The following is a 51,962-nucleotide window of genomic DNA, read 5'->3' as shown; positions in this document are numbered from 1 at the left end:
ATGAACTATGATATGCAAGGGATAACGGAAACGATTCCCAAGCTCTTCGTAATGCTGAAATCGACGAAGGTAGAAATCAAGAAAAATATCAAGTGTTGATGGTAGACAAGGCCACTAGTTTCAAGAAAAGGGCAAAGGGAAGAAGGGGAACTTCAAGAAGAACGGCAAGCAAGTTGCTGCTCAAGTGAAGAAGCCCAAGTCTGATCCTAAGCCTGAGACTAAGTGCTTCTACTGCAAAGGGACTGGTCACTGGAAGCAGAACTGCCCCAAGTATTTGGCGAATAAGAAGGATGGCAAAGTGAACAAAGGTATATTTGATATACAGATTATTGATGTGTATTTTACTAGTGTTCGTAGCAACCCCTCGGTATTTGATACTGGTTCAGTTGCTAAGAGTAGTAACTCGAAACGGGAGTTGCAGAATGAACAGAGACTAGTTAAGGGTGAAGTGACGATGTGTGTTGGAAGTGGTTCCAAGATTGATATGATCATCATCGCACACTCCATATACTTTCGAGATTAGTGTTAAACCTAAATAAGTGTTATTTGGTGTTTGCATTGAGCATGAATATGATTTGATCATGTTTATTGCAATACGGTTATTCATTTAAGTAAGAGAATAAATTGTTATTTTGTTTACATATATGGTTACACACCCAATGAAAATGGTTCGTTGGATCTCGATCGTAGTGATACACATATTCATAATATTGAAACCAAAAGATGCAAAGTTAATAATGATAGTGAAACTTATTTGTGGCACTGCCGTTTAGGTCATATTGGTGTAAAGCGCATGAACAAACTCCATGCTGATGGACTTTTGGAATCACTTGATTATGAATCAGTTGATGATTGCGAACCATGCCTCATGGGCAAGATGACTAAGACTCCGTTCTCCGGAACAATGCAGCAAGCAACAGATTTGTTGGAAATCATGCATACTGATGTATGTGGTCCGATGAATATTGAAGCTCGCGGCAGGTATCATTATTTTCTGATCTTCACAGATGATTTGAGCAGATATGAGTATATCTACTTGATGAAACACAAGTTTGAAACATTTGAAAAGTCAAAGAATTTCAGAGTGAAGTGGAGAATCAACGTAACAAAATAAAAGTTTCTACGATATGATCGCAGAAGTAAAATATTTGAGTTACGAGTTTGGCCTTCAGTTAAAACAATGTGAAATAGTTTGACTACTCACGCCACCTGGAACACCACAGTGTAATGGTGTGTCCGAACGTCGTAACCATGCTTTATTAGATATGGTGCGATCTATGATGTCTCTTACCGATTTACCACTATCGTTTTGGGGTTATGCATTAGAGACAGCTGCATTCACGTTAAATAGGGCACCATCTAAATCCGTTGAGACGACACCGTATGAACTATGGTTTGGCAAGAAACCTAGGCTATCGCTTCTTAAAGTTTGGGACTGCGATGCTTATGTGAAAAAGTTTCAACATGGTAAGCTCGAACCCAAATTGGAGAAGTAAATCTTCATAGGATACCCAAAAGAAACTGTTGGGTACACCTTCTATCACAGATCCGAAGGAAAGACATTCGTTGCTGAGAATGGATCCTTTTTAGAGAAGGAGTTTCTCTCGAAAGAAGTGAGTGGGAGGAAAATGGAACTTGATAAGGTAACTGTACCTTCTCCCGAATTGGAAAATAATTCATCACAGAAATCAGTTCCAGTGATGTCTACACCAACAAGAGAGGAAGTTAATGATGATGATCGTGAAACTTCAGATCAAGTTACTACAGAACTTCGTAGATCAACTAGAGTGAGATACGCACCAGAGTGGTACGGTAATCCTGTTCTGGAGGTCATGTTACTTGACCATGACGAACCTATGAACTATGAGGAAGCGATGATGAGCCCAGATTCCGCAAAATGGTTTAAGGCCATGAAATCTGAGATGGGATCCATATATATAAGAACAAAGTATGGACTTTGATTGACTTGCCCATTGATCGGCGAGCCATTGAGATTAAATGGATCTTCAAGAGGAAGATGGACATTGATAGTAGTGTTACTATCTAGAAAGCTAGAATTTTCGCAAAAAGGTTTTCGACAAGTTCAAGGTGTTGACTACGATGAGAGTTTCTCACTCGTATCTATGCTTAAGTCTGTCCGAATCACGTTAGAAATTGCCGCATTTTATGAAATCTGGCAAATAGATAAACAAAAATGCATTCCTTAGTGGATTTATTAAAGAAGAGTTGTATATGATGCAACCAGAAGGTTTTGTCAATCCTAAAGGTACTAACAAAATATGCAAGCTCCAGCGATCCATCTATGGACTGGTGCAAGCATCTCAGAGTTGGAATATACGCTTTGATAAGTTGATCAAAGCATATAGTTTTATACAGACTTGTGGTGAAGCATGTATTTATAAGAAAGTGAGTGGGAGCACTACAGCATTTCTGATAAGTATATGTGAATGACATATTGTTGATCAGAGATAATGTAGAATTATTCTGCAAAGCATAAAGGAATGTTTGAAAGGGGTTTTTCAAAGAAAGACCACGGTGAAGCTGCTTACATATTGAGCATCAAGATCTATAGAGATAGATCAAGACGCTTGATAAGTTTTTCAATGAGTACATACCTTGACAAGATTTTGAAGTAGTTCAAAATGGAACAGTCAAAAAGGAGTTCTTGCCTGTGTTACAAGGTATGAAGTTGAGTAAGACTCAAAACCCGACCACGGCAGAAGATAGAGAGAGAATGCAAGTAATTCCCTATGCCTCAGCCATAGGTTCTATAAAGTATGACATGCTATGTACCAGACCTATTGTATACCCTGCCCTGAGTTTGGCAAGGGAATACAATAGTGATCTAGGAGTAGATCACTGGACATTGGTCAAAATTATCCTTAGTGGAATAAGGATATGTTTCTCGATTATGGAGGTGACAAAAGGTTCGTCATAAAGGGTTACGTCGATGCAAGTTTTGACACTGATCCAGATGACTCTAAGTCTCAATCTGGATACATATTGAAAGTGGGAGCAATTAGCTAGAGTAGCTCCGTGCAAAGCATTGTTGACATAGAAATTTGCAAAATACGTACGGATCTGAATGTGGCAGACCCGCTAACTAAATTTCTCCCACAAGCAACACATGATCACACCTTAGTACTCTTTGGGTGTTAATCACATAGCAATGTGAACTAGACTATTGACTCTAGTAAACCCTTTGGGTGTTGGTCACATGTCCATGTGAACTATGGGTGTTAATCACATGGTGATGTGAACTATTGGTATTAAATCACATGGCGATGTGAACTAGATTATTGACTCTAGTGCAAGTGGGAGACTGAAGGAAATATGCCCTAGAGGCAATAATAAAGTTATTATTTATTTCCTTATATCATGATAAATGTTTATTATTCATGCTAGAATTGTATTAACCGGAAACATAATACATGTGTGAATACATAGACAAACAGAGTGTCACTAGTATGCCTCTACTTGACTAGCTCGTTGATCAAAGATGGTTATGTTTCCTAACCATAGACATGAGTTGTCATTTGATTAACGGGATCACATCATTAGGAGAATGATGTGATAGACTTGACCCATTTCGTTAGCTTAGCACTTGATCATTTAGTTTGTTGCTATTGCTTTCTTCATGACTTATACATGTTCCTGTGACTATGAGATTATGCAACTCCCGTTTGCCGGAGGAACACTTTGTGTGCTACCAAATGTCACAACGCAACTGGGTGATTATAAAGGTGCTCTACAGGTGTCTCCAAAGGTACATGTTGGGTTGGCGTATTTCGAGATTAGGATTTGTCACTCCGATTGTCGGAGAGGTATCTCTGGGCCCTCTCGGTAATGCACATCACTTAAGCCTTGCAAGCAATGCAACTAATGAGTTAGTTGCGAGATGATGTATTACGGAACGAGTAAAGAGACTTGCCGATAACGAGATTGAACTAGGTATTGAGATACCGACGATCGAATCTCGGGCAAGTAACATACCAATGACAAAGGGAACAACGTATGTTGTTATGCGGTCTGACCGATAAAGATCTTCGTAGAATATGTAGGAGCCAATATGAGCATCCAGGTTCCTCTATTGGTTATTGATCGGAGGCGTGTCTCGGTCATGTCTACATTGTTCTCGAACCCGTAGGGTCCACACGCTTAACGTTACGATGACAGTTTCATTATGAGTTTATATATTTTGATGTACCGAAGGTTGTTCGGAGTCCCAGATATGATCACGGACATGACGATGAGTCTCGAAATGGTCGAGACATAAAGATCGATATATTGGACGGCTATATTCGGACACCGGAAGTGTTTCGGGTGATTTCGGAGAAAACCGGAGTGCCGGAAGGGTTACCGGAACCCCCCGGGGAAGTATTGGGCCTTAGTGGGCCTGAGGGGAGAGAGAGGGCAGCAGCCCAAGAGGTGGTGCCCCCTCCCATGGGGAGTCCGAATTGGACTAGGGGAGGGGGGCGCGGCCCCTCTTTCCCTCTCCCTCTCCCTCTCTTTCCTTCCCCCTTCTCTCTTCCTAGTTGGACTAGGAAAGGGGAGTCCTACTCCTACTAGGAGGAGGACTCCCCCCTCCTTGGCGTGCCCCAAGGGCCGGCCGGCCTCTCCCCCTTGCTCCTTTATATACGGGGGTAGGGGGCATCCCAAAGACATAACAAGTTGATCTTCGTGATCGTTCTCTTAGCCGTGTGCGGTGCCCCCTCCACCATAATCCTCGATAATATTGTAGCGGTGCTTAGGCGAAGCCCTGCGACGGTAGAACATCAAGATCGTCACCACGCCGTCGTGCTGACAGAACTCTTCCCTGACACTTTGCTGGATCGGAGTCCGGGGATCGTCATCGAGCTGAACGTGTGCTAGAACTCGGAGGTGCGGTAGTTTCGGTGCTTGATCGGTCGGGCCGTGAACACGTACGACTACATCAACCGTGTTGTTATAACGCTTCCGCTTCCGGTCTACGAGGGTACATAGACAACACTCTCCCCTCTTGTTGTTGTACATCACCATGATCTTGCGTGTGCGTAGGAAATTTTTTGAAATTACTACGTTCTCCAACAGTGGCATCCGAGCCTAGGTTTTATGTGTTGATGTTATATGCACGAGTAGAACACAAGTGAGTTGTGGGCGATATAAGTCATACTACTTACCAGCATGTCATACTTTGGTTCGGCGGTATTGTTGGATGAAGCGGCCCGGACCGACATTACGCGTACGCTTACGCGAGACTGGTTCTACCGACGTGCTTTGCACACAGGTGGCTGGCGGGTGTCAGTTTCTCCAACTTTAGTTGAACTGAGTGTGGCTACGCCCGGTCCTTGTGAAGGTTAAAACAGCACCAACTTGACAAACTATCGTTGTGGTTTTGATGCGTAGGTAAGATTGGTTCTTGCTTAAGCCCGTAGCAGCCACGTAAAACTTGCAACAAACAAAGTAGAGGACGTCTAACTTGTTTTTGCAGGGCATGTTGTGATGTGATATGGTCAAGACATGATGCTAAATTTTATTGCATGAGATGATCATGTTTTGTAACCAAGTTATCAGCAACTGGCAGGAGCCATATGGTTGTCGCTTTATTGTATGCAATGCAATCGCCCTGTAATGCTTTCCTTTATCACTAAGCGGTAGCGATAGTCGTAGAAGCATAAGATTGGCGAGACGACAACGATGCTACGATGGAGATCAAGGTGTCGCGCCGGTGACGATGGTGCTTCGGAGATGGAGATCACTAGCACAAGATGATGATGGCCATATCATATCACTTATATTGATTGCATGTGATGTTTATCTTTTATGCATCTTATCTTGCTTTGATTAACGGTAGCATTATAAGATGATCTCTCACTAAATTTCAAGATAAAAGTGTTCTCCCTGAGTATGCATCGTTGCCAAAGTTCGTCGTGCCCAGACACCACGTGATGATCGGGTGTGATAAGCTCTACGTCCATCTACAACGGGTGCAAGCCAGTTTTGCACACGCGGAATACTCAGATTAAACTTGATTAGCCTAGCATATGCAGATATGGCCTCGGAACACTGAGACCGAAAGGTCGAGCGTGAATCATATAGTAGATATCATCAACATAGCGATGTTCACCATTGAAAACTACTCCATTTCACGTGATGATCGGTTATGGTTTAGTTGATTTGGATCACGTGATCACTTAGATGATTAGAGGGATGTCAATCTAAGTGGGAGTTCTTAAGTAATATGATTAATTGAACTTTAATTTATCATAAACTTAGTCCTGGTAGTATTAGCATATCTATGTTGTAGATCAATAGCTCGCGTTTAGCTCCCCTGTTTTATTTTGATATGTTCCTAGAGAAAACTAAGTTGAAAGATGTTAGTAGCAATGATGCAGATTGGATCCGTGATCTGAGGTTTATCCTCATTGCTGCACAGAAGAATTATGTCTTTGATGCACCGCTAGGTGACAAACCTATTGCAGGAGCAGATGCAGATGTTATGAACATTTGGCTAGCTCAATATGATGACTACTTGATAGTTTAGTGCACCATGCTTAAACGGCTTAGAATCGGGACTTCAAAAACGTTTTGAACATCATGGACCATATGAGATGTTCCAGGAGTTGAAGTTAATATTTCAAGCAAATACCCGAGTTGAGAGATATGAAGTCTCCAACAAGTTCTATAGCTAAAAGATGGAGGAGAATAGCTCAAGGAGTGAGCATGTGCTCAGATTGTCTGGGTACTACAATCGCTTGAATCAAGTGGGAGTTAATCTTCCAGATAAAATAGTGATTGACAGAATTCTCTAGTCACCACCACCAAGTTAGTAGAACTTCGTGATGAACTGTGATATGCAAGGGATAACGGAAACGATTCCCAAGCTCTTCGTAATGCTGAAATCGACGAAGGTAGAAATCAAGAAAAATATCAAGTGTTGATGGTAGACAAGGCCACTAGTTTCAAGAAAAGGGCAAAGGGAAGAAGGGGAACTTCAAGAAGAACGGCAAGCAAGTTGCTGCTCAAGTGAAGAAGCCCAAGTCTGATCCTAAGCCTGAGACTAAGTGCTTCTACTGCAAAGGGACCTGGTCACTGAAGCGGAACTGCCCCAAGTATTTGGCGGATAAGAAGGATGGCAAAGTGAACAAAGGTATATTTGATATACAGATTATTGATGTGTATTTTACTAGTGTTGCAACCCCTCGGTATTTGATACTGGTTCAGTTGCTAAGAGTAGTAACTCGAAACGGGAGTTGCAGAATGAACAGAGACTAGTTAAGGGTGAAGTGACGATGTGTGTTGGAAGTGGTTCCAAGATTGATATGATCATCATCGCACACTCCCTATACTTTCGGGATTAGTGTTGAACCTAAATAAGTGTTATTTGGTGTTGATTGAGCATGAATATGATTTGATCATGTTTATTGCAATACGGTTATTCATTTAAGTAAGAGAATAAATTGTTATTCTGTTTACATATATGGTTACACACCATGAAAATGGTTCGTTGGATCTCTCGATCGTAGTGATACACATATCATAATATTGAAACCAAAAGATGCAAAGTAATAATGATAGTTGAAACTTATTTGTGGCACTGCCGTTTAGGTCATATTGGTGTAAAGCGCATGAAGCAAACTCCATGCTGATGGACCTTTTGAATCACTTGATTATGAATCAGTTTGATGATTGCGAACCATGCTCATGGGCAAGATGACTAAGACTCCGTTCTCCGGAACAATGCAGCAAGCAACAGATTTGTTGGAAATCATGCATACTGATGTATGTGGTCCGATGAATATTGAAGCTCGCGGCAGGTATAATTATTTTCTGATCTTCACAGATGATTTGAGCAGATATGAGTATATCTACTTGATGAAACACAAGTCTGAAACATTTGAAAAGTTCAAAGAATTTCAGAGTGAAGTGGAGAATCATCGTAACAAAATAAAGGTTTCTACGATATGATCGCAGAAGTAAAATATTTGAGTTACGAGTTTGGCCTTCAGTTAACAATGTGAAATAGTTTGACATACTCACGCCACCTGGAACACCCACACACGTGATAATGGTGTGTTCGAAACGTCGTCATGTATTAGATATGGTGCGATCTAGGATGTCTCTTACCGATTACCACTATGGTTTGGGTTATGCATTAGAAGACAGCTTGCATTCACGTTAAATAGGGCACCTAAATCGTTGAGCCGACACCGTATGAACTATGGTTTGGCAAGAAACCTGGCATCGTCTTCTTAAAGTGGGACTGGCGATGCTTATGGTGAAAAAGTTTCAACATGGTAAGCTTCGAACCCAAATTGGAGAAGTAAATCTTCATAAGGATACCTAAAAAAATGTTGGGTACAACTTTATAACAGATCCGAAGGAAAGACATTCGTGCGTGAGAATGGATCCTTTTTTAGAGAGGAGTTTCTCTCGAAAGAAGTGAGTGGGAGGAATGGAACTTGGATAAGGTAACTGTACTTCTTCGAATTGGAAAATAATTCATCACAGAATCAGTTTCCAGTGAGTTACAACCAACAAGAGAGGAAGTTAATGATGATGATGTGTAAACTTCAGATCAAGTTACTACCGAACTTCGTAGCTACTAGAGTGAGATACGCACCAGAGTGGTACGATAATCCTGTTCTGGAGTCATGTTACTTGACCATGACGAACCTTGAAACTATGAGGAAGCGATGAATGAGCCCATTCCGCAAATGGTTTAAGGCAATGAAATCGAGATGGATCCATATATAGTAGAACAAAGTATGGACTTTGATTTGACTTGCCATTGATCGGCGAGCCATTGAGATAAATGGATCTTCAAGAGAGATGGACATTGATTAGTAGTGTTACTATCTAGAAAAGCTAGAATTTTCGCAAAAAGGTTTCCGACAAGTTCAAGGTGTTGACTAGATGAGAGTTCTCACTCGTATCTATGCTTAAGTCTGTCGAATCATTTAGAAATTGCGCATTTTATGAAATCTGGGCAAATAGATAAACAAAACTGCATTCCTTAGTGGATTTATTAAAGAGAGTTGTATATGATGCAACAAGAAGGTTTGTCAATCTAAAGGTACTACAAATATGCAAGCTCCAGCGCCCATCTATGGACTGGTGCAAAGCATCTCAGAGTTGGAATATACGCTTTGATAAGTTGATCAAAGCATATAGTTTAATACAGACTTGTGGTTGAATGTATTTAAGAAGTGAGTGGAGCACTACAGCATTTGGATAAGTATATGGTGAATGACATATTGTTGATCGGAGATAATGTAGAATTATTCTGCAAAGCATAAAATGTTTGAAAGGAGTTTTTCAAAAAGAAAGACACGGTGAAGCTGCTACATATGAGCATCAAGATCTATAGAGATAGATCAAGACGCTTGATAAGTTTTTCAATGAGTACTACCTTTGACAAGATTTTGAAGTAGTTCAAAATGGAACAGTCAAAAAGGAGTTCTTGGCCTTGTGTTACAAGTGTGAAGTTTGAGTAGACTCAAACCCGACAGCAGAGATAGAGAGAGAATGAAAGTCATTCCCTAGCCTCAGCCATAGGTTCTAAAGTATGACATGCTATGGTCAGGCCAATTGTATACCCTGCCCTAGTTTGGCAAGGAATACAATAGTGATCCTAGGAGTAGATCACTGGACATTGGTCAAAATTATCCCTTAGTTGGAATAAGGATATGTTCTCGATTATGGAGGTGACAAAGTTTCGTCGTAAAGGGTTGTCGATGCAAAGTTTTGACACTGATCCAGATGACTCTAGTCTCAATCTGGATACATATTGAAAGTGGGAGCAATTAGCTAGAGTAGCTCCGTGCAAGCATGTGAGACATAGAAATTTGCAAAATACTTATAGGATCTGAATGTGGCAGACCCGCTAACTAAATTTCTCTCACAAGCAAACATGATCACAACCTTAGTAACTCTTTGGGTGTTAATCACATAGCAATGTGGAACTAGATCTATTGACTCTAGTAAACCCTTTGGGTGTTGGTCACATGTCCATGTGAACTATGGGTGTTAATCACATGGTGATGTGAACTAGTGGTATAAATCTATGGCGATTGGACTAGAATTCCTAGTGCAAGTGGGAAGACTGAAGGAAATATGCCTAGAGGCAATAATAAAAGTTATATTTATTTCTTATATCATGATAAATTGTTTATTATTCATGCTAGAATTGTATTTAACCAGAAACATACATGTGTGAATACATAGACAAACAGAGTGTTCACTAGTATGCTCTACTTAACTAGCTCGTTGATCAAAGATGGGTTATGTTCTTACATAGACATGAGTTGTCATTGATTAACGGGATCACATCATTAGGAGAATGATGTGATAGACTTGACCATTTCGTTAGCTTAGCACTTGATCGTTTAGTTTGTTGCTATTGCTTTCCTTCATGACTTATACATGTTTCCTGTGACTATGAAGATTATGCAACCCGTTTGCCGAGGAACACTTTGTGTGCTACCAAACTGTCACAACGCAACTTGGGTGATTATAAGGTGCTCTACAGGTGTCTCCAAGGTACATGTTTGGGTTGGCGTATTTCGAGATTAGGATTTGTCACTCGATTGTCGAGAGGTACTCTGGGCCTTCTCGGTAATGCACATCACTTAGCCTTGCAGCAATGCAACTAATGAGTTGTTGCGAGATGATGTATTACGGAACGAGTAAAGAGACTTGCCGATAACGAGATTGAACTAGGTATTGAGATACCGACGATCGAAGTCCCGGATATGATCACGGACATGACGAGGAGTCTCGAAATGGTCGAGACATAAAGATCGATATATTGGACGGCTATATTCGGACACTGGAAGTGTTTCGGGTGATTTCGGAGAAAACCGGAGTGCCGGAAGGGTTACCGGAACCCCCCGGGGAAGTATTGGGCCTTAGTGGGCCTGAGGGGAGAGAGAGGGCAGCAGCCCAGGAGGTGGCGCGCCCCCTCCCATGAGGAGTCCGAATTGGACTAGGGGAGGGGGGCGCGGCCCCTCTTTCCCTCTCCCTCTCCCTCTCTTTCCTTCCCCCTTCTCTCTTCCTAAGTTGGACTAGGAAAGGGGAGTACTACTCCTACTAGGAGGAGGACTCCCCCCTGCTTGGCGCGCCCCAAGGGCCGGCCGGCCTCTCCCCCTTGCTCCTTTATATACGGGGGCAGAGGGCACCCCAAAGACATAACAAGTTGATCTTCGTGATCGTTCTCTTAGCCATGTGTGGTGCCCCCCTCCACCATAATCCTCGATAATATTGTAGCGGTGCTTAGGCGAAGCCCTGCGACGGTAGAACATCAAGATCGTCACCACGCCGTCGTGCTGACGGAACTCTTCCCCGACACTTTGCTGGATCGGAGTCCGGGGATCGTCATCGAGCTGAACGTGTGCTAGAACTCGGAGGTGCCGTAGTTTCGGTGCTTGATCGGTCAGGCCATGAAGACGTACGACTACATCAACCGCGTTGTTATAACGCTTCCGCTTCCGGTCTACGAGGGTACGTAGACAACACTCTCCCCTCTCGTTGCTGTACATCACCATGATCTTGCGTGTGCATAGGAAATTTTTTGAAATTACTACGTTCTCCAATATTGGCTGCCGTGTTGGTCCATCACCACCTCAACAACTAGCAGTCGTTGTTCCGTGGCTCCATTCCGGGCCACTTTCTGGCGTTGAATTGTAACCGGGGAGAGCAGGCATTTCCTTCTCTGGAAGGACTACTTTGATACAACAAACCCGTTGTTCAAACATCACAAATTCCGCCGCTGGTTCCGTATGAGTAGGCATGTTTTCAACCGTATTAGAGAGGGAGTGGTCGGCTATGATGACTACTTCGAGTGCAAAGAGGATGCCGTCGGCAAGATTGGTTTCTCCTCTTATCAGAAATGCACTGCCGTCATCCGAATGCTTGCATACGGAGTGCCCGGTGATCTCATTGACAAGTACGTCCGTATGAGCGAGTATACATGCCTAGAGTCCATGTAAAAGTTCTGCAAGGCTGTGATCGCTGTGTTTGGCCCTGAGTACTTGAGAGAGCCGATAGCTAAAGATACAGCCCGTTTGTTGGCGATGAATGCTAGCAAGGGCTTCCCAGGGATGCTTGGCAGCATAGACTGCATGCACTGGGAGTGGAAGAACTGCCCTTCTGCTTGGCAAGGGCAGTATAAGGGACATGTCAGGGCTTACACTGTCATACTAGAGGCCGTGGCATCTCAAGATCTCTAGATCTAGCACTCTTTCTTTGGCATGGCTAGATCACACAATGATATCAACGTGCTTCAGTGCTCACCGGTGTTTGCTAGGCTTGTCGAAGGCAACAGCCCACCGGTGAACTTTACTGTCAACGGCCACAACTACGACAAAGGGTATTATTTGGGTGACGGTATCTATCCTTAGAGGACCACTATTGTAAAGACAATACCCAACCCCGTCGGAGAGAAAAGGAAAAGATTTGCCCAAGAGCAAGAGAGTGCTAGAAAGGATGTCGAGCATGCCTTTGGTGTTTTGCAATCTCGATGGGGCATCGTCCGGTATCCTGCTAATACTTGGAGCGCGCAGAAACTATGGGAGGTGATGACTGCTTGTGTGATCATGCACAATATGATCGTAGAAGACGAGCGTCCGGAACGTCTGTACGATCAAGGCTTTCACTTCCAGGGTGAGAATGTTGTGCCTGAGCATGAAGTAGCGGCAAAATTTGAGCAGTTCACTCAGTTTCATGAAGACATGCGTGATTGGGAAACTCACGTGCAACTGCAAAATGATTTGGTTGAGCATATGTAAACTCATCTTGGCAACCAATAGATGTATCTACTTTTATTCGTTTGCAAAACTATGTGAAACATTTTTATTTTTATTTGGCCTGTAAAACTATACTATTCATTTGGGCGGCTAAACTATTTTGCTTGTTAAATTTTCATTTCACAATATGTTGAATGCAATGTAAAATTGGGTGGCCAGCCGGCCACGTCTGCAGATATGGGTCGGCATGTTGGGCGCGCTACCGACCCATATAAAAAACAGGACGGACGCCGGGCGGGTGGCCGACCCAAACGGACAAAATGCGGACGAAATCGTCATCCGTTTGGGTCGGCCTGTTGGAGTTGCTCTTATCTTCTCGTTCCCATCCCCTTGCATCTTTTCCACCGCTCAACTCTCCCTGCCTTCTCTCTTTGTGTTTCTTTTCTCCATCACCACTTCCAGGAAGTGCGGAGCCGCGGTGATGCGCTGGAGCTGCAACCAACGACGTGCTCGGGCAGCAATCGGTGGCGCACTGGAGCTGCGCGGTGCTTAGCTGCGGCAATGCGCTGGTGTTGCGGCCGGCGGCATGCTCAGGTCCCCTACATCCAGCGTGCTAGGAACCCACCCCCACCCCTGGTTTCACTTCGGCTAGCCGGCGCTACCCTCGTACCAGTTGCTACAACCGGCGTTTTGGTTTGCTGGAAGCAGCTCCATTTCTTGCTACAACCACTGTCTTTTGCTTTTGCTGGAAGAACACCCAATTTTGCATTTTTGCTACCAATGGCATTTTGCTTTGCTGGAAGCGGCTTCATTTTTTGCTACAACCACTATTTTTTGCTTTGCTGGAAGAACACCCAATTTTGCATTTTTGCTACCAATGGTGTTTTGGTTTGCTGGAAGCAGCTCTAATTTTTGCTACAACCACCATTTTCTGCTTTGTTTGAAGAACTCTCAATTTTGCATTTTTGCTACCAATGGATTTTTGGTTTGCTGGAACCTGTTTCGATTTTTTCTACCACCGTTGTTTTGGTTTTTGATAGAATATCACCCTATTTTTGTTGGAAGATTTTTTGCTACAACCACTCACCCGAATGCTACAACCGGCAGCTTTTTTGCTACTATCGGCAAACGGCTGAGTTGTGACGGCAAAGGCAGGGGCCTGTTTATTTGCATCAATAAATGAGAACCACATATACTTTCGGCGGCGGCGTGGGCTTTTTTTGCAGCAACCGGCACGACAACGAGCAGCGTGGACGTTTTTGCATACGGTAACGAGGAGGACGGTACCAGTGGCGGCGCGAGTCGGCAGCGACAGCGAGGGCGGCGACCGACGGCGAAGGCGGCGACCGGCAGTGAGGGAAGATGAGGAGGCGAGGCGGTCGGCGTGTGCGGGGGCGGTGCTCTTTTTCCTCTCCTTTTTCCTTGTGCAGGAGGTTGAAGATGAGGGAAGGACGGGAACAGTTCTAGATCTGACGGTTGTGCTTGTGCTAATCAAATGGCCAAGGGCTGACCGGCCGAAAAGTTAGGCCGGTGCGCCGGCGCCTAGCATTACCCCTTTTTTTCAGGAAACTATGACTATTTTCCACCGTGTTGCAGACGAACTACTAGACCACGACTGATTATTCTGACGGACGAGTGATGACACAAGTCTAACGCCACCACCTTTCCTCTTCCCAAACCCTCGCTCCACCAGCCAGCTGACCTGCGATGCCCCCAGGAGGAGGAGGAGGCGAGCAAGGATCCATGGAGCAGGGCCACCCACCGGCGCTGGCCTCGAGGAGGCCCCATCCCGTTCGCCGCTGATGCCTGACCTCGCCGTCAGCCCCGTCGCCTCTAAGGTGCATTCCTCACCACTTGTACTCCATGAAATGTGAGTGATAACCACAGAAATATCTCTACCATATGTCTAGAACAAGGAGATGAATAGGGAGGATGGGCAGCAGGAGGAGGAGGAGGAGCCCCCGGCGATCTTCCCGGAGGACGTTCTCACCGAGATCCTGTCGCGGGTGCTCTACATCTCGCGGTGCCGCTTCAAGTGCGTGTCGACAGAGTGGCTTGCCCTCTGCTCCGGCTCCAGCGTCCGCAAGAGGTCGCCGCAGGCCATGTCCGGCTTCTTCTACAAGGACCACAATTGGCGCTTCCATAATTTTTCCGGGAAAGGTCCTCCCATGGTCGACCCTAACCTCCCCTTCTTACGGAGCAGCTACCAACATTTCAGCGTCACGCAGTGCAGCACCAGCCTTCTCCTCTACAAATGCTGGAAACCTCCCTATCCTAAGGACCACTGTTGGAATTTTTGTCTGAAACCAGGACCAGTGCAATGTTTCAAATGTCGAGAGCCTAAGGAATTTGATTACGTTGTCTGCAATCCTGCCACCCATCAGTGGACTGTGTTGCCTTGTATAGAATCCCCTCCTATGGAATTGCGCGACCGCCTGAAAAAGGTCGCCCCTCAAAACCAAGACTTCCAAATCCTGAAATACCTTCGTTTGCGTTCTCGCCTAGGTAGTTACTTTTTGGGTTTTGACCTGGCCATTCCTTCCCGCTTTGTGGTGTTTGTGCACCTGGGCGCATTTCGTGGCCTGTCCATTGAAATGACCTACTCATCGGAAAACGGAGGATGGACTTCGATGCAGAGTCGGTGCTTCAATGTCGATGTAAAACCGTTTAGTAATTTAGAAAGCAGTCAAAGCACCTTCTTGAGTGGCAGTATGCATTTCTTTACTTGTTATTCGACAATAGTCACACTGGACATGGAAAGGAATGCTTGGGGGAAATTATAATGCCACCTGGCATGACAAACAACGGTGGCAATGCTTCCATTGGGCAGTCTCGGGGACGATTGTATGCTTGGATATAGAGAATCAAGATGATTGCCAACTCTCTGTTTGGGTTCTTGAGGACTATGATAGTGGACAGTGGACGCTAAAGTGTACCATCAGCTGTTTTGAACTGTTTGGAAAGGATTATCATGAAAACGGCAAGTCCTACTCGATGTTTGCAATTCATCCAGAACATAATTTGATTTACCTTACTGACGATAAGGAGAAGGTATTATCATACGACATGGATGATCAGAAAGTGCATGTTATATGCACTTCTGGAGAATTCTTGGAAGGTCTGCCTTACACTCCATGTTTCGCGGAATGGACATCAAATGGTCAGTAAAGGCTTACATACTTAGCATTCCTCCGATGTCCTTATAAACATCAGTTGTTGGATATGTGCCAAATCTTCTATTGGACATGTCTGTTGGATACACGCACTCATGGGTGCATGCCGTTCTGTTGCTTTGAACAATGCTGGCTAGCCATGAAGAATTTGTAACTGATCCTCCGATGGGAATGTTTAATTATATATAAGAATGAACCTGGTTAGCCATGAAGAATTTGTAACTGATCCTCTAATATGAATGCTTAGTTATAGGAATGAACCTTGTCACTTGATATATTTGTTTCATGTAATAATTATTGATGCCACTCTTTTAGCTCCTCGTCTAGGGCAAATGTGAGATAATATATTATCTGTGTTTGAGATGTTTGGTTTCTTGCCAGCATATCTTTTGGTATGCATTTTGCTATCCACCAAAAAGCCGACGAAATCGTCGTCCGTTTGGGTCGGCCCGTTGTAGTTTCTCTTATCTTCTTGTTCCCATCCCCTTGCATCTTTTCCACCGCTCAACTCTCCCTGCCTTCTCTCTCTGCATTTCTTTTCTCCATCACCACTTCCAGGAAGTGCGGAGCCGCGGTGATGCGCTGGAGCTGCAACCAATGACGTGCTCGAGCAGCAATCGGTGGCGCACTGGAGCTGCGCGGTGCTTAGCTGCAGCATTGCACTGGTGTTGCGCCTGGCGGCGTGCTCAGCTCCCCTACATCAAGTGTGCTAGGAGCCCACCCCCACCCCTGGTTTCACTCCGGCTAGCCGGCGCTACCCTCGTACCAGTTGCTACAACTGGCGTTTTGGTTTGCTGGAAGCAGCTCCATTTCTTGCTACAACCACTGTCTTTTGCTTTTGCTGGAAGAACACCCAATTTTGCATTTTTGCTACCAATGGCATTTTTCTTTGCTGGAAGCGGCTTCATTTTTTGCTACAACCACTATTTTTTGCTTTGCTGGAAGAACACCCAATTTTGCATTTTTGCTACCAATGGGGTTTTGGTTTGCTGGAAGCAGCTCTAATTTTTGCTACAACCACCATTTTCTGCTTTGTTTGAAGAACTCTCGATTTTGCATTTTTGCTACCAATGGAGTTTTGGTTTGCTGGAACCTGTTTCGATTTTTGCTACCACCGTTGTTTTAGTTTTTGATAGAATATCACCCTATTTTTGCTGGAAGATTTTTTCCTACAACCACTCACCTGAATGCTACGACCGGCAGCTTTTTTGCTACTATCGGCAAACGGCTGAGTTGTGATGGCAAAGGCAGGGGCCTGTTTATTTGCATCAATCAATGAGAGCCACAGATACTTTTGGCGGCGGCGTGGGCTTTTTTTTGCTGCAACCGGCACGACAACGAGCTACGTGGACGTTTCTGCATGCGGTGACGAGGAGGACGGTACCAGCGGCGGCGACCGACGGCGAGGGCGGCGACCGACGGCGAGGGCGGCGACCGGCGGTGAGGGAAGACGAGGAGGCGAGGCGGTCGGCGTGTGCGGGGGCGGTGCTCTTTTTCCTCTCCTTTTTCCTTGTGCAGGAGGTTGAAGATGAGGGAAGGACGGAAACAGTTCCAGATCTGACGGTTGTGCTTGTGCTAATCAAATGGCCAAGGGCTGATCGGCCGAAAAGTTAGGCCGGCGCGCCGGCGCCTAGCATTACCCCTTTTTTAAGGAAACTATGACTATTTTCCACCGTGTTGCAGACGAACTACTGGACCACGACTGATTATTCTGACGGACGAGTGGTGACACAAGTCTATCGCCACCACCTTTCCTCTTCCCAAACCCTCGCTCCACCAGCTAGCTGACCTGCGATGCCCCCAGGAGGAGGAGGAGGAGGAGGCGAGCAAGGATTCATGGAGCGGGGCCACCCACCGACGCTGGCCTCGAGGAGGCCCCATCCCATTTGCCGCCGACGCTTGACCTCGCCGTCAGCCCCGTCGCCTCTGAGGTGCATTCCTCACCACTTGTACTCTTCGGTCCATGAAATGTGAGTGATAACCACAGAAATATCTCTACCATATGTCTAGAACAAGGAGATGAATAGGGAGGATGGGCAACAGGAGGAGGAGGAGCCCCCGGCGATCTTCCCGGAGGACGTTCTCACCGAGATCCTGTCGCGGGTGCTCTACATCTCGCTGTGCCGCTTCAAGTGCGTGTCGACAGTGGCTTGCCCTTTGCTCTGGCTCCAGCGTCCGCAAGAGGTCGCCGTAGGCCATGTCCAGCTTCTTCTACAAGGACCACGATTGGCGCTTCCATAATTTTTCCGGGAAAGGTCCTCCCATGGTCGACCCTGACCTCCCCTTCTTACGGAGCAGCTACCAACATTTCAGCGTCACGCAGTGCAGCACCAGCCTTCTCCTGTGCAAATGCTGGAAACCTCCCTATCCTAAGGACCACCGTTGGAATTTTTGTCTGAATCCAGGACCAGGGCAATGTTTTAAATGTCGAGAACCTAAGGAATTTGATTGCGTTGTCTGCAATCCTGCCACCCATCAGTGGACTGTTTTGCCTTGTATAGAATTCCCTCCTATGGAATTGCGCGACCGCCTGAAAAAGGTCGCCCCTCAAAACCAAGACTTCCAAATCCTGAAATACCTTTGTTTGCGTTCTCGCCTAGGTAGTTACTTTTTGGGTTTTGACCCGGCCATTCCTTCCCGCTTTGTGGTGTTTGTGCACCTGGGCGCATTTCGTGGCCTGTCCACGGAAATGACCTACTCATCGGAAAATGGAGGATGGACTTCGATGCAGAGTCGGTGCTTCAATGTCGATGTAAAACCGTTTAGTAATTTAGAAAGCAGTCAAAGCACCTTCTTGAGTGGCAGTATGCATTTCTTTACTTGTTATTCGACAATAGTCACACTGGACATGGAAAGGAATGCTTGGGGGAAATTATAATGCCACCTGGCATGGCAAACAACGGTGGCGATGCTTCCATTGGGCAGTCTCGGGGACGATTGTATGCTTGGCATATAGAGAATCAAGATGATTGCCAACTCTCTGTTTGGGTTCTTGAGGACTATGATAGTGGACAGTGGACGCTAAAGTGTACCATCAGCTGTTTTGAACTGTTTGGAAAGGATTATCGTGAAAACGGCAAGTCCTACTCGATGTTTGCAATTCATCCAGAACATAATTTGATTTACCTTACTGACAGTAAGGAGAAGGTATTATCATATGACATGGATGATCAGAAAGTGCATGTTATATGCACTTCTGGAGAATTCTTGGAAGGTCTGCCTTACACTCCATGTTTCGCGGAATGGACATCAAATGGTCAGTAAAGGCTTACATACTTAGCATTCCTCCGGTGTCCTAGTAAACATCAGTTGTTGGATATATGCCAAATCTTCTGTTGGACATGTCTGTTGGATACACGCACTCATGGGTGCATGTCGTTCTGTTGCTTTGAACAATGCTGGCTAGCCATGAAGAATTTGTAACTGATCCTTCGATGGGAATGTTTAATTATATATAAGAATGAACCTGGTTAGCCATGAAGAATTTGTAACTGATCCTCTAATATGAATGCTTAGTTATAGGAATGAACCTTGTCACTTGATATATTTGTTTCATGTAATAATTATTGATGTCACTCTTTTAGCTCCTCGTCTGGGGCAAATGTGAGATAATATATTATCTGTGTTTGAGATGTTTGGTTTCCTGCCAGCATATCTTTTGGTATGCATTTTGCTATCCACCAATCTTAAATATTGATCTTGCCTTGCTTTTATGTTATCTCCTTCTAGCTTGGCTTTTACATTTATGTTACAGCATATACAATGGGTATAAAAAAAGCTCTGTTTCCTTTTATGAAACTTGCATGGTCTTTGGTTGATGGTATCATACAATCTGCAGCTCTACAAACCTACTAGAGAACATAGTTTGCGTGTTCATGTGTTTGTAGTTGATACTGAGGCCGTACCCTTCAAATTCGTGGCTCATCATTTTAACTAGTGCTCCACTAGTGTATTTTCAATTATTGGTCTGATTGAGTTGTGTCCATGACCATTTTGTTTCTGTTCCTTAATTCTAGTTGGCAGAGGCGGTGCTATATTGGGGCCAGGGGGGCCGCTGCCACCCCCCCCCCCCAGCCTTTGACCAATTTCTGAAGAAGAAAAATTAGGAAGACTTAGATTAAAACATTTTTAGCATTTAGCCCCCCAGACACTGATCATTTGTGTTCCCCCCCCCCACACACACACACCCAGAGTTTTTCGGCTAGCTCCGCCACTGCTGGTTGGGCTGTTGAATTTGGGTTCTCCAGATCAAGAATGGCAGGCTGACAAGTTCTAGGGATGGTCCGGCTCCTAGAGCCGCCGTAATAAAAAGGTGGCTCATTCTTTGATCTGTGTTGAAAGGGAAAACAAGAGAACAATCGAGAGAGCCTCGGCACAGATGTAAAAGTGAATAAATGTCCTTTCATTAGATGATTGTAGGTATTTATACAGGCAGAAGGGATGCATCGAAGAGGCATCCATTCGGGAGAGATGCCAGGAACCGACACGACAGTTGCCAACGCAAACTGGCTGCGGTTGGTACAAGGGGAGATTCCCCCATAATTAACACAAGTTTAATTGAGCTTTAACACTCCCCCTGATCTACACTTGTCCATGTAATATCATCATCTTGAAAAAGTCTCCTCCAAAAACCCTGTGGGAAAAATGTGAGGAGTATATTGTTTGATATGTTGCTAAACTCCTTCAAACCTAGTGGGGAAAATAAGGACAAAATGATGCAACATATAATGGTTATTGTCTCTTTTAACTCAATACGAGAAAACTCGTAGAGTTTAGAGAACAATAAATATGTCGTATATACTTTCCCAAAAACCCCGGTGGGGAAAACAGAAAGTATGACATATGATCTCATGTTGATATTACCTCATTAAAACCTTTATGAGAACCTGTATAGTGAACTCATGAAGGGAAAAAGAGTATAATATGATGCATTGAACAGGAACAATTTAGGAGGATACTCCCCCTGATTCTTGCATATTCCGAAGTCGTCATATACCAATTCCATGAACGTATCTTTGGAATGTAGAAGCTGGTAGAGACTTGGTGAGCAAATCATTCATATGTTCAGATCCTATATGCATATTAATGCCCCTCTAATTATGAACATGTTTATGCTTTGTGAGTAGCTACTTTTGTTCCTGAGGACATGGGAGAAGTCTTGCTATTAGTAGTCATGTGAATTTGGTATTCGTTCGATATTTTGATGAGATGTATGTTGTCTCTCCTCTAGTGGTGTTATGTGAACGTCGACTACATGACACTTCACCATTATTTGGGCCTAGAGGAAGGCATTGGGAAGTAATAAGTAGATGGTGGGTTGCTAGAGTGACAGAAGCTTAAACCCTAGTTTATGTGTTGCTTCGTAAGGGGCTGATTTGGATCCATATGTTTCATGTTATGGTTAGGTTTACCTTAATACTTTTGTTGTATTTGCTGGTGCTTGCAATAGAGGTTAATCGTAAGTGGGATGCTTGTCCAAGTAAGGGTAGCACCCAAGCACCGGTCCACCCACATACCAAATTATCAAAGTACCGAACACGAATCATATGAACGTGATGAAAACTAGCTTGACGATATTCCCATGTGTCCTCAGGAGCGCTTTACATCTTATAAGAGTTTGTCCAGGCTTGTCCTTTTCTACAAAAGGATAGAGCCACCTTGCTGCACTTTATTTACTTTTGTTACTTGTTGGTCGTTACAAATTATTCTATCACAAAACTATATGTTACCACTTATTTCAGTACTTGCAGAGAATACCTTGCTAGAAACCGCTTATAATTTCCTTCTGCTCCTCATTGGGTTCGACACTTTTACTTATCAAGAGGACTACGCTAGATCCCCTATACTTGTGGGTCATCAGCCGCTTCATCCAACAATACCGCCGAACCAAAGTATGACATGCTGGTAAGCAGTATGAATTGTATCGCCCACAACTCACTTGTGTTCTACTCATGCATATAACATCTATGCATAAACCTGGCTTGGATGCCACTGTTGGGGAACGTAGTAATTTCAAAAAAAAATCCTACGCACACGCAAGATCGTGGTGATGCATAGCAACGAGAGGGGAGAGTGTTGTCTAGGTACCCTTGTAGAACATAAGCGGAAGCGTTATAACAACACAGTTGATGTAGTCGTACGTCTTCACGATCGACCGATCCTCAGTACCGAATGTACGGTACCTCCGCGTTCAGCACACGTTCAGCTCGGTGACATCCCGCGAACTCACGATCCAGTAGAGCTTCCGGGAAGAGCTTCGTCAGCACGACGGCATGGTGACGGTGATGATGATGCTACCAACGCAGGGCTTCGACTAAGCACCGCTACGATATGACTGAGGTGGATTATGGTGGAGGGGGGAACCGCACACGGCTAAGAGATCAACAGATCAATTGTTGTGTCTTTGGGATGCCCCCTGCCCCCGTATATAAAGGGGCGGAGGAGGAAAGGGCCGGCCAAGGGAGAGGCATGATACGTCTCCAACGTATCTATAGTTTTTGACTGTTCCATGCTATTATATTATCAACCTTGGATGTTTTATATGCATTTATATGCTATTTTATATGATTTTTGGGACTAACCTATTAACCTAGAGCCCAGTGTCAGTTTCTGTTTTTTCTTTGTTTTTGAGTTTTACAGAAAAGGAATACCAAACGGAGTCCAATTGACGTGCCAATTTCTGATGATTTTTTATGGACCAAAAGAAGACCCCGGAGTAAAAGAGTTGGGCCAGAGGAGCCCCTGGCCGTCCACGAGGGTGGGGGCGTGCCCACCCCCCACAGGCGCGTGGGCCTGCCTCGTGGACGACTCGGGAACCTTCTTGACGTGAGACCGATGCCAAAAATTCCTATAAATACAGAAACCTCCAGAAAATAACCTAGATCAGGAGTTTCGCCGCCAGAAGCCTCTGTAGCCACCAAAAACCAATCTAGACCTGTTCTGGCAACCTGTCGGAGGGGGGAATCCCTCTCCGGTGGCCATATTCATCATCCCGGCGCTCTCCATGACGAGGTGGGAGTAGTTTTCTCTCGGGGCTGAGGGTATGTACCAGTAGCTATGTGTTTGATCTCTCTCTCTCTCTCTTGTTCTTCATTCGGCACGATCTTGATGTATCGTGAGCTTTGCTATTATAGTTGGATCTTATGATGTTTCTCCCCCTCTAGTCTCCTGTAATGGATTGAGTTTTCCCTGTGAAGTTATCTTATCGGATTGAGTCTTTAAGGATTTGAGAACACTTGATGTATGTCTTGCATGTGCTTATCTGTGGTGACAATGGGATATCACGTGATCCACTTGATGTATGTTTTGGTGATCAACTTGCGAGTTCCCTGACCTCGTGAACTTATGCATAGGGGTCGGCACACGTTTTCGTCTTGACTCTCTGGTAGAAACTTTGGGGCACTCTTTGAAGTTCTTTGTGTTGGTTGAATAGATGAATCTGAGATTGTGTGATGCATATCGTATAATCATACCCACACATACTTGAGGTGACATTGGAGTATCTAGGTGACATTAGAGTTTTGGTTGATTTGTGTCTTAAGGTGTTATTCTAGTACGAACTCTAGGATAGATTGAACAAAAAGAATAGCTTCATGTTATTTTACTACAGACTCTTGAATAGATCGATCAGAAAGGAGAACTTTGAGGTGGTTTCGTACCCTATCATAATCTCTTCGTTTGTTCTCCGCTATTAGTGACTTTGGAGTGACTCTTTGTTGCATGTTGAGGGGTAGTTATATGATCCAATTATGTCATTATTGTTGAGAGAACTTGCACTAGTGAAAGTATGAACCCTAGGCCTTGTTTCAACGCATTGCAATACCATTTGTGCTCACTTTTATCATTAGTTACCTTGCTGTTTTTATATTTTCAGATTACAAAAACCTATATCTACCATCCATATTGCACTTGTATCACCATCTCTTCGCTGAACTAGTGGACCTATACAATTTACCATTGTATTGGGTGTGTTGGGGACACAAGAGACTCTTTGTTATTTGGTTGCAGGGTTGTTTGAGAGAGACCATCTTCATCCACTTGAGGGATATTTGCTACTGTCCTACAAACCTCTGCACTTGGAGGCCCAACAACATCTACAAGAAGAAGGTTGTTCGTCAAGCTAGTTTTCATCACGTTCATATGATTCGCGTTCGATAGTTTGATAATTTGGTATGTGGGTGGACCGGTGCTTGGGTGCTGCCCTTACTTGGACAAGCATCCCACTTATGATTAACCCCTATTGCAAGCATCTGCAAATACAACAAAAGTATTAAGGTAAACCTAACCATAGCATGAAACATATGGATCCAAATCAGCCCCTTACGAAGCAACGCATAAACTAGGGTTTAAGCTTCTGTCACTCTAGCAACCCATCATCTACTTATTACTTCCCAATGCCTTCCTCTAGGAACAAATAATGGTGAAGTGTCACGTAGTCGACATTCACATAACACCACTAGAGGAGAGACAACATACATCTCATCAAAATATCGAACGAATACCAAATTCACATGACTACTAATAGCAAGACTTCTCCCATGTCCTCAGGAACAAAAGTAACTACTCACAAAGCATAAACATGTTCATAATCAGAGGGGTATTAATAAGCATATAGGATCTGAACATATGATCTTCCACCAATTAAACCAACTAGCATCAACTACAAGGAGTAATTAGCACTACTAGCAACCTACTAGCACCAATCCCGGACTTGGAGACAATAATTGGATACAAGAGATGAACTAGGGTTTTGAGATGAGATGGTGTTGATGAAGATGTTGATGGAGATTGCCCTCTCCCGATGAGAGGAGCGTTGGTGATGACGATGGCGATGATTTCCCCCTCCGGGAGGGAAGTTTCCCCGACAGAACAGCTGCGCCAGAGCCCTAGATTGGTTCCGCCAAGGTTCTACCTCGTGGCGGCGGAGTTTCGTCCGAGAAGATGGCTTATGATTTTTTTTCCCATCGAAAGACTCCATATAGTAGAAGATGGCCACCAGGGGGCCCAGGAGGTAGGGGGCGCGCCCCCACCCTCGTGGAAGGGTGTGGCCCCCCTGGTGAAGTTCTTGCTCTCAGTATTTTTTATATATTTGGAAAACATCTTCCGTGAAGTTTCAGGACTTTTGGAGCTGTGCAGAATAGGTCTCTAATATTTGCACCTTTTCCAGTCGAGAATCTCAGCTGTCGGCATTCTCCCTATTTATGTAAACCTTGTAAAATGAGAGAGAATAGGCATAAGTATTGTGACATAATGTGTAATAACAGCTCATAATGCAATAAATATCGATATAAAAGCATGATGCAAAATGGACGTATCAACTCCCCCAAGCTTAGACCTCGCTTGTCCTCAAGCGAAAAGCCGAAATCGAAAAGTATGTCCACATGTTTAGAGATAGAGGTGTCGATAAAAATAAAATACGGACATGAGGGCATCATGATCATTCTTAGAATAGCAACTCATATAATTCTTTGTCATGTAATCTCTAATGCTAGAGTAATAATTCAATCACAATATCAAGTATGAATCGTAAACTTCATTGAAAACTAACAAACTACAATCTCAGTCATTGAAGCAATTGCAATTTATCATAACATAGGAAAGAGTCAATGTATAAGAGCTTTTCAGCAAGTCCACATACTCAACTATCATATAATCTTTCACAATTGCTGACACTCATGCAATACTTATGGGTATGGAGTTTTAATGGGACACAGAAAAAGCTAGGGGCTTATAGTTTTGCCTCCCAACGTTTTACCTCAATGGTAATGTCAACAATAATAGTTGATGAAAACTCACATCCAATTAGCCATATGTACCAGGATCTTTCCAACAAATTGTGCTTGCCAAAGGATAAAGTGTAAAAAGGAAGGGTGAAAATCACCATGACTCTTATGCAATGTAGGAGATAAAAGTAAAAGATAGGCCCTTCGCAGAGGGAAGCAGAGGTTGTCATGCGCTTTTATGGTTGGATGCACAAAATCTTAATGCGAAAGAATGTCACTTTATATTGCCACTTGTGATATGGACCTTTATTATGCAGTCTGTCGCTTTTATTACTTCCATATCATACGATTGTATAAAGCTTATTTCCTCCACACCAATCAATCATACACATTTTGAGAGCAATTTTTATTGCTTGCACCGATGACAACTTACTTGATGGATCTTGCTCAATCCATAGCTAGATATGGTGGATTCTTATGGCAAGACTGGTTTAAGGGTGTTTGGAAGCACAAGTAGTATCTCTACTTGGTGCAATGAATTTGGCTAGCATGAGGGGGAAAGGCAAGCTCATCATGTTGGAAGATCCAAGACAATATAATTCATCTCAGATGTAAGAAAACATAACCCATTACGTTGTCTTCCTTGTCCAATGTCAACTCTTTAGCATGTCATATTTAATGAGTGCTCACAATCATAAAAGATGTCCAAGATAGTATATTTATATGTGAAGACCTCTCTTTCTTTATTACTTCCTATTAATTGCAACGATGACCAAAACTGTGTTTGTCAACCCTCAACAACTTTTATTCATCATACTCTTTCTATGTGAGCTCATTAATCTCCATAAGATTCACATGATCTCTATGTTTCTTTTTATTTCTTTCTCTTTTATTTTATTCACTTAGGATCATGGCAAAATAATCAAGCCCTTGACTCAACACTAATCTTTATTATATAGCTCACGGATTCGATTACATAGAAGGATAATAAAGCAAAACTCATGACTAGATCATACTAAGAACTTTTATTCTACTAGATCAAGATATTACCAAAAGGATCAAACCAAGAAAAACGGTAAAGATAAAGTGATGGTGATACGGTACCGGGGCACTCCCCCAAGTTTGGCAGTTGCCAAGTGGAGTGCCCATACCAGATACTCAATTCTTCTTTGTTGGTCGAGACGGTCGTGATTTTGTTGATGGCGTAGGCTTCTTCCTTAATTTGCGCTTGAGGACAGAATTTTGGTTCCTTAGGTCCTCGATCTCCTGCTCCAAGCTCAGTATCTTTTCGCATAGGTCCTGTTTGTTCTCCTGCAAGAGGCGAAAAGGGATAAACTCGATCTTAGGTTTCTTTACCCTATCCGGGAGGCTTGACTTTTTGAACTCCACATGCATGTCCCCAGGTTGAGGTAGTGGGACTTGATCTTCATCTGAGCTCGTCTCCTCCTTTCCCTTGGGTTCATAGTCCTCTTCTTCTTCCGTAGTCCAACCGCAATGCTCCACATCCCCATAAACCTTAGGATCTGCAAGGTAATCAGCCATGTAGCTTTCTCCTTCCGAATCCTGGGACGACATGTGATACCTCCATTTTGCATCATGCTTTTATATCGATATTTATTGCATTATGGACTGTTATTTCACTTTATGTCACAATACTTATGGCTATTCTCTCTTATTTTACAAGGTTTACATAAGGAGGGAGAATGCCGACAGCTGGAATTCTGGGCTAGAAAAGGAGCAAATATTAGAGACCTATTCTGCGCAACTCCAAAAGTCCTGAAACTCCACGGAACAGCTTAAAATAAATAAAGAAAAATCCTCGCCAAAGATGAAGGCCAGGGGGCACACACCCTGCTCACGAGGGTGGGGGCGCCCACCCCCCTAGGGCGCGCCCCCCTACCTCGTGGGCCCCCTGGTGGCTCTCCGACGCCCATCTTCTCCTATATGAAGTCTTTGGATGAGAAAAAAATAAGAAGGAACTTTTCGGGACGAGACTCCGCTGCCACGAGGCGGAACCTTGGCGGATCCAATCTAGAGCTCCGGCAGAGCTGTTCTGCCAGGGAAACTTCCCTCCGGGAGGGGGAAATCATCACCATCGTCATCACCAACGCTCCTCTCATCGGGAGAGGGAAATCTCCATCAACATCTTCACCAGCACCATCTCATCTCTAAACCCTAGTTCATCTCTTGTATCCAATTCTTGTCTCAAAGTCCGGGATTGGTGCTAGTAGGTTGCTAGTAGTGTTGATTACTCCTTGTAGTTGATGCTAGTTGGTTTATTTGGTGTAAGATCATATGTTTAGATCCTATATGCATATTATTACCCCTCTGATTATGAACATGAATATGCTTTGTGAGTAATTACGTTTGTTCCTGAGGACAAGGGAGAAGTCTTGCTATTAGTAGTCATGTGAATTTGGTATTTGTTTGATATTTTGATAAGATGTATGTTGTCTAGCCTCTAGTGGTGTTATGTGAACGTCGACTACATAACACTTCACCATTATTTGGGCCGAGAGGAAGGCATTGGGAAGTAATAAGTAGATGATGGGTTGCTAGAGTGACAGAAGCTTAAACCCTAGTTTATGCGTTGCTTCATAAGGGGCTGATTTGGATCCATATATTCCATGCTATGGTTAGGTTTACCTTAATACTTTTGTTGTACTTGCGGATGCTTGCAATAGAGGTTAATCATAAGTGGGATGCTTGTTCAAGTAAGAACAGCACTCGAGCACCGGTCCACCCACATATCAAATTATCAAAGTATCGAACGCGAATCATATGAATGTGATGAAAACTAGCTTGACGATATTCCCATGTGTCCTCGGGAGCGCTTTTCCTTATATAAGAGTTTGTTCCGGCTTGTCCTTTGCTACAAAAAGGATTGGGCCACCTTGCTGCACTTTATTTACTTTTGTTACTTGTTGCTCGTTACAATTTACCTTATCACAAAACTATCTGTTACTACTTATTTCAGTACTTGCAGAGAATACCTTGCTGAAAACCGCTTATCATTTCCTTCTGCTCCTCATTGGGTTCGACACTCTTACTTATCGAAAGGACTATGATAGATCCCCTATACTTCTGGGTCATCAAGACTCTTTTCTGGCGCCGTTGCCGGGGAGTGTAGCGCCTTTGGTAGATGAAATTTGGTAAGGAAAAATTTATATAGTGTGCTGAAATTTACTGTCACTTGTTACTATGGAAAGTAATTCTCTGAGGGGCTTGTTCGGGGTATCTTCACCCCATCTAGTAGAGCAAAGAGTTGCTCCTCAACCTACTGAACCTATTGAAAATGAAACTCCTTTTGAATTTCCTTCGGGTATGATGGAAAAACTGCTAGCTAACCCTTTTACAGGAGATGGAACAAAGCATCCTGACGAGCACTTAATATATGTGGATGAAGTTTGTGGATTATTTAAGCTTGCAGGTATACCCGATGATGTTGCTAAGAAGAAGGTCTTCCCTTTATCTTTGAAGGGAGACGCATTGATATGGTATAGGCTATGTGATGATATGAGATCATGGGACTATAAAAGATTGAAGCTGGAATTTCATCAAAAGTATTACCCTAGGCATCTTGTTCATCGTGATCGCAATTATATATATAATTTCTGGCCTCACGAAGGAGAAAGCATCACTCAAGCTTGGGGGAGGCTTAAATCAATGTTATATTCATGCCCCAATCATGAGCTCTCAAGAGAAATGATTATTCAAAATTTACATGCTCGGCTTTCTGATAACAATCGCACCATGCTCAATACTTCTTGTGTTGGCTCTTTTATGATGAAGACTATTGAATTCAGATAGAATTTATTGGATAGAATTAAACACAACTCCGAAGATTGGGACCTCGATGAAGGTAAGGAGTCAGGTATGACACTATTGTGTTAAATCTTTTATGGATACCGATATTTTCCATAAGTTTAGCACTAAATATGGACTTGACTCTGAGATAGTAGCTTCTTTCTGTGAATCTTTTGCTACTTATGTTGATCTCCCTAAGGAGAAGTGGTATAAATATCATCCTCCCATAGAAGTAAAAGTAGCTGCACCTATTAAAGTTGAAGAAAAGACTGTCACTTATAATGATCCTATTGTTCCTACTTCTTATGTTGAGAAACCACCTTTCCCTGTTAGAGTAAAGGATCATGCTAAAGCTTCAACTGTTGCTCGTAAAAGCAATATTAGAACTTATACACCTCCTGAGCAAGTTAAAGTAGAACCTAATATTGCTATTGTTAAAGATCTCTTGTCTGATAATATTGATGGGCATGTTACTTAGTTCGAAGGTGAAACTGCTAGAATTGCTAAACCTTGTGCTAAAGATAAACATAGACTTGTGGTAGGCGTGCCTGTTATTTCTGTTAAAATAGGAGATCATTGTTATCATGGCTTATGTGATATGGGTGTGAGTGCTAGTGTTATACCGCATACTTTATACGAAGAAATTAAGAATGAAATTGCACCTGCTGAGTTAGAAGGTATTGATGTCACAATTAAACTTGCCAGTAGAGATACTATTTCACCAATTGGAATTGTTAGAGATGTTGAAGTCTTGTGGGGGAAAACTAAATATCCTGCTCATTTTCTTGTTCTTACTTCTCCGCAAGATAGCTTTTGTCCCATTATATTTGGTAGACCCTTCTTGAACACTGTTAATGCTAGGATAGATTGCGAAAAGAATGTTGTTACTATTGGCTTGGATGATATGATTCATGAGTTTAATTTCTCTAAACTTAGTAAACAACATCGTGAGGAAGAATTACCTAGTAAGGATGAAATTATTGGTCTTGCTTCTATTGTCGTACCTCCTAGTGATCCTCTAGAACACTATTTGCTAGACCATGAAAATGATATGTTCATGAATGAAAGAAGGGAAATAGATGAATTATTGTTTAAACAGGAACCTATTCTACAGCACAATTTGCCTGTTGAAATTTTAGGAGATCCTCCTCCACCCAAGGGTGATCCCGTGTTTGAGCTTAAACCGTTGCCTGATAATCTTAAATATGCTTATCTTGATGAAAAGAAGATATATCCTGTTATTATTAGTGCTAACCTTTCAGAGCATGAAGAAGAAAGATTATTGAAAACTCTGAAGAAGCATCGTGATGCTATTGGATATAGTCTTGATGATCTTAAGGGCATTAGTCCCACTCTATGTTAACATAGAATAAATTTGGAAGCAGATGCCAAACCAGTTCGTGATCCTCAATGACGTCTGAATCCTAAAATGAAAGAAGTGGTAATAAAAGACATACTAAAGCTTCTGGAGGCAGGTATAATCTATCCCATTGCTGATAGTGAGTGGGTAAGTCATGTCCATTGTGTCCCTAAGAAGGGAGGTATCACTGTTGTTCCTAATGATAAAGATGAATTAATTCCATAAAGAATTATCACAAGTTATAGGATGGTAATTGATTTCCGCAAATTAAATAAAGCTACTAAGAAAGATCATTACCCCTTACCTTTTATTGATCAAATGCTAGAAAGATTATGCAAACATACACACTATTGCTTTCTATATGGTTATTCTGGTTTCTCTCAAATACCTGTGTCGGCTAGAGATCAATCAAAGACTACTTTTACATGCCCTTTTGGTACTTTAGCTTATAGACGTATGCCTTTTGGTTTATGTAATGTACCTGCTACCTTTCAAAGATGCATGATGGCTATATTCTCTGACTTTTGTGAAAAGATTTGTGAGGTTTTCATGGACGATTTTTCCATCTATGGTTCCTCTTTTGAAGATTGCTTGAGAAATCTTGATCGAGTTTGCAGAGATGTGAAGAAACTAATCTTGTCTTGAATTGGGAAATGTGCCACTTTATGGTTAATGAAGGTATTGTCTTGGGGAACAAAGTTTCTGAAAGAGGTATTGAAGTTGATAAAGCCAAGGTTGATTCTATTGAAAAGATGCCATGTGCCAAGGACATCAAAGGTATAAGAAGTTTCCTTGGTCACGCCGGATTTTACAGGAGGTTCATTAAGGACTTCTCAAAAATTTCTCGGCCTCTGACTAATTTATTACAAAAAGATATACCATTTGTCTTTGGTGATGATTGCGTAGAAGCATTTGAAATACTTAAGAAAGCATTAGTCTCTGCACCTGTTGTTCAGCCACCTGATTGGAATTTACCCTTTGAAATTATGTGTGATGCTAGTGATTATGCTAGGTGTTGTTCTAGGGCAAAGAGTTGATAAGAAATTAAATGTTATTCATTATGCTAGTAAGACTCTAGACAATGCTCAAAGAAATTATGCTACTACTGAAAAAGAGCTTTTAGCAGTTGTATTTGCTTGTGATAAGTTCAGATCTTATATTGTTGATTCTAAAGTAACTATTCACACTGATCATGCTGCTATTAAATACCTTATGGAAAAGAAAGATGCTAAACCTAGACTTATTAGATGGGTTCTCTTGCTACAAGAATTTGATTTGCACATCGTTGATAGAAAGGGAGCTGAGAACCCCGTTGCAGACAACTTGTCTAGGTTAGAGAATGTTCTTGATGACCCACTACCTATTAATGATAGCTTTCCTGATGAACAATTAAATGTTATAAGTACTTCTCGTAGTACTCCATGATATGATGATTATGCTAATTATATTGTTGCTAAGTTTATACCACCTAGCTTCACATACCAGCAAAAGAAAAAGTTTTTCTATGACTTGAGACATTACTTTTGGGATGATCCACATCTTTATAAAGAAGGTGTAGATGGTGTTATTAGACGTTGTGTACCTGAGCATGGACAGGAACAGATCCTACGCTAGTGTCACTCCGAGTCTTATGGAGGACACCACGCTGGAGATAGAACTGCACATAAGGTATTGCAATCTAGTTTTTATTGGCCTACTCTCTTCAAGGATGCCCGTAAGTTTGTCTTGTCTTGTGATGAATGCCAAAGAATTGGTAATATTAGTAGACGTCAAGAAATGCCTACGAATTATTCACTCGTTATTGAACCGTTTGATGCTTGGGGCTTTGATTATATGGGACCTTTTCCTGCCTCTAATGGATACACACATATTTTAGTTGCTGTTGATAACGTTACTAAGTGGGTAGAAGCTATTCCAACTAGTAGTGCTGATCATAACACTTCTATTAAAATGCTTAAAAAAGTTATTTTTCCGAGGTTTGGAGTCCCTAGATATTTAATGACTGATGGTGGTTCACACTTTATTCATGGTGCTTTCCGTAAAATGCTTGCTAAATATGATGTTAATCATAGAATTGCATCTCCTTATCACCCACAGTCTAGTGGTCAAGTAGATTTGAGCAATAGAGAGCTCAAATTAATTTTGCAAAAGACTGTTAATAGGTCTAGAAAGAATTGGTCCAAGAAACTTGATGATGCATTATGGGCTTATAGAACTGCATATAAAAATCCTATGGGTATATCTCCGTATAAAATGGTTTATGGAAAAGCATGTCACTTACCTCTCGAACTAGAACATAAGGCATATTGGGCTATTAAAGAGCTCAACTATGATTTTGAACTTGCCAGTGAGAAGAGGTTATTTGATATTAGCTCACTTGATGAATGGAGAACCCAAGCTTATAAAAATGCCAAGTTGTTTAAAGAAAAAGTTAAAAGATGGCATGACAAAAGGATACAAAAGCGTGAGTTTAATGTAGGTGATTATGTATTGCTATACAACTCTCGTTTAAGATTTTTTGCAAGAAAACTTCTCTCTAAATGGGAAGGCCCCTATGTTATCGAAGAGGTCTATCATTCCGGTGCCATAAAAATCAACAACTTCGAGGGCACAAATCCGAAGGTGGTAAACGGTCAAAGAGTCAAACATTATATCTCAGGTAATCCCATAAATGTTGAAACCAATATTATTGAAACCGTAACCCTGGAGGAATACATAAGGGACACTTTCCGGAATGTTTCAGACTCCGAAAAGGAATAGGTATGTGGTACGGTAAGTAAACCGACTCCAAAACAATTTTAAGGCAATATTTCTCTGTTTTGGAATATTTAGAAAAATAGAAAAATAAGTAGAAGTCCGGAAAGGACACGAGGGCCCCACGAGGGTGGTGGGCACGCCCTACCCCTCCGGGCGCGCCCCCTACCTCGTGAGCACCTTGTGTGCCTTCCGGACTCTGTTTTCTTGCACAATACGTATTTTGGTCGGTAAAAATTCATTATATATTCTCCCGAAGGTTTTGACTCCCGTATCATGCAAATATCCTCTGTTTTTGTTTCGAGCTGTCCCGTTGCAGATTAAATCAACATGTCTTCCCAGGATTCGGAAGGAGAAAGCTATGTGGATGATTACTTAGCAAATCCCAAGGTCTATGGAGATGTGGAACACGATGGATGGACTACGGAGGAAGAAGAGGATTATGAACCCAAGGGGAAGGAGGAGACGAGCTCAGATGAAGATGAAGCACCATTACCTCTACCTGGGGACATGCATGTGGAGTTCAAAAAGTCAAGTCTCCCTGATAGGGTAAAGAAACCCAAGTTCGAGTTTATCCCTTTTCGTCTCTTGCAGGAAAATAAGCAGGACCTATGCAAAAAGATATTAACCCTGGAGTGGGAGATTGATGATCTGAGGGATCAAAATGCCGTCCTCAAGCGCAAATGAAGGGAGAAGCCTAAGCCATCAACTAAGCCAACATTGTAACACCCCGGATGTAACTTACCCAATATGTATTCCAACTCTTGTCGTTTCCGGCTTTAAGTTATTTTATTTTCTCGGGTTCGGGTCTTTGTCTCCGTGTGTTGTTATCGTTGTCATGCATCTCATATCATGTCGTCATGTGCATTGCATTTGCATACGTGTTCATCTCATGCATTCGAACATTTTCCTCATTGTCCGTTTTGCATTCCGGCGCTTCGTTCTCCTCCGGTGGTCATTTCTACCTTTCTTTCGTGTGTGGGGGTTAAACATTTCCGGACTGGACCGAGACTTGCCAAGCAGCCTTGGTTTACTACCGGTAGACCGCCTGTCAAGTTTCGTACCATTTGGACTTCGTTTGATGCTCCAACGGTTAACCGAGGGACCGAAAAGGCCTCATGTGTGTTGCAGCCCAACACCCCTCCAATTTGGCCCAAAACCCACCAAAACCTTCTCCATCATCTAGAGTGTTCGATCACGATAGCGTGGCTGAAAACCGCACCTCATTTGGACTCTCCTAGCTCCCTCTATGCCTATAAATAGACCCCCTCCTCCAATTCGCGGATCCCCTCTTCGAAACCCTAAAATCCTAGATCCACCGCGCCGGACAATGTCCGTCCCGCGCCGGACACACCGCGCCGCCGCGTCCAGCCAGTGAGGGGCCTCCCTCCGCCGTCGGCCCGCGAGGCCCAAGGCGGGCCCTCCTCTGCCGCCGCCCGGGCCGAGCCACCTACCGTGCCCCGCCGCCTTCTTCCCGCCGTCCGGCGACCCCGCGCCACCGCACGGAGCCGACGCCGGCCGCCACACCCTCACCGGCGACCGCGCCGCCCCACCGAAGCATCGCCCGCCACCGCCAATCCGCGCCGGGGCCGCGCCCGACGGCCGCCGCCGCCGTCCTGTCCCTCCTCTCGCCGGCTCCGGCTTCCCCCGCGCCGGAGCGGCGCCTCCTCTTCGCCGGAGTAGGGATCCTCACCGGCGACCTCGGATTCCGTCACGGGTGAACAGTGGATCTCGCAGGTGAACAGTAAACCCTAATCCGCGAGGTGGTTTTTTTCTTCTAAGTCCTCAAAATCTCAGATCCATATGCTCCTGTTCATCGTGCTATAACTCCGCATCCGTAGCTCCGTTTTGGGCATATAGCATATCAAAATGTTCGACTCAGAGAGTACATCATTTCATTCCATTGCATCATTTTCATTTGAGTTCATCTTGATGCCCGAAATGCTTTTAGAAGAGGGCTACTTGAGATAATTGCCAGATCTGCTGCTCCATTTAGATATTTGTCATTTTTGCCATGATTATTGTGTGGATGATATGCCCATGAGCTCTACATATGTTTTGTTAAGGGTTTTTCCATCTTTCCAGAGGTGCAACCCATGTATTTTTGTGATGTGTGTGGTGACTAGCACAAGCTTGCAAAGTGAGGCATTTGTTAATGCTGATTTCAGGGACTTAGCATTTCCACTAAGTCCTTGAGCTGTTTATCTCATATGGCCATATGTTCATGTTGTTTCCTAGTGATCCGTGCCTCTTTTGAGGATGATCAGTAAGGATGTTTTGTTAATCTTGTAGTGCTCTATCCATCCATGTCTTTGTTTGCAATTATGGAGCAACCTAGCTTGCGTCAATCGAGCTCTACTTTTGCTACTTCATGAATCTGGGCAGATTGTCTACTTGTTAGCGATTTTGCCGATGTTGTAGTTGATCCGTGCATGCTATGTTATTGTTCTTGCCATGTCTAGCTTGCATTTTGTGTATTCTTGATGGGTGTATGCTTATATTATCATGACTTGCTCCGTAGTGAGTGCATCGAGCTCGTAAACATGCCTACTTGATATCTGTTTTCAGCATGCTCCAGTTTTCACTAAGTCTGAGAACTGATTATGTTTTTGCCATGTTCACATGCTTGCAATTGTATTTTCTGATCCTTTTTCGCTCAAGGTCACTAAGGGACTTTTGTTAAGCTCTTTGAGTAGCTCCATGCCATGCTTTACTTTGCCATTTCCAGGTCCTATAGCATGTAGTTTTGATGCTCCGAAGAGTGCTACCTGATCTGAAATTCCAGACAAGTGTTAATTTCACTAAGTCTGAAATCTGTTTGCCATATGCATTTTTTCCATGCTTGTTTGAACCTGTTAATGGATCAATTGGCCGTAGCTCAGTGCTAGACTTTTGTTAAGCATCTTGAATGCATCCCTGCCATGTATTTTGATGCCATGTTTGGGTGTTGTAGCTTGTTCATCTCATTGCATTTAGATGGCCACTTGCTGTAAATCGCAGAATGTGGCCATATTTGAATTTCTTGCCATTTCCAAACCGTAACTCCGATTCCGACGTTCTTTATATCGTTTTCAAGCGATATCATCTCATCTTTCCAGTGGCACACTTGGATTCCCATGTTGAGGCCAGGTTCATGCATCTCTTGTCAAATCTTGCATATGCATCCCGCATCGCATCCCGCATAGCATACCATCCTTGCATCATATTGTTTGATCCTTGCACGTGGTTGATTGTGTCCTTGTTGCTTGTTTGTATTGTTTGGGTAGAGCCGGGATACGAGTTCGCTAACGAGGAGCCCGTTGAGTTTGCTTTCGAGGATCCAGTCAACTCTGACAAGTTTGCAGGCAAGATGATCATACCCTCGAAATCACTACTATCTTTGATTTGCTAGATGCTCTCTCTTTCGCTATGCCAATGCTACGATGCCTACCACATGCTTTCAAGCCTCCCAAATTGCCATGTCAAACCTCTAACCCACCATGTCCTAGCAAACCGTTGATTGGCTATGTTACCGCTTTGCTCAGCCCCTCTTACAGTGTTGCTAGTTGCAGGTGAAGATTGGAGACCGTTCCTTGTTGGAACATTTATTTACTTGTTCGGATATCATTATATTATCTTGTTATCTTAATGCATCTATACACTTGGTAAAGGGTGGAAGGCTCGGCCTCTCGCCTAATGTTTTGTTCCACTCTTTCCGCCCTAGTTTCCGTCATATCGGTGTTATCTTCCCGGATTTTTGTTTTCCTTACGCGGTTGGGTTATAATGGGAACCCCTTGATAGTTCGCCTTGATTAAAGCTTTTCCAGCAATGCCCAACCTTGGTTTTACCATTTGCCACCTAGCATCTTTTTCCCTTGGGTTTCCGGAGCCCGAGGGTCATCTTATTTTGAACCCCCCCGGGCCAGTGCTCCTCTGAGTGTTGGTCCACCTGTCAGCTGCCGGTGGCCACCAGGGGCAACTCTGGGTTGGCCTACCCGTACCTAGGACAATCTGAGTGTGCCTTGAGAAAGAGATATGTGCAGCTCCTATCGGAATTTGTCGGCACATTCGGGCGGTGTTTCTGGATTTGTTTTAACCTGTCGAAGTGTCTTGAAGAACCGAGGTACCGAGTCTGATCGGAACGTCCCGGGAGGAGGTCTATTCCTTCGTTGACCGTGAGAGCTTGTCATGGGCTAAGTTGGGACTCCCCTGCAGGGATGTGAACTTTCGAAAGCCGTGCCCGTGGTTATGGGCAGATGGGAATTTGTTAATGTCCGGTTGTAGATAACTTGAAACTTAACTTAATTAAAATGAATCAACAATGTGAGTTACCGTGATGGTCTCTTCTCGGCGGAGTCCGGGAAGTGAACACGGTGTTGGAGTAATGCTTGCGCAGGTTGCTCTCTAGTTTCTCGCTCGCGCTTTGCCTCCTCTTCTCGCTCTCTTTTGCGAACAGGATAGCCACCATATATGCTAGTCGCTTGCTGCTGCTCCACATATTTACCTTGCCTTTCCTATTAAGCTTAAATAGTCTTGATCACGAGGGTGCGAGATTGCTGAGTCCCTGTGGCTCACAGATTACTATTAAATCAGATGCAGGGCCTGATGATTCCGCTCCAGGTGACGCGCTTGAGCTCAAGTGGGAGTTCGACGAGGACTCTCAATGATACTATGTTTCCTTTCCTGATGATCAGTAGTGGTGCCCAGTTGGGGGTGATCGGGACCGTGTCGCATGTTGGGTTATCTTCTATTTTGGCGCCGTAATCGGGCCATGAGTGTTTGGTTTATGTAATGTTATTTTTGTACCTTGATTGACGTGGCGAGTGTAAGCCAACTATGTATCTCCCCTTTATTATTTATATTACATGGGATGTTGTGAAGATTGCCTAATTTGCGATATATGCCTTCAATGCGATTATGCCTCTAAGGTGTGCCTCGACACGTGGGAGATATAGTCGCATCGAGGGTGTTACAAACATCACCACCACCTTCTTCACCAAGAAAGGAGATATAATCACATGGGTATGGGCACTCCCCTTGGCAATTTCCAAGCTTGGGGTAGGTGCCCCGGTATCGTATCACCATCACAACTCCTATCTTTGCCGTTTTTCTTAGTCCGATCTTATTAGTAGTATCTTGATCTAGTAGAATAAAGTTTATGGCATGATCTAGTTTTGAGTTTTGCTTTATGATCTCTCTTTGTAATCGAGTCCGTGAGCTATATATAATAAAGATTAGTGTTGGGTCAAGGGCTTGATTATTTTGCCATGATCTTGGGTGAATAAAAGAAAAGAGAAAAAGAATAAAAAGAAACAAAGAGTTCATATTGATCTTATTGAGAGTAATGACTTCACACAGAAAGAGTATGATGATTAAAAGTTGTTGGGAGTTGGAAGACATAGCTTTGGTCATTGTTGCAATTAATTGGAAGTAATAAGGAAAGAGAGGTTTTCACATATAGATATATTATCATTGACATCTTTTATGATTGGGAGCACTCATTAAAATATGACATGCTAAAGAGTTGATGTTGGACAAGGAAGACAACGTAATGAGTTATATCTTTCTTATATCCGAGATAAAGTATGTTGTCATGGATCCTCTAACTTGTTGAGCTTGCCTTTCCCCCTCATGCTAGCCAAATTCTCAGCACCAAGTAGAAATACTACTTGTGCTTCCAAATACCCTTAAACCAGTTTTGCCATGAGAGTCCACCATATCTACCTATGGATTGAGTAAGATCCTTCAAGTAAGTTGTCATCGGTGCAAAGCAATAAAAATTGCTCTAAATATGTATGATTGATTGGTGTGGGAGAAATAAGCTTTATATGATCTTGTGATGTGGAAGTAATAAAAGCGACGGACTGCATAATAAAGGATCATATCACAAGGGGCAATATAAAGTGACGTTCTTTCGCATTGAGATTTTGTGCATCCAACTATAAAAGCGCATGGAAACCTTTGCTTCCCTCTGCGAAGGGCCTATCTTTTATTATTAGTTCTATCTTATGCAAGAGTCATGGTGATCTTCACCTTTTCTTTTTCATTTTATCCTTTGGCAAGCTCAGCATGTTGGAAAGAACATGATATATATAGATATCTAATTGGATGTAGGGGAGCATGAACCATTATTGTTGACATTACCCTTGAGGTAAAAGGTTGTGGGGAAAAACTATAAGCCCCTAGCTTTCTCTGTGTCCGATTAAAACTCCGTAACCACAAGTATTGCGTGAGTGTTAGCAATTATGGAGGACTAAATGATAGTTGAGTATGTGGACTTGCTTTTTAGCTCTGAAATAGACTCTTTCCGATGTTATGATAAATTGCAATTGCTTCAATGACTCAGATTATAGTTTGTCGGAGCCCAATTAGGTTTATGATTTATACTTTTGCATTGTGAATAGATCATCACTTGAACATAAGTACTCATGTGACAAAATCTATATATGTTGTTGTTAAGAGAATAATCATGATGCCTTCATGTCCGTATTTTATTTTTTATCGACGCCTCTACCTCTAAACATGAGGACATATTTATTGTTATCGGCTTTTCGCTTGAGGACAAAAGAGGTCTAAGCTTGGGGCAGTTGATACGTCCATTTTGCATCATGCTTTTATATCGATATTTATTGCATTATGGACTGTTATTTCACTTTATGTCATAATACTTATGGCTATTCTCTCTTATTTTACAAGGTTTACATAAGGAGGGAGAATGTCGGCAGCTGGAATTCTGGGCTAGAAAAGGAGCAAATATTAGAGACCTATTCTGCGCAACTCCAAAAGTCCTGAAACTCCACGGAACATCTTAAAATAAATAAAGAAAAATCCTCGCCAAAGATGAAGGCCAGGGGGCCCACACCTTGCTCACGAGGGTGGGGGGCGCCCCCCCCCCCTAGGGCGCGCCCCCTACCTCGTGGGCCCCCTGGTGGCTCTCCGACGCCCATCTTCTCCTATATGAAGTCTTTCGATGAGAAAAAATAAGAAGGAACTTTTCGGGATGAGACTCCGCCGCCACGAGGCGGAACCTTGGCGGATCCAATCTAGAGCTCCGGCAGAGCTGTTCTGCCGGGGAAACTTCCCTCCGGGAGGGGGAAATCATCACCATCATCATCACCAACGCTCCTCTCATCGGGAGAGGGCAATCTCCATCAACATCTTCACCAGCACCATCTCATCTCTAAACCCTAGTTCATCTCTTGTATCCAATTCTTGTCTCAAAGTCCGGGATTGGTGCTAGTAGGTTGCTAGTAGTGTTGATTACTCCTTGTAGTTGATGCTAGTTGGTTTATTTGGTGGAAGATCATATGTTCAGATCATATATGCATATTATTACCCCTCTGATTATGAACATGAATATGCTTTGTGAGTAATTACGTTTGTTCCTGAGGACAAGGGAGAATTCTTGCTATTAGTAGTCATGTGAATTTGGTATTCGTTTGATATTTTGATAAGATGTATGTTGTCTAGCCTCTAGTGGTGTTATGTGAACGTCGACTACATAACACTTCACCATTATTTGGGCCTAGAGGAAGGCATTGGGAAGTAATAAGTAGATGATGGGTTGCTAGAGTGACAGAAGCTTAAACCCTAGTTTATGCGTTGCTTCGTAAGGGGCTGATTTGGATCCATATATTCCATGCTATGGTTAGGTTTACCTTAATACTTTTGTTGTACTTGCGGATGCTTGCAATAGAGGTTAATCATAAGTGGGATGCTTGTTCAAGTAAGAACAGCACCCGAGCACCGGTCCACCCACATATCAAATTATCAAAGTATCGAACGCGAATCATATGAATGTGATGAAAACTAGCTTGACGATATTCCCATGTGTCCTCGGGAGCGCTTTTCCTTATATAAGAGTTTGTTCCGGCTTGTCCTTTGCTACAAAAAGGATTGGGCCAGCTTGCTGCACTTTATTTACTTTTGTTACTTGTTGCTCGTTACAATTTACCTTATCACAAAACTATCTGTTACTACTTATTTCAGTACTTGCAGAGAATACCTTGCTGAAAACCGCTTATCATTTCCTTCTGCTCCTCGTTGGGTTCGACACTCTTACTTATCGAAAGGACTACGATAGATCCCCTATACTTGTGGGTCATCAAGACTCTTTTCTGGCGCCGTTGCCGGGGAGTGTAGCGCCTTTGGTAGATGGAATTTGGTAAGGAAAAATTTATATAGTGTGCTGAAATTTACTGTCACTTGTTACTATGGAAAGTAATTACCGTCTAATGTCATTAGAATATAACCCGTTTGGCATATCAATGCAGTATGTGGCATGATTTCTTGCTTGGGTAGGTAATTCCTTGCTTGCCCTGCCTAGACCTCCATTTATGCCCTAGGCGAGGCGTTTGGCCATTGCCTAGCGCCTAGGCATGCCTAAGCGCCTCCTAGGCACTGCCTTTTCCAACAGAGCTTCTATGGGAGGATGATATTTAAACAACTTCTCCTTGGGGAGATCAACATAAGTAGCAAAAGATTCACAGAAAGAAGCTACTATCTCAGAGTCAAGTCCATATTTAGATCTAAATTTACGAAAAATGTCGGTATCCATAAAAGATTTAACACAATCAAAACTAGGTGTCATACCTGACTCCTTACCATTGTCGAGGTCCCAATCTTCAGAGTTGCGTTTAATTCTTTCCAATAAATCCCATTTGAATTCAATAGTCTTCATCATAAAAGAGCCGGCACAAGAAGTATCAAGCAAGGTGCGATTGTTACCAGAAAGCCGAGCATAAAAATTTGGAATAATCATTTCTCTTGAGAGCTCATGATTGGGGCATGAATATAACATTGATTTAAGCCTCCCCCAAGCTTGAGCGATGCTTTCTGCTTCGCGAGGCAAAAAAAAATTTATATATATATATAATTGCAATCACGATGAACAAGATGCATAGGATAAAACTTCTGATGAAATTCCAATTTCAATCATTTGTAATTCCAAGACCTCATATCATCACATAGCCTATACCATGTCGATGTATCTCCCCTCAAAGATAAGGGAAAGACCTTCTTCTTAACAACATCTCCGGATACACTTGCAAGCTTAAATAATCCACAAACTTCATCCACATATATCAGATGTTCATCAGGATGTTTTGTTCCATCTCCTAAAAAAGGATTAGCTAGCAGTTTTTCTATCATACCCGAAGGAACTTCAAAGCAAGCATTATCATTTTCATTTTCATTTTCAGTAGGTTGAGGAGCAAATCTTTGCTCTACTGGTCGGGGTGAAGATACCCCGAACAAGCCCCTCAGAGGATTACTTTCCATGATAACAAGTGACAATAAATTTCAGCACACTATATAAATTTTTCCTTACCAAATTCCACCTGCCAAAGGCGCTTCACTCCCCGGCAACGGCGCCAGAAAAGAGTCTTGATGACCCACAAGTATAGGGGATCTATCGTAGTCCTTTCGATAAGTAAGAGTGTCCAACCCAACGAGGAGCAGAAGGAAATGATAAGCGGTTTCCAGCAAGGTATTCTCTGCAAGTACTGAAATAAGTGGTAACAGATAGTTTTGTGATAAGATAATTTTGTAACGAGCAACAAGTAAAAAAAGTAAATAAGGTGCAGCAAGGTGGCCCAATCCTTTTGTAGCAAAGGACAAGCCTGGACAAACTCTTATAAGATGTAAAGCGCTCCCGAGGACACATGGGAATATCGTCAAGCTAGTTTTCATCACGTTCATATGATTTGCGTTCGGTACTTTGATAATTTGGTATGTGGGTGGACCGGTGCTTGGGTGCTACCCTTACTTGGACAAGCATCCCACTTATGATTAACCTCTATTGCAAGAATCCGCAAATACAACAAAAGTATTAAGGTAAACCTAACCATAACATGAAACATATGGATCCAAATCAGCCCCTTACGAAGCAACGCATAAACTAGGGTTTAAGCTTCTGTCACTCTAGCAACCCATCATCTACTTATTACTTCCCAATGTCTTCCTCTAGGACCAAATAATGGTGAAGTGTCACGTAGTCGACATTCACATAACACCACTAGATGAGAGACAACATACATCTCATCAAAATATCGAACGAATACCAAATTCACATGACTACTAATAGCAAGACTTCTCCCATGTCCTCAGGAACAAAAGTAACTACTCACAAAGCATAAACATGTTCATAATCAGAGGGGTATTAATAAGCATATAGGATCTGAACATATGATCTTCCACCAATTAAACCAACTAGCATCAACTATAAGGAGTAATTAACACTACTAGCAACCTACTAGCACCAATCCCGGACTTGGAGACAATAATTGGATACAAGAGATGAACTAGGGTTTTGAGATGAGATGGTGCTGATGAAGATGTTGATGGAGATTGCCCTCTCCCGATGAGAGGAGCGTTGGTGATGACGATGGCGATGATTTCCCCCTCCGGGAGGGAAGTTTCCCCGGCAGAACAGCTGCGCCAGAGCCCTAGATTGGTTCCGCCAAGGTTCTACCTCGTGGCGGCGGAGTTTCGTCCGAGAAGATGGCTTATGATTTTTTTTTCCCATCGAAAGACTCCATATAGCAGAAGATGGCCACCGGAGGGCCACCAGGGGGGCCACGAGGTAGGGGGCGCGCCCTGGGGGGTAGGGCGCGCCCCCCACCCTCATGGGAAGGGTGTGGCCCCCCTGGTGAAGTTCTTGCTCGTAGTATTTTTTATATATTTGGAAAACATCTTCCGTGAAGTTTCAGGACTTCTGGAGCTATGCAGAATAGGTCTCTAATATTTGCTCCTTTTCCAGCACAGAATCCCAGCTGCCGGCATTCTCGCTCTTTATGTAAACCTTGTAAAATGAGAGAAATAGGCATAAGTATTGTGACATAATGTGTAATAACAGCACATAATGCAATAAATATCGATATAAAAGCATGATGCAAAATGGACGTATCAGTTGTGTAGTAGACATCAAGCTCTTTTCTGACGCCGTTGTCGGGGAGGTTAGCGCTTGAAGGTATATCTTTAGGTATTGCAATCGAATCTTTTTGTCTCTTGTTTTATCACTAGTTTAGTCTATAAAAGAAAATTACAAAAAAATGTAATTAAGGGTGCCTCATATGCTTCATCTTTCTAATGTCTTTCGTGAAAATAAGGATTCTGATTATTGTGCCAAAGTGTTAGAAGAAGAATGTATTAAAATGTTTGGTACTAAATCTTTGGATGATGAGCATGATTGCAATGTTGTTAGTATGAATTCTTTGAATACCCATGATGCTAATGATATGCAAAGCCACAAGCTTGGGGAGGCTATGTTTGATGAATATGATATTTAGTCCCCCACGTTTTTATGAGAATATTTATTATGATGATAGCATGCCTCCTATTTATGATGATTATATTGATGAAAGGGTTTGGAAGAGTGTCAACTTTAGGAAGTAATTATCCCACTATTTTGGAGGGTGTTGAATCTTATTGTGATAATTATGAAAGTGGATTTGGAGAGGTCATGATTTTATTTAGTGATGATTCCACTATTTCGGAAGAGGTTCCAATTGATTATGTGAACAAAGTTGCTATCTATGATGATTATTGTGATGACATGTATGCTATGAAGAATAATGATAACCATGAAACTTGTCATCTTGATTTTAATTTTCAATTGGATTATGCCTCACATGATAGTTATTTTGTTGAGTTTGCTCGCACTATAATCCATGACAATAAATTTGCTTGTGTGGAGAGTAATAAAATTTCTATCCTTATGCATCATGAAAATAATGCTTTATGTGATAGCTATATTTTTGCATTCATTCATGATGCTACTGAAAATTATTATGAGAGAGGAACATATGCTTTTACATATTGCAATAATATCAAGTTTCCTCTCTACATGTTGAAAATCTTGAAGTTATGCTTGCTTTACCTTCCTAGGCAAGTTGATTCTTGTTCCCACAAGTTGTTTGATCACAAAATACCTATGCATAGGAAGTGGGTTAGACTTCAATGTGCTAGTAATATTATTCATGATGCTCTCTTTATGTTTCAATTCTTATCTTTTATGTGAGCATCATTGAAATCAGCATGCCTAGCTAGGGGCGTTAAACGATAGCGCTTGTTGGGAGGCAACCTAATTTTATTTTTGTTCCTTGATTTTTGTTCCTGTTTAGTAATAAATAATCTATCTAGCCTCTGGTTAGATGTGGCTTTATGTTTTAATTAGTGTTTGTGCCAAGTAGAACCTTTGGGAGGACTTGGGGAAAGTCTTTGCGATCTTGCTGTAAAAAACAGAAACGTTAGCGCTCATGAGAATTGCTGCCATCTTTTACTGGAGAGTGCTATTTAGTTAATTCTTTTTGCAGATGATTAATAGATAAATTCCTCACGTCCAGCAATTCATTTTAGAATTGTTTGGGTTCCAGAAGTATACGTTTGATCCAGATTACTACAGACTGTTCTGTTTTTGACAGATTCTGTTTTCTATGTGTTATTTGCTTATTTTGATGAATCTATGAGTAGTATCGGAGGGTCTGAACCATAGAGAAGTTGGAATACATTATATATTACACCAATATGAATTTAGAATGAGTTCACAGCAGTACCTAAGTGGTGATTTATTTTCTTATACTAACGGAGCTTACGAGTTTTCTGTTAAGTTTTGTGTTGTGAAGTTTTCAAGTTTTGGGTAAAGATTTGATGGACTATGGAATAAGGAATGGCAAGAGCCTAAGCTTGGGGATTCCCAAGGTACCCCAAGGTAATATTCAAGTACAACCAAAAGCCTAAGCTTGGGGATGCCCCGGAAGGCATCCCCTCTTTCATCTTCGTTCATCGGTAACTTTACTTGCAGCTATATTTTTATTCACCACACGATATGTGTTTTGCTTGGAGCGTCATTTTATTTTATTTAGTTTTGCTTGCTCTTTTAATAAAATACCAAGATCTGAAATTCTTAAATGTTAGAGAGTCTTCACATAGTTACATAATTATTCAACTACTCATTGATCTTCACTTATATCTTTCGGAGTAGTTTGTCATTTGCTCTAGTGCTTCACTTATATCCTTCTAGAGCACGGCGGTGGTTTTATTTTGAAGAAATAGATGAACTCTCATGCTTCACTTATATTATTGTGAGAGTCTTTAGAACAGCATGGTAGTTTGCTTTGGTTATGAAACTAGTCCTAATATGATAGGCATCCAAGAGGGATATAATAGAAACTATCATAAAAAGTGCATTGAATACTATGAGAAGTTTGATACTTGATGATTGTTTTGAGATAGGAAGATGGTGATATTAGAGTCATTCTAGTTGAGTAGTTGTGAATTTGAGAAATACGTGTTCTAAAGTTTGTGATTCCCGTAGCATGCACGTATGGTGAACCGTTATGTGGTGAAGTCGGAGCATGATTTATTTATTGATTGTCTTCCTTATGAGTGGCGGTCGGGGACAAGCGATGGTCTTTTCCTACCAATCTATCCCCCTAGGAGCATGCGCCTAGTACTTTGTTTCGATAACTAATAGACTTTTGCAATAAGTATGTGAGTTCTTTATGACTAATGTTGAGTCCATGGATTATACGCACTCTCACCCTTCCACCATTGCTAGCCTCTCTAGTACCACACAACTTTCGCCGATACCATAAACCCACCATTTACCTTCCTCAAAAAAGCCACCATACCTACCTATTATGGCATTTCCATAGCCTTTCCGAGATATATTGCCATGCAACTTTCCACCGTTCCGTTTATTATGACATACTCCATCATTGTCATATTGCTTTGCATGATCATTAGTTGACATCGTATTTCTGGCAAAGCCACTGTTCATAATTCTTTCATACATGTCACTCAAGAGTCATTGCACATCCCGGTACACCGCTAGAGGCATTCATATAGAGTCATATTTTGTTCTAAGTATCGAGTTGTAATTCTTGAAGTTGTAAGTAAATAAAAGTCTGATTGTCATCATTATTAGAGCATTGTCTCATGTGAGGAAAGGATGATGGAGACTATGATTCCCCCACAAGTCGGGATGAGACTCCGGACGAAAAAAAGAAAAAAAAAGAGGCCATAAAAAAGAGAAGGCCCAAAAAAAGAAAAAAAATGTGAGAAAAAGAGAGAAGGGACAACGTTACTATCCTTTTACCACACTTGTGCTTCAAAGTAGCACCATGATCTTCATGATATAGAGTCTCCTATGTTGTCACTTTCATATACTAGTGGGAATCTTTCATTATAGAACTTGGCTTGTATATTCCAATGATGGGCTTCCTCAAAATGCCCTAGGTCTTCGTGAGCAAGGGAGTTGGATGAACACCCACTTAGTTTCTTTTTGAGCTTTCATACACTTATAGCTCTAGTGCATCCGTTGCATGGCAATCCCTACTCACTCACATTGATATCTATTGATGGGCATCTTCATAGCCCGTTGATACACCTACTTGATTTGAGACTACCTTTTCCTTTTTGTCTTCTCCACAACCACCATTATATTCCACCTATAGTGCTATGTCCATGGCTCACGCTCATGTATTGCGTGAAGATTGAAAAACTTTGAGAACATCAAAAGTATGAAACAATTGCTTGGCTTGTCATCAGGGTTGTGCATGATTTAAATATTTTGTGTGATGAAGATAGAGCATAGCCAGACTATACGATTTTGTAGGGATAGCTTTCTTTGGCCATGTTATTTTGAGAAGACATGATTGCTTTGTTAGTATGCTTGAAGTATTATTATTTTTATGTCAATATTAAAATTTTGTCTTGAATCTTATGGATCTGAATATTCATGCCACAATAAAGAAGATTACATTGATAAATATGTTAGGTAGCATTCCACATCAAAAATTCTGTTTTTATCATTTACCTACTCGAGGACGAGCAGGAATTAAGCTTGGGGATGCTTGATACGTCTCCAATGTATATATAATTTTTGATTATTCCATGATATTATATTATCAACCTTGGATGTTTTATATGCATTTATATGCTATTTTATATGATTTTTGGGACTAACCTATTAACCTAGAGCCTAGTGCCAGTTTCTGTTTTTCGTTGTTTTTGAGTTTTACAGAAAAGGAATACCAAACTGAGTCCAATTGACGTGCCAATATTTGACGATTTTTATGGACCAAAAGAAGACCCCGGAGTAAAAGAGTTGGGCCATAGGAGTCCCGGGCCGTCCACGAGGGTGGGGGGCGCCCCCCCCTCCAGGCGCGTGGGCTTGCCTCGTGGACGACTCGAGAACCTTCTTGACGTGAGACTGACGCCAAAAATTTCTATAAATACACAAACCTCCAGAAAATAACCTAGATCGGGAGTTCCGCCGCCAGAAGCCTCCGTAGCCACCGAAAACCAATCTAGACTCGTTCCGGCACCCTGCCGGAGGGGGAATCCCTCTCCAGAGGCCATCTTCATCATCCTGGCTCTCTCCATGACAAGGAGGGAGTAGTTCACCCTCGGGGCTGAGGGTATGTACCAGTAGCTATGTGTTTGATCTCTCTCTCTCTCGTGTTCTTGAGGTGGTACGATCTTGATGTATCGTGAGCTTTGCTATTATAGTTGGATCTTATGATGTTTCTCCCCCTCTACTCTCTTGTAATGGATTGAGTTTTCCCTTTGAAGTTATCTTATCGGATTGGGTCTTTAAGGATTTGAGAACACTTGATGTATGTCTTGCATGTGCTTATCTGTGGTGACAATGGGATATCATGTGATCCACTTGATGTATGTTTTGGTGATCAACTTGCGAGTTCCGTGACCTTGTGAACTTATGCATAGGGGTTGGCACATGTTTTCTTCTTGACTCTCCGGTAGAAACTTTGGGGCACTCTTTGAAGTTCTTTGTGTTGGTTGAATAGATGAATCTGAGATTGTGTGTTGCATATCGTATAATCATACCCACGGATACTTGAGGTGACATTGGAGTATCTAGGTGACATTAGGGTTTTGGTTGATTCGTGTCTTAAGGTGTTATTCTAGTACGAACTCTAGGATAGATTGAACGGAAAGAATAGCTTCATGTTATTTTACTACGGACTCTTGAATAGATTGATCAGAAAGGATAACTTTGAGGTGGTTTCATACCCTACCATAATCTCTTTGTTTGTTCTCCGCTATTAGTGACTTTGGAGTGACTCTTTGTTGCATGTTGAGGGATAGTTATATGATCCAATTATGTTATTATTGTTGAGAGAACTTGCACTAGTGAAAGTATGAACCCTAGGCCTTGTTTCAACGCATTGCAATACCATTTGTGCTCACTTTTATCATTAGTTACCTTGCTGTTTTCATATTTTTCAGATTACAAAAACCTATATCTACCATCCATATTGCACTTGTATCACCATCTCTTCGCCGAACTAGTGCACCTATACAATTTACCATTGTATTGGGTGTGTTGGGGACACAAGAGACTCTTTTGTTATTTGGTTGCAGGGTTGTTTGAGAGAGGCCATCTTCATCCTATGCCTCCCACGGATTGATAAACCTTAGGTCATTCACTTGAGGGAAATTTGCTACTGTCCTACAAACCTCTGCACTTGGAGGCCCAACAACATCTACAAGAAGAAGGTTGTGTAGTAGACATCAAGGTGCACCCAAGGGGGGGCAATCCTACTCCAAGTAGGTTTGTCCCCCCCCTTCCTATTCCAAGAAGGAGAAGGAGGAAGGAGGAGGTGGAGAGAAGGAAGGAGAGGTGGGCCGTCGCCCCTTCCCCTTGTCCAATTCGGATTGGGGCAAGCGGGGCCGCGCGCCACCTTCTGGCTGCCTCTCTCTTCTCCACTAAGGCCCATAAGGACCAATAGCTTCCCGGGGGGTTCCGGTAACCCCCAGTACTTCGGTATATGTTCGAAACTTCCTGGAACCCTTCCGGTGTTCGAACATAGTCATCCAATATATCGATCTTTACGTCTCGACCATTTCGAGACTCCTCGTCATGTCCGTGATCATATCAGGTACTCCGAACTACCTTCGGTACATCAAAGATACCTCTGTGACAATCAGAGTGACAAATCCTAATCTCGATCTATGCCAACTCAACAAGTACCATCGGAGACACCTGTAGAGCACCTTTATAATCACCTAGTTACGTTGTGATGTTTGGTAGCACACAAGGTGTTCCTCCGTAATTGGGAGTTGCATAATCTCATAGTCATAGGAACATGTATAAGTCATGAAGAAAGCAATAGCAGTAAACTAAACGATCAAGTGCTAAGCTAACGGAATGGGTCATGTCAATCACATCATTCTCCTAATGATGTGATCTCGTTAATCAAATGACAACTCATGTCTATGGCTAGGAAACTCAACCATCTTTGATCAACGAGCTAGTCAAGTAGAGGTATACTAGTGACACTATGTTTGTCTATGTATTCACACATGTATTATGTTTCCATTAATACAATTCTAGCATGAATAATAAACAATTATCATGATATGAGGAAATAAATAATAACTTTATTATTGCCTCTAGGGCATATTTTCTTCACAACCAGCCCAGGAAGGTTGTCCTATTGGCGCGTACCAGAAGCTGGAGCGAGCGAGCCAAACATTTTTCCATAGATCGAAATCCCTAGAAGAAGCTGGTATTGGGAAATAGAAGCGAGATTTGCGGATCCACCGAAGCTGGAGGACTAATGAATAGGACCTTAGTATTAGTTGGCCAATATTTCGACGAGGTTGTGGTGCCGGGAATGGTGTATTGGAATAAGGTCTCTCTCGGCCCTCACTACCCTAACGATGTCCCATCTGATGCCGACAAAGAGCCCGTGAGGGTGGGTGTTGTTAAATCTGTTGGCTCTCTTCGGAACTTGGTAGTTGGTGTGTCAAGCAAGGTAAGCACTTGATTGGCGCTTGATGTGGTGACTTCAATCTTTTCTTTTAGTTTGTTATGTGGCATGATCTGTTTTATTCGACCCTTTGGACTGGTGGTGAACAATTGGAAACTTGCGCTCCGTGGGGTGATGCCCCAATCGATATTCCTTAATGGTTACCAAATCTCATTTCTAGCGGCAACTAGGTGCAGTATTCAAATCCTAACATGCCGAGGGCGTTTGTAGGTGTCTCTTTCTCTTAGTGTCGGTTCATGTAATTTTGAAGCTTTCACACAACATACAATCGAAGGAAGAAGACGACTAGTATGGTTTTCAGTGTAATTTTGTTGTTGTTGATCCTTTGGTATCTTCTTTTCTTTTCCATCTTACTGGTTGATGCTTTCATTGATAACTATCAGATATAATATTCCCTTTAGGTGTCTTTTGTAGAAATACATGTTAATGAAGTTGTTTCTGTGTCATGAGATAAAAACAATGTTAGGGCACACCTCCTCCGTGTGCGCCCGCAGCACCGCCGACACTGGGATGCAGTGCGGGTTAAGGTGCCAGCCGTAGGGAGGTTAATATCCAGTCACGACAGCGGCTGGCGGTAATGCCAGTGCCAACACGCTTGGTACATCGGGATGTATGGCCGGACCCGTTGCCGGCAACCACTC

The 51,962-nt window shown here is 42.7% G+C and overlaps 2 pseudogenes; both read left to right on the top strand.

The window, feature by feature from the left end:
- The first annotated feature begins 12,230 nt into the window (after positions 1-12,230).
- Positions 12,231-15,893, top strand: LOC125518513 (annotated as a pseudogene).
- A 2,024-nt stretch (positions 15,894-17,917) lies between these two features.
- LOC125518512 lies at positions 17,918-19,162 on the top strand (annotated as a pseudogene).
- The last annotated feature ends 32,800 nt before the right edge of the window (positions 19,163-51,962 follow it).

The sequence above is a fragment of the Triticum urartu genome, chromosome 7, assembly GCF_003073215.2.
Source record: "Triticum urartu cultivar G1812 chromosome 7, Tu2.1, whole genome shotgun sequence".
NCBI lineage: Eukaryota > Viridiplantae > Streptophyta > Magnoliopsida > Poales > Poaceae > Triticum > Triticum urartu.
This window is presented reverse-complemented; position numbering and strand designations above follow the sequence as displayed.